The following is a 72,089-nucleotide window of genomic DNA, read 5'->3' as shown; positions in this document are numbered from 1 at the left end:
TTACAGAGAATGTCCTGGTAAGATCTGCAAGCATCTCTAGGGTTAAGCAAAAGGGGGTTTCCCTTTTCTTCTAGAGAGGCGTAAACAAGGCTAGGAAGACCTAGGTGTAGGCGGTGGGAGGGAAGGGGCACTGATCTGATAGGAGATCGGAGAATGTTCTATGGGGGCCAGGCTATTCTCAGGACGGGCTGTCTGCTGCTCAGGCTGAGGATGGGCAAAGTTCAGGCCCCTGGGGCAGGAGAGAAGCTTAACCAAAGTTTACCTACCATGCATTTTGCTTCCATTGATCCGTGGGAACAGCAGTTGGGCTAATCATTGATGAGGCAGAGAATGGGAGTCAAGGGGTCTGCGTCTGGCCTTGTCCTGAGCAGACAAAGAGGCATCTGAACCTTATCTAGTCCCATCGGGAAGGGTGGTTCCTTGCAGGAAGCCGTTCCCAGAACACAAAGGGTGGAAGATCTCTTAACTTTTGCTGTTTCCCAGGGTCTCAGGGCCTGGGTAAAGTTCAAGACTGTGGGTCCCTGGCAGGGTCACAGTCATCCGTGCTTGCAGCCCTCCCAGGTGAGCTGGTGAGCCCTCGGGGAACTCAGGAAGGAAATTATACCTGGCATCTAGGAGCCATGAGACTGCAGCCACTCCCCACCATGAGCCCTGAGGAAACTCCAGATGGGAAAACACTGGATACTGGCCCCAGATAGCTGAGGTGCATCTCAAAGGAGTGATCTCAGTGAGCCCAGACTCTTGCATCTTCCCACAGATCGAAGAGCGCTACATTCCTTAACTTGGGATATCTGGTATTCTTTAATTAACAACAATCTTTTGATGTTCAGATGATCTGCGCCTTGTTGCAAAACTTCTGTATAACCTGACTCTCGCCTCTCACCGCCTCAGAGCAGTTCTCTCAGGGTCACTTGAGATGCTGCCTCCCGGGCTTGAAGTCCTAAAAATTCCTGCCTGATAAACATATTTCTCCACTTTTAAGTTGTGGATCATTTTTTAGGTCCACGGGTCCTCATTAGCTCTCCGCTTAAATGCAATACTCAGCCGCGGGCTCTTAATTATCGGAAAGCTTTATGAGACACCTATAGGAGACGCTATTAATTAGAAGCATAAAAATAAGTGAATGAATATGGTGGGGCAGTGGGTCCTTAGGGATGACAGGGTTTTGTGGTTGTTTTCCAGTGCATCCCCCCCACCCCAGACCGAAGCCGGGGGGAGTTAGGAGCCACATCCCCGGCTTACCTGGCCACCACCCTCTCCTTCCTCCCTCGCTGCAAGAGGCAAGAAGCTCTCCTTCTTTCCTTTCTTTTGCATCATGCGTTCCTCTTGTCTCCAGAAAAAACCTTCCTGGTTTTTCTAAACAGCAAGAGACTCTATCATCACAGTCTCCAAGCCCAGATGTTCATATGGCCAATATGGCAAGAAGTGAATTTGGAATTCCAGCCTCAAAATAACAGCCTGCCTTATTTTCTGAAGCGCTTCAGTTCTGAGCATCAAGAGCTGAGTGGCTCCTTCGTCTTAGTCTCTGCGTCCCTTTGGTAACAAACCCTCACCTCCATCTAACCAGAGGATGTCTCAGGTGACGCAGACTCAGGTCTTAAACTCATTATGGCAAAGAAGAGCTCATTACCTGATTTCTAAATATAACGTCACTATGTATCGCAGCAAAGCACAGCATCTGAGTTGAAACGCGCTGGTGGCCATTAGCACAACATGAGGGTTCAAGAACACTTTAGCTACAGGACAGAGCACAGTTCCAGCAAGACAAACTCATCCTCACATGTGATGCAGGTTACTTTTTTTTTTAATTGAAGTATAGTTGATTTGTAATGTTGTGTTAGTTTAAGGTGTACAGCAAAGTGGTTCAGTTACATGTGTATATATACACATATATATTGTTTTTCAGATTCTTTTCCATTATAGATTATGACAAGATATCGAATATACTTCCCTGTGCTATCCAAATAGATAAACAACAGGATACGTTTTGTTGTGATCAATTAAGACATAAGAAGGAGGTGTTGGAGTAACACACAACGAATTACAGTTCTATTTACATAGACAACAGTTACATTTACAGAACTATCCCAGCTAGGGTCTGTGTGGCGCATTTGTGTTGACACAGCGGCCATAAACCAACAAGAACTACCAATGCTTAGTAGATATGAAACAATTAGACAATAAAGCTCCCAGGACCTAACATCATATTACAAGACACTTCAAGAAGCTTGCAAATGGGTGGGTTTGTGGCCTTTGAACACACAGCCTCAGAGGTACCCTGCAGAGCAAACTAGCCATCACTCTTGGAAAGATTTTGCATTCAAAGGGAGCACGAGATTCATATCTCTCCACTTGTCTACATGGTTTTATGCAACAAGAATAAGAATAGAACAACAGAGCAATGGAAATGAAGTTTATTAAGTTTTGTAGTTGTGGCAAAGAGTTTCTGAGTCTTAAGACTGGACTGTAATCTTTGCAAACAAGGCAGAAGATTGTGTTTGCAAACCAGTGTGAAGCCAGAAAAAAAGAGAAGCGTGGACCAGGGATATGATTCATCCAAATTCTGAAAGCTTCAATGATCTTGAAACTATGTCCCCTTGATGCCCACCAGTCAGTTATCAGGTGACAGCACTGAGTTTCAGAAATCCCCTTCTGCCCAAAATGCCATCAGTATGTGATCTTCCCAAATGCTTCTTACTCACCAGCAACCAAGGACCTATTTTATCAAGCCGAACGGTCAATGGATTTTTGGCAGTTTCCTTGTGAGAGATGGCCTTCTGGTTCTGCAAATCCACTAAAGCTGCCTCAAATCATGGGCTCATGCGGATCATCAGGGTCAGGGTCTGTGAGCTTATAAGTAACCTCAATGTTGGAACATCAGTTTCCAAGTGATCCTTCTTGGTAGAGGTTCGTTGCTGAAATAGGACACAGGGGACCTGTCATATCACGTAAGACACAGGCTGCTCTGGTTGTCTACTGAGACACCTTGAAAGTGGACACTGCAAACTGAAGTCAGAACCAACAGGACCAAAGACAGGAAACAACCACAGGACATAATCCCAACCAGCTCTGTCTAAAAGCAGCACTGATAACCACGGGAGAAGAGAGGTTTTTAGTTAACGCATGATGTGCAAGGTAATTATGTCATAAGTTACGTATCATTTTCTTCAAGTACTTGTACATGATTTAGCTCTTAGAAACCTTTCTGGAGTTCCAAGTGGTTCATCCCAGAACATGAATTCAGTTCTTCTCAACTAATCCTTTTGTTTTTCTTGGAAACCCCAAGTTAAAAGAAGCCACTGGGATATTACAATAAAAAGTTACCTCAACTTCCAGCACCACTCTAGGGTCCAGATTAAAAAGACAAAGTAGGACTTCCCTGGTGGTGCAGTGGTTAAGATTCTGCCTACCAGTGCAAGGGACACAGGTTCGGTCCCTGCTTCAGGAAGATCCCACATGATGTGGAGCAACTAAGTCCATGTGCCACAACTATTGAGTCCATGTGCTGCAGCTACTGAAACCTGCACACCTAGAGCTCGTGCTCTGCAACAAGAGAAGCCACCAAAATGAGGAGCCCATGCACCTCAATGAAGAGTAGCCCCGCTCGCCACAACTAGAGAAAGCCCGTGTGCAGCAACGAAGACACAAAGCAGCCAATAAATAAATAAATAAATTTATAAAAATAAATTAACAACAACAATAAAATAAAAAATAAAAAGACAAAGTAGCACCCAGCCTATAGCTTGGGGCTCAATTCAAGACTGTCCCCCTTTTATCAGCACATAGAATTTCAGTACAGAAGAAACTCAATAAAACTTATGTATATGGTTTTTAAAGGCTATAATCAATATTCAAAGCATTAATGCTATGACCCAGTAACTACTTCTTTCCACTGTTTAATTTCAGTGATTATCTTCAAAAAGTTTTGATTCACTGAAATAGAATTCACAGCTATATCGTCATTTGCATATGATGAGAAATTGGGCAAAACTGCTCTTAACCAACTTCTGAATAAATCCATCTGAGGGACTTGGTGATTGGATGTGCTTACTTCATGTAAACATAGGATCAGTAGCCAAAAAAAAAACCGGTTTTGAAATGTTAAGGCCAGGTGAGTGCTGTTAGTCATTATAAAATATTTTCTTGGCTGCGTTAAACAATAAGCTTGTCCAATTCTCCCACTAACCATTACTGTCTTATTTTATAAACAGAGGCATGAGACTATTCATACAACAACATCAGCCTGGCCAGAGAATGTCACTCTTCTCACAAAGATTGAAATGTGTTTGATTCCTGGTCCTGCATTAGGCCATCTCTTTAACACAAATACATGAAGAGCATATCATTTGAAATCTGTTCTGACGCATTGAACGTAATGATCTAATCACACTTTTGTCCTTTTTATGAACTAACACTCGTCAGGTAATGGAATTAAATTCAAATAGAGATGCTCATATTTTTAATGGCTAATTTGGAAGAATAGGGTTTTAAAATTCAAAATTCATTTAACAAAGAACTATTGAGTAATTATGCTTATGAAAATAGCACTCTAATCTAAGAAACATGTGAGAGCTTTAAACATTGAACATTTTAGACGCACACTCTCAAAAAAAGCCCTCTGTTTTAATACACCTGCCCACTGTTTGGTTGGTTTTGATGTCAATTTTCCTCCTGTGTGACAGATCTTGAGACCCTCTTTTTGCCTAGGAGAGGATCTGCACAGCTCCTGACCTCACTTGAGAACCCATGGTTCATCTACCTCGTGCCAATTTTTTGGGAATTAGGTCAACATTTGTGTATCTCCAATCCAAGTACTTCCCCCATACGTTGGGCTCCCTTCCTCATCCACTGCAGGAGATGGGGGTTATTAAAATGCTGAGTCTGGGGACTTCCCTGGTGGCACAGTGGTTAAGAATCCTCCTGCTAATGCAGCGGACATGGGTTCCATCCTTGGGTCAGGAAGATCCCAAATGCCTCAGAGCAACCAAGCCTGTGTGCCACAACTACTGAAGCCTGTGCTCTAGAGCCTGCAAGCCACAACTACTGAGCCCGTGTGCCACAACTACTGAAGCCCACGTGCCTAGAGCCCATGCTCTGCAACAAGAGAAGCCACCATAATGAGGAGCCCTCGCAGCACAATGAAGAGTGGCCCCAACTCGCCGCAACTAGAGAAGGCCCAGCAACAAAGACCCAATGCAGCCAATACATAAATAAATAAATTTACTTTTTAAAAAATGCTGAGTCCGTTTCATATAATGGGATAGGAATAGATGAAAAGTGATACCCTTTTCTGTTTCAGTTTCACACAGGGTCATAGCTAAGGTAAGAAGGGTATCCTGGGGCTGTAGCCAACTCATTTCAGTGGCTCACAGAAGCCAACTGGTTAATTTTCAGGAATTTTGCAAGCAGGCTCTTAAGCCATCGCTAGCTTGAAATTGACCATAATAAGAATATTTAGACAATTCTCCCCAGGGAAATCAGTAAGCATCACAACCAGGGTTTGGGCAAGGGAAGGGGAGCCTGTTGTTAAACACTGACTGGCACACCACTAAGTTAGAGAAGCAGCAGTTTGATGAGTGTCTACAACAGGATGTGCCGCTGTCATTAAAAAATCATTGCAGTTAATTCTCACATCAACACTGAAAAACAGGAACTGTTTCAGCCTTTTTTTTCCCCAAGAAATAAATTGAAGCTCAAAGAAGGAACTTGCCAGAATGTAAACTACTGCCTGAAGGGTTATAAAGTCTAAACTAGTTGTCTTCTTTGCCTCACTAACTTCTATCAGCCTCACCTTTTATCCGCATAGGCATTCAGGACTGGAAGAAATCTTACATGTTCTCTGGTCCGAACAGCCAGTCACTCAGACCCACGTTATAATAAACCCCAAACGGTTGTCCTGCCTGTGCTCCAACACTCCCAGTGACAGAATTCATGTTTGAAAGCTGCTCTTCTTAGAAAGTGCTTTCTTAGTTTGAAGAAGAATTCCCTTTTGCCTCCAACTATTGGTTCTTGTTTGACCCTCAGAAAATTCGAGAATGGTAGACGCTCTGCAGGTTTCTGTAAGCCTAGCATCCTAGGAGACCCACGGATAAAACAAAAACAAAACACATTTGTCTCAGCTTCACACCGTGCCTTCACGTGCCCCCACCATCCATCCTGCAAACATTTGTTCATCAGCTAATCAGAGACTCTCGCCAGACTACACACTGATAGGCAAAGATGAGTACCATAGTGCCTGGCTTAAGAAGCTCTCCTGCAGTGACCATGCCTCTTCAGATGTGGTCCTCAGACCAGCAACAGAAACAGTAAGTAGCACCAAGTCCCACATCTCTCTAAGACCCCCAGACCTCACGAATCAGAATCTACATTTTATATGACACAGATGAACTTATCCATGAAACAGAAACAGACTCACAGACATAGAGAACAGGCTTGGGGTTGCCAAGGTGGGGTTGGGGGGAAGGACAGTGACGGATTGGGAGTTTGGGATTAGAACATGCAAACTAGTATACAGGATGAATAAACAACAAGGTCCTACAGTGTAGCACAAAGAACTAATGGAACAAAATTTTTTAAATGTTTGTATATGTATAACTAAATCACCTTGCTGTACAGCAGAAATTAATGCAACATTGTAAATCAACTATTCTTCAATTTAAAAAATTTAAAAATAAAGAATCTACATTTTAACAAGATCTCCAAGTAACTCTTTTGCACCATAAATGTTGAGAAGTCTTAGCCCCAGAATACTTTACTTCTCTAAAGCAATGTGCTTCCATTATTCTCCATTATTTGTATTTTCATAAGGTATTTTTCTTAAGATCCAAAAAGCATCTTCATAACTCTGGAGCTGGTGGTCTTTACCTACACAGAATTCTTTCTGTTTTGAAAGCGGTTTTGAGAGGTAACAAACTTATTCCACAACTGTCTCACCTCAAGTTCACATCATTTGTCAGAGTTCATGGACAGTTCTTAATGACTATTGTAAAAAGCACCCAGAGTGCTGTGATTCCTATATATGATGTGTGGATCGGGACGTATTTTTATAGCTGGATTTGATCATGTGTGTATGTTCGTCTGCAGTGTGCATTCAGAGTTCACACTGCAGTTTGCCTTTGAGGGTGTCCTGCAGGGAAAGACACTGCAAATGGGGGAGATTCTCTTCTTTATGGCAAAGACATTGTCAGCCCTTCTTAAGGGAACCACAGTGAGACCCGTCCAGAGCCAAGAGAGACTGGTTTTCTTTTCTGCTCCTCAGGAGTTACTAGACATATTTATCTAGTCTTTGAAGAAACGACCTCAGACCTGGGAGTTCACCCTCTAAGAGGTCAGAAGTCTTTTCGTCTGTGATGGTTGACTTAATACTGAAACATGGAGATAGAAGAAAAGAAAAAATTCACAGTAAATACACATGGCAAAGCAAGGCAGGAGTCGAAGTGATATTTTAACCCAGGACCTTTCAGGACATTTTAAACGCACAGGTTTGCTTGAAAACCTAAAACATCACAAGGAACTGCCCTCGGCTGTACACACACCACTGCTACAATAAAAGCCATCTGCTTTCAAGCTTGAGCATACACACACGCTCTGTACCAATAATACCATCACCAATAATCCACCCTTTCCTCTAAGGCACTTTTGTTGCTAGGGTTACCCTCCTCTATTCTGTGATAGCTGGTAATTAAATTAGTCCTGAAAAGTAAGAACATCACATTTTTCCTAAGAAATCTTCAGAAAACAAGTCCTTCTAGGTGACTCAATTTTTAGCCCCAGTTACATCCCAAACCACTTTTGGAGTTGTTTGTTATTCTACTCACTTTTGTTTTCTTTAGCCCTTTTCATGCTTGAAGTAAAGGAAACACAATTCACTGGTAATAATACCACACCCTCACTTTGCTCTGTGGAGTCGTCCGCTAGGGCCACCGCAGACTGGGGGCTTACACAGCTGACACTTCTTTTCTCGCAGTTCTGGAGTCAGGAAGTCCCCGATCAGGTGCTGATGGGGTGGGGTCATCCTTGCATTGGGCCACCTTCACTGCCTCCTCACACGTCCTGCCTCAGTGCATTCTTACCCTTGGCGTCTTCCTCTCCTTATGAGGATGTTACACACGTTGAATTGGGCCTCCACCCTAACAGCCTTGTTTCAACTTCATCACCACTTTAAAGACCCTGTCTCCAGGCATGGTTACATTCTGAGGTCCTAGGGGTGGAGACTTCAGGTCTTGGAGGATGGATCTTGGGGGGGACACCATGCAGCCCATAATACCCTACCAGACACTCCCTGTGCTTCACAGCAGGAGCTCACTGAACTGCTTGACAACCATTGGAGGCAGACAAGTGAGTGCCCCCATCTCACAGACGCGAGGCCCGGCGCAAAGGCGCACAACCAAACACAAATCAGCAGGGCTGGGAGCCTGCTCCGAGTCGACGCCCTTGGCCACGCTGACCTTGATTTTTATCCAGAGCATCATCCATATGTTATCAACGCCTGTGTCTACACTGAGAAAAACAGCTCTTCACTCCCATATTCAACAAGTCCAGAATGCTGAGTGTTCGGTGGCCTTCGGACAGTGCTTATTGTTTTCTGGTTCCTCCTTCAATGTTGTCCATTCTTGCTGTGGTCTGTACCGAAGTCTGCCCGGGGGTGTGGGATGCTCAGTCCCTCCTGGAACCTGACCACGACCTTCTCTTCCCCTCCGCACCGTCAGTGACACCACGCTGGCAACGTGAAATATGCAGTGCAATGAATATGTATACAAACCTCACAAATCAGGATTCATTTTCTGCTAGAACATGAACCCCTTCCCCTTGTGATTTGCTCATAAGAAACATGACGATCTGTAAGAAGACCCTCTGTGATGAAACCTTACCCTGAAAGTATACGTATTTAATGCACAACCATTGAGACAACTTTTTTTCTCTTTACAGATCATTTTTTCTTACCTCATCTGTTACCAAAACATATAGATATTCACAGTGCTGATTAGAAAATGTTACGATGTGTGTTCATTATTTAACTACCCTTATTACCTGAAGATAACCAAAATGTCATAGACGGTACATGTTTTTCACACAAAAATCTACATGTTATATAAATATATGTATGTAAATACATAGGTACAGGTGTAAAATATACGTACCAAATTCAATTAATAATGTTCAGTTAAAGTTACATCACTGAATATAAACCTAAATCAATGACATCAGAATTATCAATGTAAATCTTATATCACAGGTGACTATGATTACGTTTTCATCAGTCTCTGATCATATGCATTGATTTCTGTTTTAATAAAGTAGCTGAATATCACTGACATCTTTGGAGGTGAGTGTGCATCACTACAGAAAGAAGGAACAATGTCCCACAGAGGAAGTGTTCTAGGAGAGCAGAGGAAGACAGGACCTCGGATATTCCTTTCGGTACTATTAAGCTAAGATTTTTATTATCCTTTTTAGATCCAGAGTCCCTCCTATCTGGTCATCATCCTACGTCTTGCTTCTCTCCCAACCCATGTTCCATGAGGTCCTCCAGGGGAGAGGAAGCAACTCAGGACTCCTGGCCTAGGATGGTTCTTCACCCCAGCCACCGACCTCCTGCAAACTCCCCGCTAAGCTGCCCCTGGTACCAGTCCCACACTAAGAGCCCAGACATCCTCCTGTCTGCACACATACTTTATTAATACACACTGGGTTCAGAGGTATCATGTTTAATTAAGCCATCCGTATTATAACGATGCCTAAAAAGGAAACCTGATCTCAAATACCAGACTATGTAATAAGAAAAGACAGAATTCCCAACTCTTTAGCTTGTATTGGAAACCTACCAAAAGGCCAGGTCCTTATGTTTTGGTGACGGAGGGAAGCAGGAGAGAATCCACTTTCCATCTCTGCCAAGTTCACAACAGGCTACACTCACTGGCATGTTTGCTGAGGTAACACTCCATGCCAGACTCTGGGACCAGGTCTTCCTCACCTCATCTCACTTGGTCCTCAGTGTAAGCACGTGAGGCAGAGATTACATTCTCGTCTCGCACAGGAAGAAACTGCAGCTCAAATGGACTGATGGATCTGTTCAGATTCAAACCCAGAGTTATCTCATTCCACAGCCTCTCTCCCTCAACCATGCAACCTGTAATTCTAGAATCCATGGCAGAATTTTAAAACTGGAAGGCCATCAAGTACAAGATCCTGGGTGTCCAGGGAAATCAGGAGTTTGGAAGGAAACATCCCTGTGGACAGGATGAAACGGATCTCCTTTCTTGCACCTTTGAACAGACAGGGCTCCTGCCCTGTCATTACCCCCGTGAACCGCAGTGGAGGCCTGCACTGTGTTCCTTTTACTCATTTGTACACAAGATTCGTTCTCACCCCCAACCTGCTTCACGGGTGGTGCAGATGAAGTATATAATGTCTATAAAAGTCTTTGAGCACATCAAAGACAGAGCTGTATAAATACTGTATTATTATACACGTTCCCATAGGAAGCATCTCCGGGACCCTTTGATCCATAAGTATTTCATTGACTCAACCCAGCCAAAGCCATCTTAGACTCTGAGGCATCTTAAGGTAATTGACCACAGAAAGAGTTCAAAAAGTAATGCACTCCACATCCGTATCACAGCTGTCTCTCTTCTTAACTCTTTAGTTTCAACCGGTTGATTTATTTTAAATAGTTTTGTATCGTTTTTTTCACGTTTTTGAGTTGGAGGGTAAGCATGTACCTACACACAAGGTGGGCTCCGCGAGAATACAGTGACTGTGGTGCTAATACAAAAAGTACCTGCCATGCAGTGGACACTGACACACGAAAATGCACACTCACATTTTTAAGGAGCAAGAAACCCTGAAACATTCAGGTCTCTGCTCTCAAAAATAACACTGGATACTCCTAGATCTTTTTTTTTTCTTCTGCTTTTATAGCTTTGGGGATTTGATTTCATTCCGTTTCTAAAAGGAAGGCAACAAATGGCTGTTCACATCATTTGAAGAAGGAATACATTTATACAAGTTCCTGAAGAATCAAATTCATTGTTACTTTCTTTATATCATTATTGGGATGCTTTCACTTATGAGAAAAATATAAGCTATGTTACATTTAACTAAATTAACTTCATTTATTGTAAATATAGAAAAGCTCCCCATCTTCAAACCCAAAAGGAACCCTGGGACAATTAGCAGTTGGTGATAATTTTTACAGATGAACATTCTTCAGCAAAAATTGCAAATTTTAGTGAACATATTTACATGCAAATTACTCTTGAAACGTACTAAATATTAAAGAAAATTTTCAGAATTTTGAAGTAATGCTATAACAGGTTGAAAATAGTCTAATAAATATAAACGTCTGCAATTCTTGGGAAAGAAGCACAACTGAAAGCAACGATTCGCTGGTTTAATCGTTTAATCTTAACCATTTATCTGGCTTCTACTTTGCTGACTCGGAAAAAAAAAAAAAAAAGGAAGAGGAACTGATGAGGGTGAGTGGGTGAGTCCATCCCCCTAAAGGTTACAGCAGTGGGAGTAAGAGCTCCCACTCAGCTTTGTAGCAGATGTGAACTTGTAAAGAAATGTGACTCATCAAGATCATTCCCAAAAAAGAAGGGAAAAAACTGATTTAACAAGCATGTGTTTGCGTACGTTATTCTATGAGACCAACATGGCCACAGAAAATACAGATTTCTTTTTATCTTCCCACTTTGATAAGTGTGGAAAGTTCTAGAAGAATATTTATTCTTATCACGCTTGCCCCTACCCCTGTCAGTCTCTTGTTTTATTCCAGCAATAACTGTTCTTTGTTCCCCCAGCCAGGATACCCAGTTTACATGTTTAGTTACCCGTCGGTTCACACATGTATCCCCAAATCCGTTATGACCAAAGGATCATGCTTAAATCAACGATAACATTTTAGGACACGGATGAAATTTCACACGCAATTTACAAGTCACTCGGGTTCGCACGTGTATGTTCGGAAATCTCCAGCAGTCCTGTGAAATATTGCCTCCTCCAGGATATAGAAATGCTGCCTCATGGTCTCAGCTCTCATCTTGGACCATAGCCAGTATAAAGAATAGTCGTATGCTCACCAAAACGTGCTCAGTATTCACCAGACACATCAAATTTGTCATTTTTATTAGCCCCTAAAACACATCCACTCAGTCATTACACAAATAACCATTGACTATCTGCAAATGTCCTAGGTGATGGAGATATAACACAGAACATGCAGCCACCTTCTTGGACGGGGACAGGGATCATTAGTTAGCAGGCAAATTATCCATAGTGTAAATTCGGAGAGCTGGATCATCTATGAAGGGTGTAAAACATGATGGGAGGATGAGGAGGTCATCAAGAAAAGCTAGCCTAAGGAGGTGACATTCAAGGGGCAACTTGAATGAAGAAAAGGACCAGACTGTCCTGAGATCTGTCGGAAGAAGTCCAAGGTCAGGCAGAGGTAGAGTCCCACTGAGACGAGAGCGTGATGACAGAGGCAAGGGATGAGGTCGTAGAGGAAGACCAGGACGTGATCCTGTAGGAGAGTTAAGGTTTGGATTTTCATTTCAGTGTAACGGGGATCCTTTCGAAGTGAAAGAATCTATTTTACGTTTTGGAAGGATCGTGAACCATGTGACAAACAGACTGTCCAAGAACAAGGATGCTTGCCAGAAAACTACATGAGTGCTACTGCAGGGAGGGGTGCAGGAGAGAAATGATAACAGCCTGAGGGGGGGAGATCACAGTGGACTTTGCAGGCTGTGTTGATCTGGGCCTTTAGAAGCAGATGCCAAGATGGGATACCCTGGGCAAGGATTTTTTTTTTTAATTTTCATTGGAGTAGAGTTGATGTACAATGTTGTGTTCATTTCAGGTGTACAGCAAAGTGAAACAGTTATATATATACATATATCCACTCTTGTTGAGATTCTTTTCAATATAGGTCACTACAGAGTATTGAGTAGAGTTCCCTATGCTATACAGTAGGTCCTTATAAGCTCTCTATTTTATATATAGCAGTGTAAACTGTGCAAGGATTTTATTATGGGAAATGCCTGCATGAAAGGCAATGGAGAGGGAGTCAGAAGAGGCTGGGAGAGTGGTCAGAGGGCCATGCAAGTGATGGGCGGGAGCATCCTAGACCACCGCAGAGTCTGGGAGGTGAGCCTGCGAGGAACCCTTCAGCCTGAGTGTCACGTCTCCCAGGACCGGCTGCTTTAGTAGCTCTGCCCACAGGCCTTAGCATTAGAGCAGCCCTCAACAGCTCTGGTTTTGGCACAAACACAGCAGTGGATCTCAAAGCCCAGCTGGGGCCCTTGTTCCATTACACTCCCTGGAACAGGAGGTCTGTGAGATGCACACTGGGGGCCACCAGGGAGTAGTGGCCAGGACCAGAGTACCTGGGAAAGAGGGACAAGCCAGGGCTTAGGCTATGATTAGGAGACATTAAATGATGGTACATCCATACAGTAGACGACCTCACAGCAGTGGAAACAAAGAGGAATTTCCCAGAGGCTGGCAAGGAAGGACTTATTGAGAAAAACAAGTTGTAACATCCATACAAAGGAATACTATTCACCAATAAAAAGGAACAGACTATTGATACCTGATTGATCTGGATGGAGAGGTGAAGTGTAGGCTAAATGCTGGAAGCCAGACACAGAGGCTGCACGTCCTATGGTTACACTAACATCCCGTGGAGACAGAACTCCAAGACAGGTGGCCGGGAGGAGGGCTGACTTCAAAGAGGCACATCACCTTTTATAAAGGACGACGGCCCCTTCGATGTCTCGATGGCAGTGGTATTTACACAATTGTACCCATTTGCCAAAATTCATAGAAAAATACACATTTTCATGGTCCATTTTACTGCATACAAATGACACTTCAAGAAACCTAACTTAAAAAGATGCAGAAAAAAGAATGTTTCGTATGCTACCTTTCGGGTAAAAGAAGGAGAAAGTTAAGAATATATGTTTGCATTTTCTTCTGTAGTTATATAAAAGTCTGTAAGTATAGGTAAATGAATAATCGTGGTTATTTGTTAGGAGTTGAAACTGGGTGAATAAAAGAAAAGTAGGGGGGACGTTAGCTCCACTTACCTATACACAAACTAAATTTAAAATTAGTAAGTAAAAGTCTTTCATTTTGCATTTATGAAGAAAAGAGAGGGAGGACTCAAGGAGGAAAGCTAAGATTTAGCTAACAACTGGGCGGGTAATGGTGATACAATGAGTGGCCATCGGGCTGCCCTTGAAGGAGCAAGCTGTAAGCGAGGGATGTGGAGAGAGCAAAAAGGAAGACTCTTTTGTCCTTCTCGATCGAAGGGATGGGCTAAGGGACCGCCAGGGAGCTGGTAAAACAGTGTGCGTCTGTGAGGGTGCTTCTGGAAAAGATCTGTATTTGATTTGGTAGACTGAGTGAAGATCACCCTCACCAAGGCAGTGGTCATCATCCAGTCCACTCGGGGCTTCAATAGAACAAAAAGGAAAAGGTACTGTTTGCTTGAGCTGGGACACCCATCTGCTCCTGCCCTCAGACACTGGTGCTCCTGGTACTCAGACCTGGGGACTCAGACTGAATTAGACCACCAGCCCTCCTGGACTTGCAGAGGGCAGACGGTGGGACTTCTGAGCCTCCAGAATCATGTGATCTGATTCCTATAAGAAATCTCCTCTTATCTCTACCCTCCATGATCTGTTGGTTCTAATCCTCTGGGGAACGCTGACTGGCTGAGAGGCCTGTTGGCCTTCGGACGGGGCAGGTGAACAGGTTGGGATCTGCCCTAGACGCACATTCAGGGGCGAGCTCCAGGCTGCAGATGAATGTCATCAGCATATAGCTGGTGTTTTAAGCCACTGGACAGGATGAACCCTTAGAGACAGAGAACGCAGAGAAGGAAGAGGAGTCCCGAATCAGTCCCACAGGAAGCATGCGTGGAAAAGGATCGGCTGGTGATGTCCGCGAGAGAGCTGTCCCAGGGGTCAAGTGAAGACCGTGTCTTAAGGGGAAAGTCTGGTCCACCATGTCAGATGCCTTTGAGATATCCAGCCAGAGGAGGACCAGAATTGATGGCTGGACTTCCTGTGATGCTTGCTGGTGATTTTGATGAAAGCTGTCTTAGAGAAGAAGGTGGGGCCAATGCTTGGTTGGAATGAATTTATTAAGGGGAAGATGGGAGGTGGGCATTGGTGACAGTGAGTACACACCACAGAGCCATCTCTGTAAAGGGATATTAGGTTAAGAGAGAGTTGGGTTTTCTCTGACTGATGTCACCCTGTGTCTGTGCACTGACAGAAATAACACAGTGCAGAGGAATAAGAGTTTGCAAACAACTTGAAATTCCCCATTTGAGCAGAGTTATTTTCAAGACTTTGCTCCATAAATTTCCATCTGTGAGTTCTGTGCACCCAGTGTAGTACCGGAAAGAAATACGCTGCTGTGGGTTTAGTTAGCTGTTTGTTATGGCCTAAAACAGTGCAACCTCAAGCTCTTTCAAACTGAGTGATTCTGTACAGAAGCAGCTACTAATTCTCAAAGTCTCAATTTAATTAAGGTCATTACCAATATTTCAATAATATAATTTTCATTCATTTTTAATGCATCTCAGCATTTTTCTTTCTTTGAAACTCGATGACCTTTTAGCGTATGTCCTCCTTGGGCACAATGGGTCTACAATAGCCGTCAAACCCTTGACCTAAAACCAAAGGCACTCATCGTAGTGTGGATTTTATAGTAGTCATTTAAAAAAATCGTTCTTTCAAAGAAGGAGCACAAGAAATGTAAAAATCAGTACAACACAGTATCTTCCCATGGGAAATTTATCATCTGAAAATGGGACTTGACATACACGCGTCAGTCACTCAAACATGTCATGTGTTAAGTTCCATAAAGGAGGGGCAAGTCACTCCAGGGACTCGGAAGGAGGAGAGATCATTTCCCACCCAGCGTGAGGAAGGAAGATGCGGCAGTAAGTGTCCCCAGAGAAGCAGACAGGGCTTGCAAGTTAGGGAACGTGGAGAGGGTTTATTTACAGAAGGAGTTCTGTAAATAGAAGTGTGGGCATTGTGAAGCCACAACCCGGTACCCTGGGGCCAGGAGCAGCAGGAGCTGTTACCACCGGAGCTCAAAGGGACAAGTGTTCACTCAAAGGTGAACGGGGTGGATGGACTCCTGCAGAGAAGCAGCAAGCTTTAGCGGAAGGCTGTAACCAGCCAGAAGTGACCTCACAGTGGGAGCCAAGGACGCAATACCCTGACCTCTTGCCCCCCCCCCCTTCCTCTGACCTCCCACGGGTTCCCCACAGGCCTGAGGACCTGTCCGTGTAGCCCAGACAGCATCCTGAGACCCAGAGATGGAGGGAAATGGAAATAACTGGGACAGAAAATTTCATGAAGGAGGTGGCATGAGGCATGAGATTTAAAAATGAGTTAAGGTAAGGAATGGGAGTTTGGGATTAGCAGAGGCAAACTATTATCTTGATATATAGGATGGATAAACAACAAGGTCCTACTGTACAGCACAGGGAACTATATTCAATATCCTGTGCAGACGATAACGGAAAAGAATATGAAAAAGAATATATATATGTATAACTGAGTCACTTTGCTGCACAGAAAAAATTAACACATTGTAAATCAACTATATTTCAGTAAAATTAAAAAAAAAAAAAAAACCTTCACACACACACGAAAGGAATAAATAGAGATTAAGTGTGCTCTTCTTCATAGAGGTCATAGCAAGACCTAACGTTGAAAACTGCAAACAAGAATTACGGTTTGCCATCAGCTTTGAATACACGTAGGGGTAGATACAGAAAGAAGTAGAGGAAATAAAATTCAGAGGATTTGGACAGGGCAATAAATACTGTGGTCAGGATTTCAGCTTGATTTTGTAGAAAATGAAGAGTCACTGAAAATAACTAGTCTGCCGGTGAAGCAAAGAGAAAAGGAGAGAAGCAAGAGATTAGAGGCAGAGGAAAGAGGGAGAAACTACCCGGGAAATTGCCGAGATGTGCACCATTGTATTTCTCTAATGTTCTCCGTAGGATAAATCTAATTAAAATCATTTCCATCTGGGCAACAATTTAAGTGAATTTCCCAGAACATCAGAAATTCAGCTAAATCAGAACATTTCCATTACCATTAGCATGATGAATAAGAAATATTTGTAGGAAATAAAACGACTGCCTTCATTTTATGGCAAAGTGTTCTTTAGAACTTGACCAGATTCTGAATCCACATTTTCACTCAACAAAAGAAATGGTACAGCTGCTGTGGAAAACAGTGTAGCAGTTATTTAAGAGGTCACACGTAGAATTATCACATGACCCAGCAAGTTCACTCCCAGGTATAGAATCGAAAAGAAGTAAAAGCAGGGGTGCCAATAGATATTTGAACCCCATGTTCACAGCAGCATTATTTACAATAACCAAGAGTTGGACACAATCCAAGTGTCTATCAACAGCTGAATAAATAAACAAAATGTGATTTGTACATATAACAGAATATTATTCAGCCATAAAGGGAATGAAATTTTGATATATGCTACAACCTGGATGGATCTGGGAAGCATTACACTTGGTGAAATAAATCAGACACAGAAGGACCAATATTTTATGACTCTACTTATCAGAGGTACCTGAATTGGCAACTTCATGAAGACAGAAAGTAGAGTAAAAGTGATAAGAAGTGAGGGAAGGGATTTTGATTGTTTAATGAGTACAGAGTTTCTACCTGGGACAATGAAAAAGTTTGCTGTATAGACAAAGATGGTTACACAACATTGTGAAAGTATTTTATGCCATTGAAATGTACACTTACAAATGGCACAAATGATAAATATTGTTATTTATAATTTACCACAATTTACAAAGTAAACTACTGACCCAGGTAACAACAAATATTTGCACAGATGTTTATTTTTGTAACAAATACGTGCAACAAATCTTGCAAGTAATAGTTATATAAGGTTACATCAATATTTCTTCTTGATGTAATTCCCATCAAGAAGAAAGATTCCTGGTGTTCAAGGGTTTTACTCATCTTTACTCTCTCTCTCTTTTTTTTTACAAGAAGAAAACCCAAATTCTAATTTAATTTTGTGTGTGTGTACCAAGCATGTAACAATGCGCAGTAAAAGATTTACAAACGATTTTCCTTATGAATAAATTCACTGAGCCAACTTTGTCAAAAAATCATAACATCGCTCTTTATTTTTGAAAACATTGTAGGTATACACTTAGTCAAAAACATTTTTTCTTCTATGAGATGTTTGGTTTTTTGGGTTTTTTTAGCAGCGTCTCATAAATTGCCATCCCCTACTAATGAAATGTATACCAGGTCCAGGCAGCCATTGCTTATGTAGCAGATTCTGCAACTGCACTAATAAGGCTACTGTGCAGCAAGCATACTGCCCGAAAACAAAATCACACACACACACACTCTCTCTCTCTCTCTCTCTCTCTCTCTCACACACACACACACACACACACACACGCACAGGGAGGGGACTCCTTTTTCTGTTCTAAGACGCTATTCTAAGAGACCAATTCACATAGAAGTAAAGACCTAGTTGTACAAACTGGTAATTTTACAAACCATACACTGTCTGGGCTTCCGTTAAGGAAATACTGTGATTTTTAACGTTACCCAAGAAAACCAAAGAGGGGTCATTCTAATGCAAATAGCTCCTTCCAAACCATTCACCAATGGAAGGCTTCTTGAATAGTGCAAAAGTTGAGTTGTTAATAAGGTTTGTTTAGTTGCTTTTAGTTGTTTCTTTCTTTCTTTCTTTCTTTTTGGTCTGTTTTACTTTAATCAGAGTGAAAAATAACAGGGAAAGAAAAAGGGGTAAAAAAAAAAACTAGTGCTTTCATTCAGAACTTTTAAAAATGCCTATTTTACGTTACAAGACACTGGAAGGCACATTTCCAAGTGGAGGAGGGGAACCAAGAGGAAGAACTGAGTTGGGAGTGGAGGGGGACGGGGAGGAGAGCACTAGCTTTTCCTTGAGTCAAAACAAGGGCAAATCACCCCCAAAAGCAGAGACCTCATTTAATAGAAGCATCATTACGGAGCTCGAATGTTTGACATCTTTTCTTAGTCTTTCATCAAGATTCATTTTCATCTGCTCAAAGAATAAATTTAGAACTTACACAGTAAAGACACAAATAAAAATAAAGATGGACAGCATCTTTATGTCCAAAACAGTCCATTTCTTCTAGTCATGCTCTTTCTTTTAAAAAAGTATTTCCAAAGCATCTATTTTATTTCCCGTTAAGATAAATGAAAAGCAAAGATAACTTTGTTTTACCCCTGCCTAAACAATGATAAAGGTTGTTTACACCAAATAAGCCGCAGAATCTTCACTAAGAAACACGTGACAATTTCATGAAGGAAAAGAACTCACGAATTTCTAATTCATTTTAAAGAACAGTGTTTTTAAGAGGTAATATTTCTCAATATATAGACATAAACTTTTTTCTAAATACTTTCTGTTTCACTCCTATTCACCTTAAAACAGTCCTAAAAATATTAATGCTCATCTTTAGACCAGTATTGACAACAATAAAATTTTGCCACATTGTAAAGGAAAGTATTGAAATTTAAAAAAATTTTTTAAGTGTTATCTTGTTATCCAAATCCACACTTGATCCTACAATAAAGGTTTGCAAACGTGCCTTACGGTTTTAAGATAGTCATTAACGAGGAAGATTCTCAGGGTCCTGGGTGGATTTCCTTTCACAGCAATTCTCTTCTCCATTTTCTCAGCTCTGAGCAGACTCCTGTGGTTAGAAAAAACAACGAGCACCTTGGAAACTGTCACTGCACTTTGGAAACTGTAGCCCACGTCGGCAAAATGTTAAAATGGGCCCATCTAAGCAGTCATTTTTTTTAGTGTCAAACTTCAGAATTCTACCCTGCTTTCCTTTCCCCTTTCTCTTTGATTCTTAACTGATGAAATAAGCCTCCTGAATGACTTATCATCAGTCCAAGAAAACTATCTTTACCATCAAATGGGCCACAAAGGCAGGAAAGATGACTCTATGGGAGGTCCTGGAGACCTGAAATACCATCTCTTTCAGGTAGCAATACTTTGGCCTTTTGGATACAATGGGATCTAAGAATGTGCAGCAAAATGTTTTTTCAAGGAAAAAAAAAGACATTTTTCACATGAGCACTTTGATGTTTAGGTTTCTCCAAATTTCTCAGACAAAATTAAATTTCAAGGGCAAATATTAAAATGCATAAGAGAGAGGACTTCCCTGGTGGCATAGTGGTTAAGAATCCACGTGCCAATTCAGGAGACATAGGTTCAAGCCCTGGTCTGGGAAGATCCCACGCGCCTCAGAGCAACTAAGCCCGTGTACCACAACTACTGAGCCCCCGTGCTGCAATTACTGAAGCCCACGAGCCTAGATCCCATGCTCTGCAACAAGAGAAGCCACTGCAAGGAGAGGCCTGCACTGCACAGCACAGCGAAGAGTAGCCCCTGCTCACTGCAGCTAGAGAAAGCCCGCTTGCAGCAACAAAGACTCAGCACAGCCAAAAACAAAAAATTTTTTTAAATAAAACAAAATGCATAAGAGAGATCATGTCTTCACCTAACAAATAATTGTCTAGGTTACATTCCTCTGACATTTTTCCCCACCACCATGGCTTGCGTAATGACATAACCACCACCTTCCAAAACAGAGAGGATTATTATTCTGAAAACCATCACGGATCATAGTTTAAGATTAGATTATTTATATTGTTCTTTAATAATTACCATAGGATTAAAATCTAACATATTTTCCGTATTTTCCTTGTCAATTAACTATTTTGTGAACGTTGATGTTACGTTTCTGAGCTCTGTGTGAAATGTGGTATGCTCCCTCCAGATTCCTGTTTTCATATTTACATATTATTCATATTAGAAGTCTGACTTTTTTAACTTGGCAAACTGAGAGGTATTATTTGTTCCAATCAAGTTTGTTGGCCTCCTTGCCCCCTAAATATATGCAGTAATTGTTAATTGTTACTCTTGTTTATTTTTTAAAGCTTTCCATCAACTTCAGTGATAATTATATAATGAAATTTTAGAAAAATAGGTATTATTAATAATGTAGGTTTGCCTCCCATATTTCAACATAAGCTAGATGTAGCCCCAAATTTGCATTTATGTTTCCTTACAATTGGAAAATATTACTACTATTTGTTCTCTCAAATTTTTAAAAAATTATTTCGTAGTTCAATCTACATCTATACATTTGCTATTTGTAGGAAATAAAATGTAAGTGTTTTATTCATGTTTTATATTTTTATTTTTTGTTTATTGTGTTACTCATATTTTAACTAATGCTAGAAGTTTTTGAATATCCTTCAAAGAGTACCATCAAACGTTCTTTTCAATTTTTCCTATTTTTGAATAATGCCAATAAATAGCACCCAAAGTCAGAACGCTCTATATCCATTCTTCTATTACTCCCTGAATTATTTTATATAGCTATTTTAGTAGAAATATCAAAGGCAAAATGAACACAAAGACACACTAACAAAAATTTCTTTCACTTTCTAATGCTAAGAAGAATCACTCCATCTTTAAACGTCCCTCCAATTAAGTGAAATAGTGTCCTCTACTTACCTTCCACTTAAATTGACTACCCCTTAAAGGGCATTAACACATTTTGAAATATAAATTAACCTAATACTGGTGGGAAAAAAAAAACCCATATCTATAACTACAATGTCCACAAACTAATTATCTTCAATATAATTTAAAAGGAGAAATCTTTGAAAGAATACTTAACTGGATTTTTCCCCCTTCATATTTAGTGCTCTTATAATCCCTCATCTCGTTCCTTTTTTTCCCCCTGAAACATCCAATCACTGTTAAGATTTCAAAGCACACTCTTCAGCCTGAATCCCTATCCTCAGCTCATCTCAAGAGCACGTCTGTAAATCTGCACCAGCATCCCCCATGCACCATGGGTTTAGTACTAGCTCAGTGGGAACATCTTTTAACTGAGACAGTTGCATTCTGAGCTCTTGCGTGAGACCTTAGAGCGGAGGAGAAATGTTCATTCTAAACTATTTGAGTTGGACTCTCCAAAATTACTATTCTTTCTAAAATAACTGTAAAAAATCAGAAATGCCTCTAAGAAATGTAACTCTATTGCCCAAAGTGGAACTACACAAAACTCCCCAGAATCTTCACTCTTTACTGTCATTGTATACTTAATCTTTTACCAAAAATATGCTGGGAAGTGGAGAATCTTATTAGTGAGAGGGACATTTACCTTTAGATGATATTGAAACTTAAACACCCACGATGTTGACAGAAGGGTTATTTAAAATGCAGAGGGTGGGGTAGATAAACAGAACATGACAAAACCAAGGGGAATTCAGCAGCCTGTGCTCATCTTTATTTATTGAAATGTTTTTGGTGCTGTGAATCATATCTTTTGAATCCATTTAGCATTGTCTGAGAGCATATGGCCTGACATCCAAAGAAAACCACAGAAGATGTACAGAGTTCATACTTTCAGAAGACCAGAGGGGCAAGTTTTTAACCACTTGTTCAGTATAGTACAGTTGATATTAAAAAACAGAAAATGAATAATCAAGAAGAAACAAACACGTACACAACATTGCAAATTGATACACTTTAATAAAAAAAAAAAAGAAGAAACACATGCAATCGACCATGGTCCCACACACCTTCAAGATTTCTACCATTGAAGCTGATGTAGACAGGAAGCCAGTATGTGAAGACCACTTACTCCCAGGTCTATACCCTTGCATTTTGCATTTTGAGAATGAGAAGGCGAAAGAGGAGAGGTTTACTTACCCGTTCACACCAACCATCAGTCGTATCTGTAAGTTCAATCCTCCATTGATTTTCTCCTCTCTTACCTGTGGTATTCAGTCTCTCCTTCACCTAACAGCTCCTACCTTATGATTGTATTTAAGCTCAAGTCTCCCATTTATTAGATAAGAACAAGAGGCAAATGCGTTTTTGAAACTCCCTGAAGGTTACAAAGGAACCCGATAAAATCAAATGCTTTGAAATAGAGAAATTGAGTGGCTGAGGGACACATGCAGGACCCTCTATCCTTTTCTAGCTTTGGAACCATGCGACTGTATTGCCTATTCAGAAACTACATAAACATTTTTATGTGCCGATTCCTGGACCCCACCCCAGACCTATTGAAAAGGAAACTCCGAAGGAGGGCCTTGGTATCTCCATGTTAACAGGCTCATCAGGTGACTCTGATGCAGAAGGAAATAAGCAACAAAGTATCACAGATATAAACACAGGTGGCGCAGCACTGCGAGGCCCTGCGGGTCAGGTAATACAAAGAATGCTGAAAAACCACCACTGCCAGAAAGAACCTCCCTCGCCAGCCTAAGCTGAGGTCTGAAATTCTTTTGTGAGACATTCTGTCTCCAATATGTTCTTGTAAAATTGTGATGCCAGGGCAGGGTGGAGAGAGAATTCTTGACAACTAAACTCACCCTTCAATCTACTTTCCCAACGTTATCTAATCAACACACAATCTTCTTTGGAGAAACAGGCCGTGCAAATTTTCCATGATTTCATCACCCTTACATGTCCACTGCAATCAGTTTTGATGCTTAAGACTTGGCTGAAATGATGTTCTCGAAGGTTACCAATGATCCTTCATACACCATGGCTTTTTCACATTCCTGAGTCTGTAGACTCCATTCTTCTTGATACTCTCTTTCCCAGGAATTATATCATACTGGGTGGTCCTGATTCTCTTATAATTAATGTGTGCTTCTCCAGAACTCTTCTGCCTCATTCCTTACAAGTCATTCTTGGGCCTCTGCTTCTCCTGCCCCTCTGAGCATCTCACCTGGACGTCTTATTGAAAACTCCACATCCACAGCTGTATCCATTAGCTGTGTGCCAGGCACTTGTCTACATATTTTATAAACATAAGCTCATTCAATACTCACAATAACCCTATTCTAAGCCTGAGGGAACTGAGACACCTGAAAGTTAAATTACTTTATTCAGGTTGCATCACTATTATATGGTAGATCAAAGGTTCATACCCAGGTGGGCTAAGTCTAGAGCCATATTCTCAATGATCATGTTATGTTACCTCTCAGCATTAGTTTAATATTTATCACCAACACTTCAATCACTTCTGGTCAAAACTTTTGATATATCCTCACTGAATAGTGAAATGTTTAAAAATCTGTAATTGGGAATCTAAGGCTGGAATCTGATCTTATTTCTACTTTATTTTACAGCCATATCTCCCATTAGTCTCTTCCACACAGAGTAAGCATTCTAAACAATAAATAATATTGATTATTTACTGGTTTCAAGATTATAATTTAGGTATAAGTATATAATAGGTGTAGGAAAAATAAAAATTCAAACCAGAGAGACAGAAACCGCATTTATCCTCTCAACTGAAACAATTAGTAAACCAGAAACACACATACAAAATGATGATTTGCAAGACCTGGTACACTAGATGACAAAACAATGATGCCAGAGGACACAAATGGGGTGAGTCCTATGATTCTCCAGCTTGCTTCCTGGAGAAAGTTTCCAAGCTGAGTCACTGGAAGGGAAAACCCAGGCTGTGTCTGAATAGCTCTCTGAGTGGAGGAGACAAAGCTGGATAAGTCTGGAGGTGCCAAGGGTGCTATTGTTCTCAGGTAGAGCATCACTCAGCTACAGGACGACTTCAAGAGTCCTAATGTAACTGTAATTGTGGTCTCCATAAAGAGAGGGGAGAAGGAGAATGAAAAAAAAATCTAGGAAATAATAACCGAAGACGTTTCAAATTTGATGAAAACTGTATATACATACATCCAAGAAGTTCAACAAGCTCCAAGCAATTGAAACATGAGGAGGGCTACATGGAGACATGTCAAAATCAAATTACCCAAAACCAGTGAAAAAGAGAAATTCTTAAAAGCCAGAGAAAAGAGACATACTATGTACAGAGAAACAAAGAAGAGAATGATAATAGATCACTCATTGGAAACAGTGTCAGAAGACAATCGAACAGCATCTCTAAAGTAATGAAAGAAAAAAACTATTTAAATCTCTTAAAAGCAAACAGACTGTTTAAAGCAAAAAATAACAACAGTGTATTGAGACGTTTATGATGAATGTATAAATAAAATACGTTTTAATAATAGCAGAAAATCAAGATGCAATAAAAGGAAATATTGATATTTGGTTGCAAGATTCTGACACTATACATGAAGATTGTTATAAATTCAAGTTACACTATAAAGCATAAATCAACCACTAAAAAATCACAACAAAAAGTTATTGCTACTAAGCCAAAAAGGAAGTAAAATGGAACCACCAAAAACACAAATTGACCCAAAAGAAGGCAGGAAATGAGAGAAAAGAAAACAAGGCACAGATAAAACAAATACAAAACAAAAGCAAGACAGCAGATTTAAAGATGATTCTTAATAACTACATTAAATATAAATGGTCTGAACACATCAATTAAATGCAGTAATTGTCAAAATAGATAAAAAAAGCAAGTTCCAACTATATGCTGCCTTCAACAAACTCACTTTAAATACAAAATGCAAGTGGGCTTCCTAGGTGGCACAGTGGTTCAGAATCTGCCTGCCAATGCAGGGGACATGGGTTCAATACAGGTTCGATCCCTGCTCCCGGAAGATCCCACATGCCACAGAGAAACTAAGCCCGTGCACCACAGCTATTGAGCCCATGTACCTAGAGCCTGTGCTCCACAACAAGAGAAGCCACAGCAATGAGGAGCCCACGCGCCACAACGAAGAGTAGCCCCCACTCGCCGCAACTAGAGAAAGCCCATGTGCAGCAACAAAGACCCCACACAGCCAATAAATAAATAAATATATATATAACACAAGTAAGTTAAAAGTAAATGAATGAAAAAGATATCATGCTGCTATATCAAAAGAAAGCCAGTAAGGCTACATTAACAGCAGACAAAGCAAAGAAAATTACTAGAGATTAAAAAAAAAAGTCATTTCATATTTGATGAAAACTATATAAATTCACACATCCAAGAAGTTCAACAAACTCAACAAAAGAAACATGCTCAATAAAATCAAACTGCCCCAAACCAGCAATAAAGAGCAATTCTTAATTCCACACCAGGGATTTCCCTGGTGGGCCAGTGGCTGAGACTCCACGTTCCCAATGCAGGGGACCAGGTTCCATCCCTGGTCAGGGACCCAGATCCCACGTGCCACAACTAAAGATCTCACATGCCGCAGCTGAAGATTCCACATGCTGCAATGAAGATACCATGTGCCACAACTAGGACCTGGCACAAATAAATAAATATTAAAAAAAAATTCCACACCAAAATCAGCAAATGCACACACCATGTAAAAACGCACTGTGAAGCAGAAATGTGAAGGCATGGAGGCTGACGTATGCCAGAAAGAGCTACCAATGGTTCAGTGCTGAAGTACAGGCATCAGTAGAAGTAAGACCTGAAACAAGACTGGTAGCTGTGTGCCAAGCATCGGAGCTACAGCTTTTATCCTGAATCCAGGGAGGAGCTACAGAATTCTGTGCAAGGAAGTGGGAGGAAGAAATTTTATAGGAAAAATACCTTCCTGGCAGCAGCTTCAAACACATTCATAGGACAGGGTTGGGGAATAGGATAACAAGAGCTAGAGGTAGCTGGGAGTGGAAGGAGAAGTAAGAGCAGGTAGGAATGTGAGTTGTAGAAAGATCAGGGATAAAAACACCAGAATAGTTCAGAAATAATAAGCCTTATAACTACTCAATTATCATCTAACTCCTCAATGCCACAGGGAGCATCTGCAGTTCAAGGAATGTCTTTAATATGTATTTTTAACTTTATTTATTATTTATTGGCTGCATTGGGCCTTTGTTGCTGTGCTCGGGCTTTCTCTAATTGCGGCAAGTGGGGGCTACTCTTTGTTGTGGTGCGCAGGCTTCTCACTGCGGTGGCTTCTCTTGTTGCGGAACAGAGGGTCTAGGAGCACGGGCTTCAGTAGGTGCGACACCTGGGCTCAGTAGTTGTGGCTCACAGGCTCCAGAGCACAGTTGTGGCGCACAGGCTTAGTTGCTCCAGGGCATGTGGGATCTTCTTGGACCAGGGATCGAACTCATGTCCCCTGCATTGGCAGGCGGGTTATTAACCACTGCCACCAGGGATGTTCCCGGAATGTCTTTTTATCTTTCTGTTTCCAGCACCAAGCACAAAGCTTGCCATACAAATTTTTAGAACAAATAAATTAATGGATCTGATCAACACTTGTATTTTTATTTCTTTTTTTAAGTCAGAGACTCTAATATTTATAATTATAGAAATTTCTCATTTGTAAATTTTGGGGAGAAATAATAGGCTCTATCAAATGTTAGTCGTATCTTTTCTTAAGTGTTGTTCAAATTGTATATGTAATCACAGATATTGAAGATTTAATTAGAATAAAATCATAAATTATATTGGTATGACTCAAGAACAAAGCCACAGGGTCAGTTCGTGTCTTTTGCAAACAACATCATAACTGTATTGTTTCCTTGGGAAATATCACACCCCGCTAGTACCCAGGAAAACACACACACCTTATTTAGAGCAAAGAATGGAGCAAGAGAACAAGAAAGAAAACTTTTTCAGTAATTATAATTTCAGGCTAAAATTTTACCACTGGCAACATTCCCATTTTTCACTGAATTTTCTTTCATCTCTATTAAATTGAATATCGTTTTAGAAAATGAAACTTCAACAGAAATTAAAGGGCATTAACTAAACTCTGGAGGTGTTCACTCTGTGTTACAAGTTTTGCATCTGAATTTCTCCCCAGTATAAAAAGGTTCCCCTTTTTAATCTCAACTATTTTTCAATCATTTTACTACTTTTTCACCCAGTCATCTAAAAGTGTGCAAAAATCACACTTTTTTTTCTCTTTTTTTTTTTTTCAAAAATCACACTTTTAAGCAGAAATAAATACATCCTTAAGCATAGTGGAGGAAAAACTAAAAAAGAAAGAAAAAGAAAGAAAGCATAGTGAAGGAGATTTGCCCATGATTAGAGATTATATGACAGAATGGAAAAAGCCAAGCTTTGGAATCACAAAATTTGGTTCTGTGAGTTAATAGCTAGGTGGCCTCGGTTACGCTCTGAGACACTCAGTATCCATATCTGTAAAATGGGGATGTATCAGACACTTGAATGTGACTCCAAATACCTCTACCCCACCTCTCATCCCTGCCACTGCTGGAGAAAACAGCTGGGCCCAGCTCCCACCAGCTTTGAGGAGGTACAAGGGCAGCATCTCGGGTCAGGTCTGTGTCAGGGTGTCCTTGGCATCTCAGCAGGTGGTACTCATCAGAACACACTTAAGCAGATACAAATGAGAGGGGTGGGGCAGTTATTACCAGCCTTGACTGATGGAAGAATGGAAGCTGATGGGTAAATATTCCCCTCTTTTGCACGCCAAGTAGACAGTTCTTGGGTGCATTTCTTAAGCCGCCAAGTAGACAGTTCTTGGGTGCACTTCTTAAGCCTTTTCAAAAGGCCCCAAGGAATCACGCCCAACCTGATGGTAGACAACAAAGTGCACCCTTACACTGACGGTCCCTCCCTCCTCCTTTCACTCCCCATCCTTTACGCCTGCTCTCTGGGATTATTTATTGGTCACAGGTTTTGCTTTTAAAGGACCCCAGGCTAAAGCAGAAGATAAGAAAGAATGCTTCTAAGCTCACAGGGCAGGTAAGGATAAAGTAAGATGATTTATGTGCATAGAGGACCTTCAACATTCCATGCATTGTTTTAAGAGCTTTGTATACATTAACATATGTAAACCTCCCAACAACCCTATGAGGTGTGTATACCATTATCCCCTTTTCATAGGGAAGAACAGGCACAGAGATGTTAAGCATCTTACCTAACATCACACAGCTCTCAAGTGGCTGGATGCTCTCAGCAGCTGAAGCATACAGTAGGTGCCAGATATGAGTGGCTTAACATTTTCAGGGTGCCATTTCAGACTTAACACAGGCTTTGAAGGTTGGAAAATTAGGAGGAACACGAAGGAATACAGAGCAATTGGGAATATAAATCCGGTTCCACCATAAATTAGTATCAGAGTCTACTTTGATCTCTAAGTAGATGAGACATTCAGCCGGGCTCTGTTCTGTACACACAGGGAGGCAGCAGCTCACCATCCCTACTGGCAAATAAAAATAGTAGTAAGATTAAATTGATTTAGATGCTGGCTTTCCTGATTAAATTCCACTTATCCTATTGACTTTAAACACAGTCTTTTGCTTTCAATGTAGATTTTCCCCATTATCTATCCCCCAAGGCAACTCCCAGGAACAGATGTCTTTCTATCTCCTATATACTAAAGCTTGAGGTCCAAAATCCCCTTATCAAAGGAGACTGCAGCCTTTTTTCCCAGTTTAAAGGCAACTGATATCTAGATACAAGACATAAAGATAGAGCCGGGCAAGTGAAACCCGCCACCCCCAGATCCTGGCTGTGTAAGCCAGATACTGCTCTCCTGACATGAGATAAAGATAAGAAAACTTCTCGGGTAGTGGCAGTCACATCCTCGCTTTGCTCTAGAACTCTGCCCGATGGACACTCAGTATTCAAGCATCTAAAAATCAGCTGTTCCAAACCCAGGAAGGGAAAACACAGTAGATGTTCCAGAATCAGTGTTAGCGTCAGTCCCCTTTCTATCTCAAAATCTAAACATCAAACTGTCATTTTAGAACTTCCAGGCACCATAAAACTGAGCCCGGGGGGTCCTAATTTGAACCAGCGCTCAGATCCAGCCAGAGAAGCAGGCCCATCTCACCTCTGGGACCCACGGGAGCTCTGTTTTGGGGTGTTTTTTTTTTCCTTTTACGTGAAAAAAGGAAAGACATTGCATTTCCTCTTAAGAGAAGCAAATCAGAAAGACAAAAATTTGATTTCATGATAGGCCTTTAAAGTTATCACCCAAGACCATAAAAATTTAATACTGGATAAAGAAAAACAGACTCGTAGAAGATGTGTAGTCAGCTGTGAGTTTATAGGATTTCTCAAGTTAAAATGCTGCTTTTGATTTGTAAGTGGAGAAATCCTATAAAATATTTGGCATCCAGAGACAAGGAAATAGCAAGGGTTTTCATAACTATAAATAAGACTGTTTTTATATTTCGAGAGGCTAGCTGTACTAATATACTCTGGGGGATGTAACAGGCTATTTGGTCCTTGCCGGGCCACCATCCCAGCCCTGACTTCAGGAGATGAAGCTTGACAGACACTGAGAGGTTTCAAAGAAACATGCAAATTTAAACAAATTAAATTAAAAAGAAAATTAAATTTCTTAGGACTGCATTTTCTTTTTTAAAGCTGTGCCACTTTTATTAGGAGGGAAAAAGTCTTCTAAGTATTATAAAGGAAAAGCCCAAATGGCAGATTGATGCACCTGATGGAGAACTACTGCCCTGTTAGCAGGAAAAGCAATTTTCCAAATACAACCCAATGAATCTGGTCATGACCTCCACGTTACTTTTAAGTTCGTTTTCATAGAAAAGTGATCGAAATTTCAACTTGAATGTTTTTTGCAGCTGCTATTGCTTGCTGTTTCCTGAAATCTGGAATTTTACTTTTCGGCAAAAAATCATTTCTGAAGGATCTTTTTTCAGAAGTTTATAGTGTATTCCCCTTGGAAATTTCTTTTTTGAGCCATAAAATATTACCAGGTAACTCAGAAGTGACACCATGAGTGTGTATTTGTCCCTGGAAGAAATATACACTTTTGCTACATTAAAATTTTAAAATAAACTAAAGAATATCAAACATTAAAAATAAACTTGATTGCAAATATATCTCAATTTACCATGACTTGAGACATTTGCAGAGTCTACATTTGCCACAAATATATTTTAAAAACTCCCATGACTACCACCAAAAATCTGAGAAAAGCTTTACCCTTCTATTTACAAATTCTATTTTTGTAAAAAGTAAAATCAAATAAATAAACCAAACCAACACAAATTCCTGAATAATTTACCTAATACTTTACCGACAGGTAAAAGAAGACAGCATTGTAAATGAAATCTCTTAGTGGACCAATCTAATAATTTTCACCCCCCAGTTTCTATTTTAGTTTAATTCATGGAAAAAATTACCTTACAGCACAAGAAGTTTAGTCACTGACAAGGTCTGAGCTGTTCAAACATCAGTAACATGTCATTGCTGTTAGTAAAACAACTACTTTGAATACGCTACACCTTATTTACACTATACGAATGCAGGCGATGAAATCTGCATTCAGGGGACCCTCAGGTATTGCTCTGAAACAGGTTAAAATGCAACAGAATGCAGTGCTTCTTATATCAAATAAACCTAATTGATAACCAGAGACTTTGTCTTAGCCCCAATTTGGGAAGTTACTTTGTAAAATTAGTAAATACACAACGAATATATTTTAAAATAATGAATTAGGTTTTACACACACACAAGTCTTTGAGAATGTAATACATTCAAAAGCAGTGTTACTTTTGCCAAGAAAAATAGGTAATTATGAGCATTCTAGAGAAATATGTATAATATCTGCTTCAATCAAAGTCACTTAAACACAGGCAGGGTTTGCCTTCGCACATAAAAAACAAGCCAGTGCTATGTACCAGGAAAGGTGACCAAGAAGCGGTCCAACACAAATATTAAGTTATCCAGGAATCCTAATTCCTGGCCCTTCTTTATAAAAGTCTTGCATTTGATTAAAAAGATTACGAAAAGATTTTTCTGTTTCACCTAGACTCTAGCTTGAAGGAATAATAAAAATAAAAGAATAATTAAAAGAACTGGCATCAAAAATGTTCAGATTCCAATTCTGCATTCATTTGAAAGTATAATCTGGCCATTAGCTTAGGAAAGTCCATACCTAGATTTTAGAAGTTGGTGTCTTGTGCCTTTTGTTGGAAGGTAATTAAACCTCACATACTGCCTTTGCCTTGTAAAAGGAAATTATGTTGAAGCAGTCAATGTGAGGATTTGTTTTAACAAATGGCATACCGTTCCCCACCACCTCTCGGAACAGACTTGATAGGTGTCTTATGCGTATATCAGGTGCGTAGGTATTGATGCTTTTAATAACAGTCACAATGATAAGCTGCACTTAATTACACACCAGGTGTTAAAGTTACTTTGTTAACGTGTATCATGCATGTATTCTACTGTTACTCACTGCCTTCCATTCACATAGTAACTTAGTGCCATCGACATATGATGACTTAGTGAACAAGCAGAACCCACGATGTGAAAAGAATGAAATAAAGAGGACTTTACTTCTTTATTTTAATACAAATTTTGGTCAAGATTGAAGAAATAGTAAAGGGATGAGCTGAGGAGAAATCAGAAATGTAAAAAATAACAGAGTTTAACAAAAATAATACGTAGGTTGTTTCATTGAAACAATCTTGATGGGTGCATTTAATTCAAATTTTTTCTAAAATTCTTTCTAACTTAGATATATATATATTTTTTAATTTTTATCATCTTAGCAAGCCTAACAGCAAATACCTATCAATAAAGTGCAATGATGTTAAAAGGTCATCTGTAGTCATTTGCACAATTTCTGAAAAATATTAAGAAACTGAGAATATTAATGTTATATTTTAAGTGCTTATACTAAGAAATGGCCAATAAACAGAGTAATGTAAAATAAAAAGTAAGAGGATATTTTAATTTCAGTCTTTGTAGTTTTTAAGGACGAGAAAATTGTAGTCTTAATCTCAAGAATTCCTCAAAAAATTAAGTATTTAGGACTTTTTTAAACCACCGATGGTTAGAAAAGGGTCCTAGGGCAATATAGTTTTCGGACTATATGAATTCTTACCCTCTCTAGGAAAAAACAAAGTCCTATTTCCCGTATTGCCAATGCTGCACCAGTAATGGAGCTTACCAGGTAAGATTAACAATGTCATTATATTATTTTTCTAATTAAAATGGACACAAACAAGTAAAATAGAAAAACAAGAAAAGAGAGAGAGAGAGGGAGGAGTCTGGCACTACTAATTGCTTCTGGCCTCTACTGATTTTTAAAGGTCTCAGGTTAATCAACAAACACACATTTAGTTTCTGACAAAAACATATATTTTCTTCCTTTCTCTGTTATTTAACAAATTAAAGTACCAGACCTGGCATGTATGGAACATTCAATCAATGGAGTTCCTGGAATTGACAGGAAATATTTATTTTTAAAAGCTGTTTATCAGTCTAAAATTTTTAACAACTGACGATACCTTTCTTTTAAAATACGCAGTATCCATTTTTTAATAATACAAAGAAGAATTTCAGCATGAAACACTGTTAATGTCAATTAAGTGAGTTTGAGTAAGTTGTTCTTATTTTGTAAGTCCCGTAAAGGACTAGTATTTCCCCCTAGTCACTGTGAAATGTTTGAATAAACACTCACTATGTGAATGTGTCTTTTTCTTTTACTGTCTTAATGCTGTTTCAAGTTAATTAGTCCATAATTACAAACACATACACAAACAGACACTGTTGTTTTTAAGCTTGTTCTCACAGATGAAAAGAATGAAGCTCTTGGCATTGTGCAGTGCACAACCTACCCAAGTGTATATGGCAGACCTGTTAATTCTAGATTCAATCATTTTACGATTATTATTTCAGGCAAAACTGTGATGCTGTAACTAAGTCCCTTTTGGTCAGGGCCATACTTCAGATATATTACCTATATTGTGACACGCCACAAAAAAGGACACAGGCCTCATAGCAACAGAGGCAGAATAAATGCCTCGGTGAGATTCCAAGTGCATTAGTCATTTGACAGCTCGCGCTTGTTCACGACAAAGCAAGGGCAAGCTCAATACCTTCTGCTACACTGAAGGACAGGAGCAGACAAAAGGCTGATACTAGAGTCTGATATTCAAGAACAAATGACAACTCTTACAATGTGCCCTGGCTCTGAAATGCTCAGGAAAATATGAAAGTAATTTTCCAAGCCTATTCCTTGATGTTTCTTTTTTAAAAGAAACATGATCTCTGGAGCCTTTGATTAAAGAAGGGTGGAATCATTCTTTTTAATTCACTCTGATTTCACCTCAAAAGAGACACCCAAGTTCACTTTATTCCAGGTTGGCTCGCAACAAACCAGTGGAAGAGGAAAACAAAAGTCAAGTGAATTTGAAGAGCTCTTTCCAAAATTGGCATATACTCACATACTCAACTGTACTGTGGAGGAAAAGAAAGGAAATTGATGGTCCTTACCTGCTACGGGATAAGTCAGAAGAATTTTTAGAATTTTAGTGTAAATAGTGTAACACAGAACATACACAACTCTGCCTGGCATATGGGATAACCCTTAAGTCAGGCACCAAATATGCACTTCAAAGATCACTCCCGTTGTGTATCTGCATTGGCTCACATCTCTAGGGTGAACATGGGTTGCTTTGAAAAACAATAATAATAATGAAAGTTGCCCTTATTTAAAAAAAAAGAACGATGCATTATATATTATGTTTGGAGATAGAAATCTCAGAATCAGCATTCATTTCAGGGCCAGAGCTGAGAGATGCTGCTTGATACAGCAGGATAGCAGGAGGAGGAGGAGGAGAGGACCTGGTCCCTGCAGTGTTAATTGATAAATGCACGGCCGAATAAAAGAATGGAAAGGGGCTGGGAAGCCAGGGCAGCCGGGGCAGTTAACACTCCCCGAGCTGGGGAGCCTGTCCAACTAATCGGCCCGTTTGTTTTCACAGCTTTGCTGGGAACATTTGCAGGGCTGGCCCGGCACTCCCCGCCGAGCCTGAGAGCGAGTGGTGAGCCAAGATACCAGCAGCACATTGTTTCACCTGCGCTGCCAGATACTCAGACAGAAAAAACACACACCGCTTTGTCAAAACAGCCACGGCCGCTGCACGCTCATTTTTCCCGCAGCCCCAGTCCAGGCTGCCAATGTACACGGCCCGAGAGATGCTCAGTGAGATTCCCGGCCAGGCGGGGGGGTGGGGGGGGGGTGGGGGGGGTGGGGATGTGACTTAGGAAGGGAACCGGAGTGCTCCCTGGGGAAGCCGGCTCTACCTGGAAAAGCTTGTGCCAGACACATTAAATCAGGTTCCCACAGCCCTCAGCCTGAGTCAGCACCTGGCCGTGAAATGACTCAGACATGAGGAGACCGGAGGATCAAGGAGGGGCTCCCGGCTTCATGGGAGAGCTGGGCTTTTTAATTCCCCTCCTACTGCTGGAGTCACATGATTCAAAAAAAAAAAAATACAGCCTCACGTAAACCTAAGGCAGAATTGGTCTGCCTTTGTGTGCTCTTTGTTATCCTGCACAGAAAGCCTCAGAATCGCCTTTGTTGGGTTTCCAATTCATCGCCAGCAGAAGAGCCTGTGATAAGAACTTTCTGATTAACTCTAAACCTTTGGCACATTTCAGCTATGCCAAATTATGAAAGATCTAATGATATGTCCTTGTGTTTCTCTGACAACCACATGTTCCGCATCCCGGAGGCATCTGGGAGCCGAGAGAGAAACTGACACTGACATCTCAGGGCACAGAGCGAGGGGCACCTTCCTGAAACCATCCGCACGCAAAGGAGGCTGAAGGCTTCATCAGACGCATACCTAGCGAAAGAGGAAACAGCTTATACAGCCAAGCCGTGTGTTTAAAGTAAATTTTGTGTCAGGGAGAAAAAAAATCGAGTGTTGCTTGGCAATTAAAATAAGCGGAATGAGGTTATCTTTTAATTAACAATCTTCAAGTGGCGGGGGATGTTCAGATGTTGCCACTGTAAGATTTCCTGCCTCATCTTCTGTCTTCTTTAGATTATATATTTCTAAAAATACCTTAGGTGACAGTTTAACAGGCAGGAAGAGAGCAGATCGTTGCTCTATACATATGGAAATAAGCTCCAGCAGGCAATACCTGCAACAATAGTGGCAAAATCTCTATCAGAGGAGATGGGACCTGCGTCACTTTCCCTTTGTGTGAGGTGTGTGTAAGCCCCGAGCCCGGCTGGAGGTGCCGCTTGGAACAAACGATGCTCGGTCCCTCCACTCTCCACCCACAGGCTGCCTGAGAAGTACACAAAAGGGGCTTCTCCAGAAAGAGATTTACCATGTACACTTGACACCAGATCAAAGCACAGGCATTTGCCTCCCTGAAACAGAAGTGAGAGACACCAGAAAGCTCTCTCTGTGCCCGGGACGCCAGGGGGCTTCATCCTCAGCCTTCTGGGGAAACAATTATGCAGTCTCATTCCTGACGTGCTTCAAAATACACTTTTTAGAGAACAATTGTGGGGTCGTACATGGAGTTCAGAGGATGTCCATGAAGCCATTGTGGTCACAGCCTCTGGTCTGAGACACTGGCCAACTGGCTCAGTGACGGCAAATAAATGAGTGAAGAGCTGGCCCTCTCCCCATGGACCGAGCTTTCACTCAGAGCATCTCACCTAAGAACCTCACCACCACCTACTCCTCCACTTACATTCTGAGGAATATGAAATATCGGATAGGTAATATCCAAATCGTTAAAGGAAAAGATTAAAAACAAAGGACTTCATCCAGCTCCATTTTCCAGATGTTAGAGTCATTATGATGGCTTTTGCTAGCTCACCATGGGCCTCAGGGTTGTACTTTCATCTTTTGGACTCAGACACTTGCAAAGTCAAAATCCTGTGACTCTATTGTTGCATATTTTCTGGCCTTTCACTAAATTACCTCATTGAGACCTGATATTAGAAAATTGATATTTTTAAAAATTACTTTTCCTGGATTGAACAAATAGCTGGATTTTTTTGGTATGTTATCACCATCAGGTCTAAAGTTTCCATGAAAAAAATTAAATTTCTCACTTTCTCCCTGAGGTGTGTGAACTGTTTCCAGCAAAGAGCAACCCTTAAGTCCCCGAAGGCCTCCGAAAGTTAAGTTTCACCAGGAATCGAAAGAGATTTCCCTTTGCCTTGGAAGGATCGCAGCCCATCAATTCCTGGGGCCTGGAGTCTGCTGGTCCCCTCAGCACATGCAGGCACCTCCTGGCAGCCAAGCAGGGATCACTTTCGCTGATCAAGGAGAGGTGATCCCCGACCTTGAAAACCGTTTTCAAAGCCTCAGCTAATCGTCAGAAATGGCCTCAGATGTGCAGCTAATCTCGTCATTCACGTTTCCTGGTTGTTCTGTTTTTCCCTGCTTGATAAGACTTTATCAGACTGTAATGGAACTTCACTCTGATCTGGAATCAAGCATTGCAATGAAATACATACATACCTTTCATATCTTCCTTTTTGGAAAGCCAGCGAATTTAATTGATAAAGCACTAAAGTACGAAGCTGGAGTCCTGAAGTCTAGACTCAGTTTCAGCCACCAAACTGTAACTCAGTGGCTTAGTTTGGTATTAAATACAAACAACTGGAAAAACTCACTATCCTGGTCTTTCCTAAGCTGAGTATGTAAAGCAAAAGGGAAAAATACAAATAAGAATTATTTATGAGTAAACCAGAAAGCACTTTTGAACTGCTGTATTGTAAATTAAATTTTCAAATTAAATTTAAATTTATTGATACCTCTAAGAAATTAATATATGTGAAAAGACTTTAGTTCTTATATTTGATTTTTTTCTTTAAATTAGTTCTTATTTAAAAAATTAAAAGGTATATGTATTCTCTAAGAGCTCTCTTTTTTAAAAAGCAAAATATAGGCAAGAGAGTTAATAGAAGATTCATAAATGTTACAAGCACCTGACTACCAGAAAGACTGAAATCAGGGCTTTAATTATGAAAACAAAGTCAAAAAAATTCCTAACCACTTTGGAAGACAGTTTGGTGATTTCTTACAAAAATAAACACACTCATACTATACAATCCAGCATTTGTGCTCCTTGTTATCTTCCCAAATGACTTGAAAACTTAGGTTCATACAAAGACATAAACGTGAATAGCAGCTTTATGCCTAATTGCCAAAATGTGGACGCAACCAAGATGGACTTCAACTGGTGAATGGACACCCAAGCTGTGGTACATCTGGACAGTGGAATATTATTTAGCAATAAAAGGAAATGAGCTATCAAGCTGCACAAAGACTAGGAGGAATGTTACTGCAGGAAAGAAGCCAATCTGAAAAGGCTACATACTGTATGTATGATTCTAACTATACAACATTCTGGGAAAGGCGAAACTCTGGAGACAGTACAGAGATTAGTGTTTCCTGTGGTTCCAGGGGTGGCATGAAGGATGAAGAGGAGACATACAGGGTTTCGGGGGGTAGTGAACCTATTCCGGATGAGACTGAAGTGATGGATATATGTTGTTATACGTTTGTCAAAACTCATAAAATATCCAACACAAAAGACTGAACCCTTTGGCAACTACGCTCGGCCCTCTGCATCTGCGGGTTCTGCATGCACGGAGGCAACGAGCCTCGGATCAAAAATATTTTTTAAAAAAATTCCAAAAAGTTCCAAAGAGCAAAGCTTGAATTTGCCGCACACTTGGGCAGCTAGTCACATAGCATTTACATTATATTAGGTATTATAAGTAATCGAGAGATGATGTAAAGTATATGAAAGGATGTGATTAGGTTATGTGCAAACAACATATGATTTTATATAAGGGATTTGAGCAGCTTGGATCTTGGTACCCTCGGGGGTCACGGAACCAATCCCCTGCAGCTTCCGAGGGATGACCGTATGTATTTTAGTTAATAATAATAATGTATTAATATTGGCTCATCAACTGTAATAACAGGGGAAACTGGGTGGAGGAGGAGAGTGCAGGGGTATTCGGGAACTCTCTGTACTTCCCTTCCAATTTTTCTCTAAACCTAAAACTGCTCTAAAAATAAAGCCTATTCATTTTTACAGTCCTAAAAATAGACACAAAATGCACAATGTCATTGCAAGTGTCACCCCACGAATAGGCCTTCAACAACTTAGCTTTTTTAATAACTTTTGTTCAGATTGGTGATGAGAGTCACCACTAATTCTTATCCTTCACCGATAAATTCTTTAATTATGAGCACGGGGGAATTATTATTATAATTCGGACCCCTAACATTCTTTATTCTTATCACCTATAAAAGGAAAAAAAGTTTCAATACCCCACTTCCCTTCACCAACATAAGCCCAGCGCAGCGAGACGGCTGCCACTTGCTGTACTAAATCTGTTGCATTTGACAGCTTATTATTTTGTAGACACAACCTTACCAAGAATGCTCTTAACCCCATCATCCTATTCAGTGATGGATTGTTACCCATCCCGCCAAGACTGACCTCTCGTTACCCTTAATCAGTGTGTCCGCACTGGCCCATCTCCCTCAAGGACATTAATAACCACCTTGCAGCAGGGACTTCCAGTGGCTGTCACGTGAGGCCTGGGTCAGCCTCTTTGTGTGTGCTGCTTCTCCTTCCCCTCTCCAACTCCCAAGCTGGAAAGGAAACAGGAAGGGTGCTCGGTACCCCTCCTACTTTCTGTTTTGCACGCTGAAGTTCCAAGTAAAATTTCTTTTGCAAAGAAAAGACTCTACTGCCAAGATGCTTTTTTGAGAAATCACTCACAGAGACCATATTATCTGCCTTATCGTAAAGAAATTGATAGAATTTCCCTTTAATTTGCTGTGAAAACCACTCACTCTGCTAGTAAGGGCAGTGGCCTTTTTAAAACAAAATACACCAATGACTGGAACTGTCGCTGTTGCTACCAGCCAGCAAGACATGTAAGGGCAGCGCTGGAGCAGCTCAAGGCGGTAGACGCTGATCTAGAAAAAGTCTGGGAGCTGGGGACTCGGAGACTTGCAAAAGAGAAGGATGTCCATGTTCCTTAAGATCAGCAAGTGGCAGGGGAAAACTCCGTGAAGAGAGGGAGAAAGATTTTGCTGGAAGGAAAGACAACCTATCCCCTCGTAGAACCGATGTCAGTTTTTTCACTGACACACCCGGGTGTCCTGTCCACTCAGACTCTCAGACTGTCCAGTCCTCTGGTAGCAAAATGATGGCTCGAGCCCACATCCCACATAACACCAAGAGCTATACACGTGTACCTACACATGGAGAAAAGGCTCTGTGAGGACACAGCAAGAGGACAGCCATCTGCAAGGCGAGGTGAGAGACCTCAGAAAAAACACCCTGTCGGCACCTTGATCTTAGCTCTTCAGCTGCCATGCTATGGACTGAACATCCGTGTCCTCTTATAGTTAGTATGCTGAAGCCCTGGTCTCCAGGGGGATGGTATTTGAAGGTGGGGCCTCTGGGGTGTGATTAGGTCTTGAGGGTGGAGCCTTCGTAAATGAGATTAGTGCCCTAAGAAGAAGAGACGAGAGATGATTGGTCTCCCCGCCATGTGAAGACACAGCAAGAAGACCACAGTGTGTAAACCAGGAAGTGGGTTCTCACCATGAACTTGGCCAGGCCGGCACCTGGACCTCGGACTTCCAGCCTCCAGAATGGTGAGAAAATGTGTCTGTTGTTTGAGCCCCCCAGTCTGTGGCATTTTGTTATGGCATCCCTAGCAAACTAATACAGCTTTCAAAAGGCTGATAGTTCTAGATATCATCCCATATCCGCCCAAGATAGATTAAATCCCAAAAAAGAAAACTTGGAGACCAAAAAGAAAGGTCCTTTGCACATCAGTAAGGTTGCAGGGCCAAGGGTATGGCTGACAGTAAGACAAAGGAGATGTTTCTAAAGGCTGAGGCTCCCCCCAGCTGTGGCCGTTCCGCACCCCACTCTCCATGGCATCCCCTGTTGGATTCAGCATCCAGGCTCCTTTCCAGGTAAGACTCACCCCCATGAGAAGGTCTATAAAGCGAGTCAAGAAAAGCAGTGACAAACAAAGCTGTATTTATTTGGAAGAAGACAAAAAACAATGGCTAACACCTTCTAGATGTCTTATCTCTTTATCTCCGGGTCTGATATCATGTGCATCCCCTCTGTTCTCAGCAGCAGAGGCAGAGGACTGTGTGCTGGTCTTAGAGACCTTGGAGCTGAGGAGAGAGCTGCAGATGCGGGCAGAGGAATTCCAGCTGGAAGGAGGCAGTTAAGGGGAGAAAAGGGCTGTCACACACCTGAGGCCTTTGCAAGAAAGGGGTGAACAAAATTGGCCTCAGGGTTTGAAGAATCAAGAAGGAATTGACTGGATTGGGTAACACACCTAAAGTCTGAGGGGAACTTACCCCAGAAGCAGCCTGCAAAAGAGGGTCTTTTCAGGAAAGATTACCCAAGGGTAAGACCTAGAGCAGAATTGCGTAATAAATCATCAGAGGGAATTTAGACCGAAGTCAAAGAGCTAAGATTCACAAGAAATTCGACGTCACGTTAAACCCCACAAAGACTTAGAAGAAATATTAGTCTTCTAATTAGGGTCTTTGAATGCAATTAGGGGTAGGATATGTTGATAAAGGGATCATTGAGACAAATAAGAAATAATAGAGCCAGTGTCAGGCAGGGTTCCAGTAACAGATGGCAAAGTTCTGACGGAGGCACATTTAATGGAGGGAGATGTGGAGGGTGTGGCAGGGGCCGGACAGGGATGCTGAAGCCCCAGGGACCACAAAAGATGGATATCAGCACCCCAGGCCTGGAGGGACGAGGTGGGTACATGGTGTGAGCAGAGCAGAGCAAGAGCTGTATAGAAGGGGGGCCACTGGGCGCCTGAGCTGGACCGGTGGAGAGATGCAGCCTCAGCCAGAACTTGGGAGCCATCTATTGGGAAGCAAAGGGTGTAAATCAATGCCTGCCCCCATCCCCCCCAAATCACACAGTCCTCCCATTGGTCAACTGCACTGGAAGCCACAAGGCAAGAGATCCTGGGACTTTGGTCCCTGGATGTGACCTCCTGGTCAGGCAGAGGGTGGGCCGAGCAGGGGGCAAAAGGAAGGGCCAGGTGCCCGGCCTCTCCTGTAGATGGTTGCACTACAAGAACCCAAGTACCTTGATTAAACATTGATTAACTAATAAGGAAAACGGAGCTCTCACAGATAAGGCCCCAGACAAAACCCTCCGGAAGCCTTGCCCCTCAGCCTTGACCTCAGGCTGGATGCCCAGGACTTCGAGGAGGCCCCGGCAGCAGAGCTGTGCCAAGGGTGAGGTGGGGGCCATCCGTGCCACGCAGGGAGTGGGGGGTGCATTGTCCACGGTGAGTGTGAAAACAATAATAAAGCCACCTCGAAGCCCAACTCAACGTTTTTTGTTATCACAGAGTGCTGGCAAAGCTAAACGGTGTCTGTGAAAAGAATGTTCCTCCCAGAACAAAGCTTTTGTTCCACAGGCGCTGGGCAGTGGCTGCAGTAACTGCTGAATTTTAGTAATCTAGGCGTGCTTCAAATGAGCACATTGATTTTAATTGAGATATGGTTAATTTACAGTGTTGGGTTAATTTCAAACGTACAGTGAAGTGATTCAGTTATGCATATATATATATATATATATATATATATATTCTCTTTCAGACTCTTTTCCTTTATAGGTTATTACAATTACATTATAGGTTATTAGTTCCCTGTGCTATACAGTAGGTCCTTGTTGTTTACCCATTTTATATATAGGAGTGTGTCTATGTTAATCCCAAACCCCTAATTTATCTCCCTTCTGCAAAAAATGAAAAAAAAACAAAACAAAAGGATGTTGCATGAAATTTTTTCCCAGTTGAACTATTAGCTCTGTAAGGGCAGATAATGTGCCGTTTATTTCTGTGGGTTTTCCTTTCTACCACAGTAATTTCTACATAGTTGGTATTGATAAGTGTATTGATGGATGAATTAATTCAGAGAAAAATTAAAAGTCTTTAAACACATAAAAAAAATTAGCACATTTTGTTACTTATCCCTTAACAAAGTATCAGAAAACCCGTGGTGATATACTTGGCCCCTGATACACCTGGAATCAGTATGCCACAGAAGTTTCAAGAGGAACTTTCTAAAAACTTGGAATAGTTTGAGCTCACATCAGACACGGCCCACATCCCCAGCCCCTGAGGTGCTAAATATTCCAGCCTTTAAACAGGGGCTTGGAAATGACCCATGAAAGTGCAGAGATTGTATACATCCCAGAGTCTGAGATGCTTCACTTCTGTCAATCTATGTGAAAGCCTCAAGAGATGAAAATCTCTAGCAGTGAAACAGTACAAACCCAAGATGTAATATTTTTATGCAGTAAGCGCACACTTTCATTCACACATGAACTATTTCAGGGAAGTTGACTACTCTTTAAAATGGAAGCTTCTTTTTTTTGTTGTTTTTTTTACATTGTTAGCTGCTCATTTCAAAATGAAAGAACAGATCAAGATAATAATTACTATGATTATTAAATGATTATAGCAGAAAAAATTTATGTCAAGGGGGGTGGTCTTATAAATGGATTTGTTCCGTGTGTCAAATACACACCTGGCTGGCAGCTCCCCAGTTCCAGGTGGAGCACACGCACCCAACACGGGGCTGTAGGAGAAGGTGCCACCTCTTCTGGGGAAACTTTTATCTGCAGGAACAAACCCTAAGAGCTCTTCCCTGACTTCCCTGGAGTCTCCTTTGCTGAACTTGCCCTCGGAAGGATGCTCTCATCCATCACGTGCAAGGACCCTGGTCCAACTGCTGGACCGAGGCTGCCCAGGACCTGCCCCACCTGCTGCCCCTACATCTGTGGTGGGTGTTTGAGGAGGGGAGGGGGAAGCTGAGGTCCTGGACAGAACCATCATGTTTGTTGTCATCAAGTTATACCATTGCCTTAAGAATCACGCTCAACACTTGAAACTAACACAACACTGTGAATTAAGTATACTTCCAAAAAAAAAAAAAAAAGTCATTCTCAGTCTCATTTACTGTTAATTATTTGCATACCTTTCTAGTTTTAAATGACACATTGGTCCCAACTTGGGTCCAAACCTGATGTTGGAATATAGGTGACAAAGGATATCTCCCCACTTGGGCTTGGAATTCAGGCTGTTTGTGGCCTCCAGGGCCCCAGGGGACACGGCACAGGTCAGGCACCTGGGAGACAGGAGAGGCTGCCCTCTGTTCACCCAAGGTCAGGGCTCCAGCAGGTCCCGAGGGAGTTGTAGAGAGAGCTTTATTACCTCACATTTACATTTGCATTATTACACTCAGGGGAGGTGAACGGTTAGGGTGCCCATTAGATGCCCTATGAAACGCCCCCAGGAGCCCCCAGAAAGGGGGGGTTGGGACTTTGGGAGGGAGGAGTCTGAGGCACTGTGCCGCCACCTCCAGGCACACAAGTTCATGAAATTGAATGTTCCCTGTTGATGGGATCTCAGTAATATCCCCAGGCTCACAAGACCTGCGCTGAACTCAGGTTAAGGAATAAAGTAATAGATATCTTTAATATGCATAAGGAATGGAAAATGTACGATTTAATCTGGGTGACCCTAGGACAGAAAGCCTCCATCTTTAATCTTCAGGAGCAGATGTGCTTTTCCATTCCAACTCTGAAAAGGCACAATATCAACCAATTGATAGTGATATAGTCACAAGCAGCTACTAAATGATTAAATCTGTTTGAATCTTGAACAGGGAAAAAAAAAGTTGAATTTTGGGCAATTTTTTAGAGTTAAGGAAAGTACTTACACTAAGTGCCTTTTTGAAATGTAGGCAGTTTATTTGAAATTTCTCCCTTCTTATCTGGCACATCACTTTATCATCAAAAAGATAGATTCCTAGGAAATAACTTTGTATACATATATCAGCCAAGAACAGATTACCTGATTAACAGTACACACATATCAACTAAGAATAGATTACCTGATTAACAGTAACCTCTGTGAATGGATTTAGACATGCAAAAGTCAGTGGCCACTGGTCTTGGTTCAGCAGCTTGGCCAGGGTCTTTCTAACTTCCTTGACTTTTCCCAATGACTTCTGCTTCAGAATCACAATATGGCTGCTGTACCTCCAGCCATCAAGTCCAAATGTGTAATAAGATGAATGGTGAGGGATGAAGAGCTTTCTCTTCTTAGGGTTTCTACTGATTATCAGGGAAGGACAGTTCTCCTCTGAGATATACTCCTGAGTGTTACTTGCCCAGAACTATATCCCAAGACTATTCCAAACTATAAAGGAGACTAGAAAGTCAAGTATTGAGCTTTCCAGATTCAATATGCCTTCTTTCCTGAACTATAAACAACAAAAGACAAAACAAAACAACAACAAAAAAATGAATTCGCTCATTTCTCTTCTTCTATTCCCATTTTTATCACACTTGGATAATTGAATAATAGACTCATTAGCAAAAGCCAGAATTTTTCTGGGCCATGAGATGACCCAATTAACTCTGTGTACAGACCTCTCAGGCTTTGCTGCATTGGGAGTAACAAAGGCCAGGGCCCAGGATGGGAGGTGACTCCCGAAAGTCTGTAGGACGCGCCAGATGTGGTCCTGTCATCTGATGGCAGATGAGGGATTCTGGAGGCCTGTTTGGGACTTCTGGGTTCCAGCTTCATGATGTACTAACTGAATTACACTCTGAGTCTCGGTTTTCAGTACTGTAAATGAGGAACAATAGCACCTCCTTTTCCCATCGGAATATTGGGAGGTTCAAATAAAATATTCCCAAACGGTTAAGAAAACCTGAAAACATTACAGCAACGCGAGGTAATATCAGATCCTCCATGTTAAAATTAGTCCTAAAACAATAGTAAGAAAATAAATAAATAAAGTGCGGCCATATTTAGCTTACTGCCTCTCCTGGGGGTCTTCCCAGTCCATTCCAATTTCCTTTACAAGCCAGACCCCACATCCTCACCTTCATCTTCAAATGCATGTGTCGCTTCCCAGACACAGCCCAGAGAGCTCTGCTTCCTCTTCAGTACATCATCTTTAGTTCTCTCTTCTCCCCAGCCGGCTGCCTATCCCCAGGAGAATTTACTCTGCAGACGCACTGTTATTTTCATAAACAAAACCACCGGCTCTGCAGGCCTGGAAACAGCCAATACACTGGGGGCTGAATTGCACTGCCTTTCATGTCTGAACAGGTCGAGTGGCTCAGAATCAGTATTCAGAGCTTCCAGAAATACACTCCTACAGAGTAAGATAACCACCACTCTTCCATCAGAATATCATGAATATTAGGTGAGATGAATATACTGTCAAATGTAATGACATCCTCCTCCCAGCTCCCTCGTAAAGAAGTATTGAGAACACGTAATTGCCCTCAAAAGATGTCTATTTTATGATAATCATTACCTAAATATTACACACCAGAGACTTGTACTATTAAAGAGGGTTGAAATTACTCATGAAATATTAGCTGTGTTTTACTTAAGCTCTTTGGACCTAATTCATAAAAATTAATTCATGGTGTATAAGAATAATCTCTAGTCCTTAATAGAATACTTCTGTAATTCATTAAATTCTTTAATCTCATCACCCTGATCATGTACATTTCAATTCTAGTCCTTCAGAAGGGAAAAAAAGACTAACTTTCAGCAAGTAGAAGAAACATCAGAGTTTTCAAAGATCACAAAGAAACCTAAGAATATGGAGCACTCGGAGTGAAACAAAAGCCAACCCAGTTATATCTGCTTTTCAACTTGACTATTGGAGAGTAAACCTAAGTTAACAAAAATGTGAATTTTTGAGGAATTTCTCGGGGAATTACGTGAATCCTGTCTGAGGCGGGAAGCGTGATTTCTAAATTTTCACAGCAAATCCCAGGTTTCCTGTAATCACTTCACTGGGATTTCGGTATCTTTAAGATGTTATCAACAAGCTCTGGGCGCATTGGGGAAACAGAGGGTCTGCGTGTGCCAGTCAGCTTTGCACCAGTGTCGTCAAGGAAACAATATTATAAAATATCATTTATTATTTCACACAGTTAACAATTAAGGAATTGCTCTTTCAGCTTATTGAGTCACGTCTGCCTCCATCTCTGGGCTGTGACACCCATGGGGGCCAGGCTTTCGTCCATCTTCTTCACCTCTACCTCCTCTGCCACGTGATACGTGTCAGTATTTTTAAATTGAAAACTAACATATTTCACTAAATTGACTCTTGTCCAACCAGAATAAGTACTATGAATTCAAGTCACAGTACATTTATCGATTTTCCACTAAAATTAAAGGCTTATGAGAGGGAGGAGGAGAATCCCTTACGTTCGTATTATCCTGAAGAGTTGACTAATTTTCACGTGTGTCGGGGAGTGCTACACTCACGTTAAGGCTGCAAGGAATTAGGGCAGGTTTTTTCCCCCAGATTTAAGGACTCTGAGATTCTAGGAAGTGACCGACATCATAATGCAAACCCATTACATGTTGGGGGCAGAGGAAACTGGGTGAAGCAGCAGCATGCATGGGTCCTGGATCCAACGGCCACTATCCACTTCGGACAATCACTGAACTGCAGTGTCTTCATCAGAGAAGTCCGAAGGAATGGGACGGCCTTCAAGTTCCTCTCCAGTTAAATTTGTCTCTGCTGCAGGACACTTATTCTGAGATATTCAGAGAGAGAGAAATCCAGGTGTGTGTGTTGTTTCCAGGATGCTCCATTTGGCCTCAGGGAACAAGATCTGAAGGTAGGAGTGTAAGCAAATAGAGACTATTTTCTCACGTGATGCCTGGTCCAGTGGCCGGTGGTCCCAGGCCAGCCCAGCTGCTCACAGTGAGTCAGGCCTTTTCCTTCCTCATCCTTACAGGGAGACTCCCATGTTCATGGTTAGCGGTGACCACTCCACTCCCAAGAATCAAAAAAGAAAAAGAAAAAAAAAACCTCCTGGGACTAATAAGTGAGTTTTGTAAAACTGCAGGATACAAGATCTACACGCAGGAGTCAGTTTTATTTCCATACACTAGCAATGAACAGTCAGAAACCAAAATTTCAAACAGCAGTACTATTTCCAAAGATCCAATTTCTTATAAAATTAAGCATGTACTTACCATATGATCCAGTAACCCCACTCTTTTACCCTGGAGAAAAGAAAACTTACTTTTACACAGAAAGATGGACACAAATGTTTATAGTAGGTCTATTCGTAATCACCAACAACTGGAAACAACCCAAATGTTCTCCCACAGGTGACAAGCTCTTGTACATCCATATGACGGAATAGTACTGGGAAATAAAAAGAAACAAACTATTGATACAAATAAATTGGATGAATCTCAGAACCATTAAGCCTTGTAAAAGAAGCCAGTCTCCAAAGGTTATACACCATATGAGCGTACTTACATGGTATTCTCAAAAAGATAAACAACCCAGTAGGGCCACCTGACATGTCAGTAATCACCAAGGCTTAGGGTGGGTATGACCACAGATACGTGGCTTTGGGGAGCCGTGGAATTGTCCTGTTTCCTGATTCTGGTGATGGTTACACAAATCTATACACGTGCTAAAATTCATAGACCAAAACAATGAAAGGTCTACTTTACTATATTAACATGAACTTTTTTTAAAAAACATCAATTATATATGCATCTTTAGAGAATCCATAGCACACACTGAGAAAAGTAAAAAACACAAAACCTGACCAAAGATGCCATTATGAGATTTGAGGATTTTAAAATATTCATTTCAGAGGCAGCTCTCTCACCCATCCAGCTACTTCTGTCCGGCCCACAAATATATTCGGCCATTAGTTCAGTGATCCCAGCATTTTCACCAAAGAAATTAATATATTTGTCCTAAAATCTTTTAAATTAATCAACTCACTTGATTAATTGGAGCATATAACCGCAGAAATGAGGAACATTTTAAGTATTGATATTCATTTCTATTTTACTGGGAAGAGATTTAAAAGGTTATTATTATTATTAACTAGCTTAGTGCCTTGTATACAGAGTGATAATATATTTCCTTGGGTAAAGAACGGAACCTGGGACTCACTCCAGCAGGTTCCCCTGAGACAGCTGAGATGACCAGTGTCTTGTGGGCGGGGCTGGACCTGAGCAGTATCACCTATCAGTGACTGGTGTTTTACCAAGCACCACACAGGAGCCTAGACCACATTTCCTCTTTAGCTTGTGTGACTCTGCCTTTGTCAGAATAATAAGAGTTAGACAGCTCTTCCAAAATTGGGAGGAAAGGAAGTAGCCAAACGTTCCCGCATGTGCTCATCATATTCAGCTATTTTTATGGGTGAACAAAACTCTGAGAAATGGATGAAGATTGCTATTATTTGTCAAGATATGTAAAATGAGGAGTATACCTTATATTAATAGCTAATCCATATTTGGCCATAAACACCCGCCTTGTCACCTTTTTATTTTACATCGCTATTTTTCTGATTAGAAGAGCCATGGGTTCTTGGGGTGAAAAATAAAGTTTAACAGAGAGTAAAAGTCTCCCTTAATCCTTGCCCTCTACCTTCCTCTCACTTTCAAGGTAAGCCCTACAACAAGGCTTGGGACATTTTCTCCAAAATTGTTTAAGTACAATGTATTTTAAAAATCTTAACAAAAGTGGCATCTTTATTGCCTCATCTTAAATCCTCTTCATGTCAGTATGTGCAGGACTATATCTTTTATCAATGATGACATAGTGTCCCAGCATACATATTTACTTTATTTGTGCAATGATAGATAATTGAGTTAATTCTAACTTTTTACCATCACAAACCGTTCCTGCAACTTACTCATTCTTGTTTTCGCACTTGTGCAAGAGTTTCTATAGGATCATTCCTAGAACTGGAATAGCAGGAATAGTTTGAGTTACGAACATGTTAAATTATAATAAATATTGTCAAATTACTCTTCCAAAGTCTTCTACTAATTTACATACCATCAATAACATACTGGAGTGCCTGTTTCCCCAAACCCCCCCACAGAGAATGATCAAATTTATGTATTAATATTTGCCTTTTCAACTCTAAATATGTTTTTTGTAGTGATTTGCATTTCCCGAGGTTTAGCATATTTTATATTGAATATTCTGATTTCTTATTCTGTGAAATCCCCGCTCATATCATGTGTCCATTTTCCTGTTGGAGTGTTTTATTACAGACATTTAAAACCTCTTTGCACACCATAAATAGTAATTGTTCCCCATGACGTCTCAATATTTGTTTCCAGTTCTTTTGTATTTTGACTATGTGGTAGGTTTTTGACATGGAATTTGAATTTTTCGTTGAGACCAACAGATCAACTTTTTACAGTTTCAGGATTTGCCTTCTTGTTGAAAATGTCTTCCTCACTCAGTTATGTTTTCCAAGAGCAACAGTGAACCCTCATTTCAGTGGTTTCTGCCATCTTGGTGTGAGCACCTCTGTCCCCCGATGGGTGGGGGTACAGTTGTCTCCATGACCTGGAGCACGAAGTAAGCAAACTGAGGTGGTTAGCTTAATATTTTTGTTGTTGTGATTCAGAACATTTGAATGTTATTTGTACCGCAAAGGCTTCCAGCTTCTCCCAGGGAGTCCCAGACTGGACCTTGGCTCAGTGTGGGGTCTCCAGGGCAGAGGTACCGCCTTTAAACGGAGGTTCCCATTAAACAATGGTTCACGTCACTGGACCGAGGAGACAAGAGCTTGCTCCCCAGGGAACGCACCCTCGATGCCCTACAACACAGTCTCAGGTGCGATCCTCACCTCTGCTCTAAAAAGCCCAGTGGACTTTTTACTACTTGGAGACCATTTCATCACTTGGTATAGAATTCCACAACATCTAAAACAGGGAAGGCTGGCCAGTGAAAAACAACACTCGGTCTACCTATGGCTACATGGTGTGTGTACGTCTACGTGTGTATATGTAGGTGTATACACATCTGTGTGTGCTTGTATATTAGCCCTTCTCTTGTTTTCGATGGCATTTTAATTGCAAGAAAGTCTTCCTATTTCAAAGAACCAAGTAATTTGGTTGGGAAGAGTTGAATCACTGACCACCATCATACAAAGCCTCCTCATGCAGATAGGAGAATTTCTCTCGGTTTCTTGGTAATAATCAAAGCATAACCATAGTCCAGCCTCTTGAAAATCAGCCTCCATCTGCTTGTGTTATGCCTGGGTGTGGGAGTCACATCTGTGTCATTATGGCTTTCAGAGAAGCCTGCAGGAAAAGGATGAAAGTTCATGGGTCAAAGTGTCCAGATTTTAAACAGAGTTTAGCTTTTTCTTCCTGCTTCAGCCCAGCAGGGGTGTATTCCCCATGAGAGGCTTGTTTTTTGTTGTTGTTGTTGTTGTTTTTAAGAACAGTCATAGGACCTGGATCACCTTGTAGAGAATTAGTGAAATCTCCCCAGGAAGTGTTAATTTAGTGCAAACCTTTGGGTCCTGGATGGGTGGATTGCAGTACAAACTTCCCCCTTCTCCCTGTTCTTCCAGAAGAGACACAGTAGGACTCAGGAAAGCAAATAATTTATGATGAGCACTGACCACATTAAAACACTTTGTAGTTGTTATTTTTAAAGTCCCAAGCTTTCAAGAGGAAAGACTTGTTTTTCTTAGGAAAGATTAACAGTAAGATGCTAGGCGGGTGATGGCCAAAGAGAACATTCTAAGGGATTACATAGTCCCTTCTGAACACTTAAGGAAGCAGGAGACTTTCCTGCGTTTATTTGGAAAAGAGTACTAAAAGCAAAAAAAAAAAATAAAGCTGTTTGAGGTAATATTAGGAAATCGTTTATTTAAAGGAAGGAAGGTGTTGCAAACGAGTGATCTTTTTATTTTGATCCTTCGGATGAAAAATTTGTAATCAACAATAAAGAAATATGAATAAAAGCAAAGGTTGTATACCTAATTAGTTTGGACACATCTAACTTGTAGCTTAAAACTAAAGCTATTAGTGAATTTAATGGTGGGTCTACCTACTGATAAATTACTATGAATACCAAACACATATTCCATTAGCTGTGGTAACTCGGGGTTAGAATCTTGGATTAATTGGATTCATTTGAATTTATCCCTTAAGACCATCTACTGAGAGTCTAGATATTAATCCTGTATACTTTTTAATGGTTTTCTATGTAATTAAAGCAAATGTATATTAATCCTCTTAGACGAAATATTTTTCCAGAAATAGACAATGGTAACAGATTGAAGTGCTTTTGAAGTGTGATATCTATCTTTCAGAGTTGAGCAAATGGTAGATGACAACCTTGAAACGCTGGGGAAAAAACACTTTCTACCTTCTGTAAGAGCTGATGCTTGTCACATTTGAGATGTTTTAATTTAAGAAGTTTTTATACATGTTAGCTGGTTGTCTGAATTCTGAGGCGGCAGCAGCTGATCCTGAGCACGTCTGACCAGGGAAGCAGATGGACTGGTCAGTAGAAAACCAGGGGGTAAATAATCAGTGTCGGTGCCTATCTTCTGGCTGCCATCCGAAGCCAAAGGTGTTTACCACAAAGCCCAGGACGTGGTGGCCCCGGAGGAGGGACATGTGACAGCTGTGACTCAGAGCTCTCTCCTCCACGCTACGCCAAACCATGTGGCCTATGCTCTGCTGGTGGGTCACCCCAACACCTGTGTGCCTGGGCCTCTCCAACCAGCAACAAAGAGGCAACTTCTGGAAAAGGGGGCACGTCCATCAGAGGCCCAGGGACACATTCCTGCCGACGTGGCAGTGGCTCCCCCCACAACACGAGAGGCCAGCACCCATACAGCTGTCTCCACGTGGGGAGTCAGTTTCAACAAAAGAGAAGGACTTTGCTAGTTCCCCAAGCCACCAATTGAGATCAAACTCGAAATAGATACAAGAGAAGTAAATAAACAAATACGTGCAAAGGAAGAGTTGGCTCATCAGAGGATAACCCAGGATGACAAGAGCCTTGCTAAGAGCCGGATTTGGAGGGAAATAGCTAAGGGTGGGGGACCTCTCTAGAACAGCCCAGAGATGCCCATCCTCAGGCTTAGGGCAAAAGAGACCCAGCCGAGATGTCCCAGCACCCAGAGAACTCGGGACATTATCCAATGTCCATAATATGATCTTATGGTTGTCAACTGTGACCTGTTTCAGGCCAAATTTCAGAAAATTGTCATCATGTGTAAATGAAATAACAGAACTGGTTAAGAACAAAATCAGCCACTTTTTGGTAGCTGATGAAACAATTTCAGGGAGATTGGGGTTGACATATATACGGTAATATGTATAAAATAGATAACTAATAAAAGAATAAAAATAAAATAACATCAAACACCAAGAGAACAGCCCGATTTCACTTTTAAAATTGACGAGTTCCTTGCCTACTTCTCACAAAGCCAGGTACCAAAAGAGAGGCAATGGATTTACCTACATGATTGTAAAGTGTAATTCTTAAAGGGCCAGTAGCTACATTCAGGCAAAGGTAATAGATATCTGGGTTCTGTTAGCACAAAAATATAGTCATTCTTATTGTGAATGTAACTATGTGGGCAGATGGTTTTTAAATGTTTTACAGTTAAACTTAGGAGTTAAACATGTTAAACTTGTATCTTTTTCATAGTTTACAGCAATTTAACCAGTGAAAAATATTTTACAACACAATCCCAATGAAGTAAATGATAGAAAAATAGAAGAGGTTACACACAACATAAATATCCTGAAAAACCACAAACTCCCACCAGATTCTCAAACACAACCCCTGCCATGAAAGGACAGCTGTGTTCATCTGAAGACTGCACTGGGCCATGAGCAACAGAAGTCACGCGCCCTCGAGGAAGCCAGTAAATGCATTTCCAGATCTCTCCTCTTGGTCATCCCTGATTCACTTTGCCCTTTTGTCCTGAGCCCTCAAATCACAGCCTCTAGTTATTATCCTCCTCTTCCCGAGCCAAAAATAAATCAAGATCTGATTGTATAGTTGTGAAACCGCTTGACGAAAGAGGGTCCTCTGTGCTCTCCCACAGCCCATTGAGAACGGCCATACGCGTTAGGGTAGGGGTGGACACGGCTTTCCTACCTGACGGGCTTGGAAAAAGAAAAGATTGCTTTCAATATCATTTGTACTAGCATCCACACTGCTGGCTTTTTGTGTGTTTCGATGCTAGAAAATCATGCAGTCGCACCCACACCTGCCAGTAGGGTATCTTTATCACTCGTCTGCCTATTTTGGAGGTGTTATATTTCTTGACGATATCAAATCAATAAACCTAATTTGCAGCAACATGCCACATTACAGCATTTTTATACCACACTTTCAAGAACCAGTGGTCGAAAATCTTGGCAATTTAAGCCACATACCAACTCCCAACATTTAGATCTTTTCCAGTAAAAATATAATAATCAAGGTTTTTTTTTATTATGCAATGCAGTTTCCGCCTTTCCTACTTCTGTCAACAGTATCATCATTTCGAACAGTCACCTGGGCTACAGACTTTGTAGCTATTACCTTAGATTCCCTTTTCTCCCGGGTGCCCTTATCTTAGCAGGCATCGGGTCCCGTCACTTCTTCAGAAGGTCTTCTACCCTCGTCCATTCCATCCATTTCCAGCGCCATTTTCCTCCTCCAGTGACCCATCATTTCACACCTGAATTAGCACAGGCCTTTCCCAATCTGTCTCACGGTCTCTCGTCTCTCCCCCCTCCAATTCATTCCACTTAAGCACTGCCTGACGGGTCTGCAAGCAATCTTAATGTTTCATTTCACTCTCCTCCTTAAAAGCTTTCAGTGCCTCAAATTGGCATTCTCATCCCTCCAAGGTCTCCCCAGTCCAGCTCTCCAAGTGCCTCTCCCTTCTCTCCAGAGCAGTGAGAGGCCCGACTCTGCACGCATCCCGAATACCCTACGCCAGGGCCTCACACCACACCTTTATTCGCAGGCTGCATCCCACCAGGATATGCTCCCCAGTCTTCTCTTTTTATCGAAATGGTCCCTCTCCTCACAGGCTCAGGGCAAATCCAACCTCCTACATAAAATCCCCAAACATTCTTGCCCACAGGGATTTCTCTCTCTGACTTTCTCCTGTCCGCTTTCTCTTCAGACATAATCTGTGCATTTAAATGCGCCCACCTTATCTTCATTATCCATTCACAAACATAGGTGTACACGTACAGATACATACACAACCATATACATATATAAGGGTATACATTTCCTTACGTAATTCTAATAGGGGAGAACAGAGCTGACTCCATATTGGATCCTTTGTTTGTTTGTTTGTTTTTTACTTTCACTTTTGTATTCTGTTGCTTTTGCTTGGAGTTAAGAATATTGCTTATAGCCTGAAATATACAGGATAGCCCATGCTCAAGGCTCTGACCTTTAAGGGTATAACGCTTTTCCATTCATATAGAGATAGAAAGTTGCAGAACAGAGAATAACGCTCGTCTTATTGGAGGTTTACAGGGACATGGTGACCTGACCTACGTGGACAGTTGCAAGAACAAAGGATGCTGACACCAAGAAGTTTGCAACAGTCAACCACACCATTCCCTCTTTTAGTGTAAAAGAAGCCTGAATTCTCACTGGGGTAAGATGGTTCTCTAGGACATTAGTTCGCCATCATATCAGACTCCCAACTTTCCCAATAAAGTCATTATTCCTTGCCCCAGTACCTCATCTCCCGATTTACTGGCCTGTCGTGTGGGGAGCAAAACAAGCTTGGACTCAGCAACATAACTGCTATTACTTGGACTCAGTAACAGAACTGCTATTATACATAAATATTGTTATGTAACTTGGTTTTTTTTCTTTTTTTTTCTTTTTTTTTTTTTTTTTGCCCACACCCACAGCATGCAGGATCTTAGTTCCTCAACGAGGGATCAAACCTGTGCCCCTTGAAGTGGAAGTGCAGAGTTTTAACAACTGGACTGCCAGGGAAGTCTGTGACTTGTTTTCTGAATATGCTACCAATATATGTTGAAGATCTGTCTCTATGACACCTGTGGGATACTGGCTATGTATTTCTTTTTTGTGTGTCTTCATTTTTTAATTTTTCTACACTTATCATGTATAAACTTTGTAATGACATGGAAAAATTGTTATTTTCACACCACAAAAACAAGCAAAGAGAAGACTTTAATATAAGTGATCATGATCTCAACTTTCTATCTAGTAGGGAAAAAAGAATTTTGATCATGATAAAAATGAATAAATGGAGAGCAGAAAAGTGTATCACCTTCATAATTCAGGGATTTTTGTAAAGGAACTTAGGGTAGCTTATCCACGACAATATTCATATTTTTGCTCAATGTACATTCAACTACCTACTAGTCTCAAGGACTGTGGGTTCCCAGTGCGGAAGTGAATCAGCCCCTATCACTGCTCCAGGGGGATGGTTTATAGAAGTTTCCTGTAGCAACTTTACGCATATTTGTGTTTCTTTTGTGGAAGCTCTCATTCCAAAGAAATCACATCTTTTGAAAGAAGGTCATTTGACAGCAGGGCTAACCTATCAACTACAGTCTTATAGATAAGGGTCTATCATCAAGCAACATCTAGAGTTAACTGCTTGATTTTAATATCTGAAAATTGATATCTTAGGCCTAAAGTGCTTTTGACTTTTTAAAGCATCTTTATAACTATTACCTCATGCTACATTCATAGCAACCTTGAGGTAGGTAAGGTATCCGCATTCTGTAAATGGGAAAACAGACAAGAGATGATCCCAGGACTTGCCTTAACTCACGACTAACAAGGCAACAATGGAAATCTGGCTTCAAATCTCCTGTCTTTCCCTTGAACCAAGCCAAGGAATGAAACTTTATGTTGACAAGAAAAATTCAGTCCTGGTCCCAGAACGAATTTTAACTTTAGAGCTAAGTTATAAGTAAGTTGCATGCTGAGGGCTTGGTACACAGCAGCCTCTGTTTTATGGCCAGGATCACGTGGCATGCTGAAGGTTCTAGCCTGTCTTTCCCATGACGATCCTGGGTAACTGTGAACCAGAAAAGAGATTTGTTCAAGCAGATTCTATTTGACAAGTGCAAATAAATTTATTCAATTGCCTATATTCTAAAACTATCCCAGCAACACCACCATCACATAAATAAAAGAAGCCAAGTTGGAAACAAACCTGTAAGTTCAGGAACACGCAATGCTTCAAAAAATACTGATTTTAATATCTGATCAAATGCTGAGAGTGAGTGGGAGTAGGGGACACACACACACACAAAAGACCATCTGTTACTTATTTAAGCCATTCTTAGACAAGAATATATTACTTTTCAGGGGGAAAAATATTGTTCTTTCCAGAGGAATAGGAATGTGATATAAACAATGAGATGAGATAAAGCTGTTTATATCAAAGGATGAATCAGATTATAACACCAAAAAATAGTACACATTTCCTGTTATTGCTGCTATAAGTAAAACAGTATCTGAAAGACAAATTACCATGTTACTATTCTTGAAAACCCCAGGCTCTTCTGTAAGTAATGCATCTTGGTAGACGTGAGACTAACCAAGTGCAGACATATCTCCATCTACATAATTTAAGGGGGGAAAGATCAATCATTTCTCCCTCAAAACAGAGAATACTTTTTTCCTGTAAAACTTAAGGAATCTAGAAAAGCTTAAATTTAAAACAAACAGAAACCACAAACAGGGGAAGGGAGATACACGCAGCAAACATGCTCCCAGTGGGACTGGGTATATGGCCGTAGCTCCAGAGATGACCTTCTGGGTCACAAACAGCAGGCAGGAGGACGGGGCAGGTCCTCAGATCGGCAGTGTTTGCAGCAGTTCACAGGCCTCCGCAACCACAGCTTCAACAAGACTCGCAACCACAAAGACTGGTGTCCTCACCTGCGGCACCCTCACCTGTGTCGGCCTCACCTGTGCATCCTCACCCGTGTCAGCCTCACCTGTGCATCCTCACCTGTGACACCCTCACCTGTGCATCCTCACCCGTGTCAACCTCACCTGTGTCAGCCTCACCTGTGCCAGCCTCACCTGTGCACCCTCACCTGTGGCACACTCACCTGTGCATCCTCACCTGTGTCAACCTCACTTGTGCCATCCTCACCTGGGCCATCTTCACCTGTGTCAGCCTCACCTGTGCCAGCCTCACCTGTGCACCCTCACCTGTGGCACACTCACCTGTGCATCCTCACCTGTGCATCCTCACCTGTGGTAGCTGGCAGAGCACTTTCCAGAGCACACTGACACACATGCAGTTGGCTCCAGCACTCAGACCTGCGTGCCCACTGAAGTCGCCCGGGTCTTGGTATGCACAGATGCTGGTTTCAGCAAGAGCTTAAGAAGAGGCCCCCACCCTGGTCCCACTCCTGCCCCACCCCCTCTTATTTGGAAGCTCACCTAACTTCACCTCTCAGCAACTCCCTGATTTCCCAAAGGAGAGAAACGAGTGCAGCCGCAAGCCTGGGATATCCACCACTCCCTAAAGACCAAGAGGAAGCTGGCTCCATGGACGCCTCCTCCCCTGCCGCCAACTGGGGGAGCATCAGTGTCTCAGACTTAAAGAGACCATCTAGCAGCCAAAGCCGTTTTGATTGACAGCTTAACAGAGAAGCTACGTGGTACCAACTGTCCAGGTTGCCCTAAGCTTAGGGGCTTCCCAGAACACAGGACTCATTCCCCAGGAACGTCCTGGCAAACTGAGACGGTTGGTCACTCCATCAGCATCACCTCTGGGACACATTGAGGTCCTACATCAGCTCACCTGGACCCTGACTCCAAGAGTCCTTTCTGGCAGATCTGTGATGGCCATGCTGCTGTGAAGGAAGAGAGACTGCTCCAGAAGGTCCCCCAGGCTCCCCAAGGAAGCCTGCCATTGCCAGGGTCTGACATGGCTTTTGTTAGAAAGTAGTTCATCTCTCCTATGTAAGCCATAGCGGTTTGCATGGTTACAGCTTCTTTGGGCAAATCCTTCAAGAAGAAATGTCCATGCACTTGGCTGCAGAGGAAGGAACAGGTCTCGAGCAGGGGTGCTCAAAGGGGCAATTTTGCCCCCAGGGGACATTTGGCAATATTTGGTCATCACAGTGGGAGAGAGGGCGCTCGCGGCATCTCCTGGGTGGAGGCCAGGGTGCTGCTGAGCGTCCTCCACTCAGACCTGGATCCCAGCAGGGGAGATGCACTGACCACCTTACCCAGGCATCCGCCGCCCACCAGCCTGCAGACAAACCAATGGACAGGAGAGAGGAGGCGTGTGGCCCCCATTCCTGCATTATGTCCAATCCACATTTCACTCTGAAAAGTGTGTCTAGGAGGTTAAAAGAAAGCCCAAGTTATCTGCATTGAAATTCTTCAAAACTGGGATTACTCATCAGTTTACACTTCTAATCAGCAACAAGTTCAAATTTTTAAATTCGTGTGCCGCTTTTTGCAACCCGACTAAAAAAAAATATCCTAAGTGTGGAATGAGCACATTTCCTTCTTGGAAAACCAGGAGATCTGTCCACACCCTGGTTGCCCTTGCTCAGCTCTTGAGCCGGGACTGGATCCGGCCCGCGCCACCCCCAGCCTCCCAGCTAGACTCTGCTTGACTCACAGCAGCGAAGCTTCTCGTCCGCAGGGCCCTTCTCCCCCCGGTGACTCAGGAACATAATCCATAAGACAATCGTGTGAGCCTCAAGCCTGGGCGGAAAGGGCCCCGCTCACTCCCCATCGTTCTCTGCTGTTTGGGGGGAGGATGTGTAACTTGGCAATGACTCTCTCCAGACGAGGTTCCACCTCTGTTTCTCAAAGAGAGGCTTTCTCTGTAGAGGAGGAATGTGTGTGTGTGTGTGAGAGTGTGTTAGTGTGCATTGCATGCATATGCATGTCTGTATGTTTCTCTGAGTGTGTGTGTGTAGGGAGGGGGCGCTTTCTTTGTTCCCGGGGGCCCGGGTGAGAGAGCCCCGTGGCAGTAGCACCTGGGCCCCTGTCTGTCTGCACCCCCGTGCTCCTGACTCAGCCCCTGTGGTCACGAATTCTTTTTCCAGAAGCAACTCAGAAAAGCAGGCAGGCGTGACTAACCAGGAGATGAGGCGGGTGGTGCAGGCTGATGGGACGTATCTCACCTGCCCCGTGTGTCAGCTCGATGCTAAAGGAGGAGATCCTGCCACCAGTTCCCAGGGTGGAACAAGACAAGGAATTTGGAGAAGTCAGCATTTTCGTGTGGGTGGCTCTGTGCCGACTCTGAAACCTCCACCCCCCCCCAGCCTTTACCGGCTCCCCAGGCCTTGTTTGGCCAAATCCTCTGACTAAAAAAGATAGAATCGGTTCTGTGTTCTTCCTGCCCTCAGAGAGTCTGCAACATCAAAGTCCCACATTGGGTAAAGACCCCTCCCCATCCTCATAAGTGCAATTGTGAAAATCATTTCTAAATGCGTTTTGCAAGGGATGGGGTCACTTACTGCTGTAACTTATCAAACAAACCAGGCAAAATATGCGTTCATTCTTTCATTCAATCATGCAAATCACAGGTATGTGAGGGACTGTCTGTGGATTTTGGAGTCAGAAAGAGCACAGGCAGAATCACAGCTCCACCGCTTCCCAGTTTAATATTCTGAGCCTGGGAGAGCTACTTAACACGCAGCCTCAGGATCGTCACTTGTAAAAGTCAGGAAAAGAACACCAACCTCATAGGTTTGTTGTAAAGATTGAATAAGGTAATGCATACAGAGTGCCTGGCGACAAAACAGCCAGCAATGGAAATCAGTGCCTTGACCCAGAATTCCAAGGTAACGGCAAGTCAGCAGTTTGCCCCAGATAAAGGTCCAGTCCATCAATTGTGCGTAATGTTGACATTTGATGTGTAAACGTCCGTGTGGCCCTCGCGTGCCACTCTCCCCTAATCTCTGCTTTGCCATGTCCAACTTCTTGGTGTTTTCCTTGGTCCCCCGACCTCAGCGCTGTTTCTGGTTTCCCACCTTGTCTCTGGCTGGCTCACCATTTCCAGCGAAACCCCCTCGTCCTCTGCTCCTCACCCTGAGCAGAGGCGCCGGCCAGGGCTGGACCACCCTGCACCCTCAGCTCCCCCAGTCACATGGGTCTAAACTCACAGGGAAAGAAGTCACTGTAGGCTGCAAAGGTCCCATGCACCAGTTGGACCGGGCAGTGCGGTGTGCATGGGGACTTCTCACTCTGTAGCATTTGACAATGAATTTCAAAGATCGTTTACTTCCAACGTTCTCATTTTCAGGCAGGAGTGAGGTCCAGAGAAGTTATGGTTCCACAGTTAATTAAATGGGTAGATTCCTCCCCTCTCCCATCAGATATACATGGTCTCCTGATAGACCCCGAACCATCCCCGCACCTCAAAAAGTTAGGTGCTTGTAGAAACAAGATCACACAGTCCACTACAGCAACCTCAGGATTTCCTGACGATACGCGACAGGCCCCAGATTATCACTAAACCACATTTTATATTTTGACAACTGACACCATTTGGGACCCAAGCGCCACAATAGGTGTTGGAGTCTAGTCCGCACACACCCGGCCGGAAGCCACGTGGTGACACACCACCCTGCACACCCCCAGGGACACCTGACGTGCATCTGCAGCGGGCAGTCTCCACACTCAGGGACTGAAGCAAGAAGCTTCCAAGAGTTTGCTTCACATCCATCTACAGCCTGAAATCCGCTATCTTCTCTTGTGAAAATAAGACATGGATAAATTAGGAGCTTGGGATTAACATACACACACTTCTATATATAAAATAGGTAAACAACAAGGGCCTACTGTATAGCATAAGGAACTCTAGTCAATATCTTGTAATAACCTATAATGGAAAAAAATCTGAAAAAATATACATATATATGTATAACTGAATCATTTTGCTGTACGCTTGAAACTAAGACAACAGCGCAAACTGACGATACTTCAATAAAAAAAATTTAAAAAGAAAATAATACATGGACACAGTTAAAAACAGAACAAAAGCATAGCGTATTAGTCAGGGTTCTCCTGAAAAACAGAACCATTAGAACATATACCTATATATAGAGAGAGACCTATTTTAAAGACCTGGCTCATGTGATATGGTGGTTGGTAAGACTATACTCTGTAGGGCAGCCTGGAAATGCAAGCAGGATTCCTATTCTGCAGTCTTAAGCCCAAATTCCTTCTTCTCTGCAAAACTTCTTTGTTGACTCTTGAGACCTTCAATTGATTAAATGAGGCTCAGAGTAAGGGGTTAACTTGCTTTACTGGAAGTCAACAGATTGTAAAATTAAAAAAAAATTTTTAAAATTGAAGTGTAGTTAATTTGCAATGTTGTGTTCTTTTCAATTGTACAGCAAAACAATTCATATATATATACATATATACAGTCTTTTTCAGATTCTTTTCTATTATAGGTTATTACAAGATATTGCATATAGTTCCCTGTGCTATACAATAGGTCCTTGTTGGGTAATCTATTTACATATAGCAGTGTGTAAGTGGTAATCCCAAACTTCCAATTTATCCCCCCCAAACCTGCCCCCTGCTATCCCCTTTGGTAACCATAAGTTTGTTTTCTATGTCTGTGAATCTGTTTCTATTTTATAAATAAGGTCATTTGCAATGAATTGTAAATGTTAATCACATTTGGAAAATACCTTCACAGCAACATCTATTTATCTATTCGTATATATCGATATCGATATCTATATCTGTATCTATATCTGTATCTGTTTGTACGTGGTACCCAGTTGTTGTGGACCAAACAACTGGGCACCACCGTCTGGCCAAGTTGACACAGGGAGACAGTGAAAGGGATGTCCAGCCACCCCAGACACTTTCTTCCTTCCGCCAGAGACCAGCCCTTTAAATGGCCAACCTCCTCCTTTCAGGGACAGACATTAGTCCTTAGACCAACAGGTCTAAGTTTGTAAGAAATCACTGGGCTTTCTTTATTCTTGACTTGTATCTGTTCTTTTCTCCATGCCAGGCCCCGTGAGAGGCATTTCACGTAGACAACTCTTTGCAAGCTCTCTCATCTACTCATTTTAGAGACAAGACAATGCAGGCATAGGGATATCAAGATCCTTTCTGCTGAACACATGTGATGACAAGAAATTTTCAGTCTGCTTACAGAAACACAAAACCTTTTGATCCATTTTTACTGAGGAATTAAAGGCAGAAACAACTTCGGGGAAAGTTTCAAAGTCAACCTCGGCACCAAATATCATTTAAAGCGCTAGTATTCTAGAGCCCCTGAGTGACACCAGAGGGACCTAATCTGGACCTTGCTTTCTTCACCTTCCTGTATAGGCGACAGTAGTCCTATTTTAAATTATTTATTATTTTGTGTTCCCAATTAAGCTGTAATGTGACAAGCGAGCTATTTTACAAGGCAATAAAAAAAAAATAATCATGCTCCCTGGTGAGTAAACCACAAGGCCAAAAGGTGAGTTGTTTATATCAGCGAGAGAACCAGATTACTGCCTTGAAAAATAGTGGGTACATCTTGTTATTGCTGCTACAAGTGATAACAGCCTCAGAAAAGGGCAAGATAAGCTGGTTACCAGCACCCTTGAAAGCACCTATTTTTGGAATAATGACAAAACTGTCTGTGTTTGCATAAGGAGCAAAAGTGATTGATAGATGGCCTGGAAGGAACTGAGTCCTACCCCCAGTGAGGGCCTCGGGATGGAGGGAGGATTTGAAAGGTGGAGCAGAAAAGATGCTCCCTGGGTGTGTGAAGGGCAGAAAAATGTAGTAGTCGACTCACCTGACTTAAGGGTCCCATCCTCTCCACATGATGAAAAAAATAGATCTCAAATTCAAACTAGCCCATCTATGGAAAATGTAAATGATACAATGAGCCCTGCCTTGTCGTTACGGTGGTGTTTGGGAAGCCGGGGTGGCTACGTATGGCCACCAGACGGCAGCTGGGCTTCCAAACGAAAGCAAAATACACCCAAAGCTCTGCCCCTCCAGGGAAGCCAGAAGAACTGACCTGCTGAGAGAGGCTCCAGCCCATTCAGCTGGAAGGAGCTGGTGACAAGTGAGCCCAGGGGTGAGAGGGGAAGAGCTGGGGGAGTGAGTTACAGGGGGCCGGGGGTGGCAGACAGCCCTTTGTGTGCTGTGGGTTCCTGTGTCTGGGGAGGTTGCAGGAAGCAGGGCGGAAGGGGCTGGAGGGGAAATGAATGGGGTTTTCACTGATTGAGCCCCGTCTGTAGCAGAAGAAAATGCCCTCCTCCTGAACTTCAAGTGCAATCTCTACGAGAATGGACTGCCTTCGCGGTCTTGTGTTATTCACTCTCATTCCCACTGCTAAAGACCCGGCCACAGAAGACCCTCCGTGCCATTTGTCACGGGTAAGGATGAGTAAGTGCCTGGTTGAATCCAGGAGACTTGTACTTTCAGCCTCAAAGAATAGGAGTCCTAATTCGCTACTCTATGAAGAAATTTAGTTTCTTGAAAAGTGACCCCCCAAAGAGCTTTCCCTGGGGCTGGTGGTGCAGGAAGGATGGGTTGGGAGTTTGGGGTTAGCAGAGGCAAGCTATTATATATAGGGTGGAATAAACACCAAGGTGCTACTGACTCTCAAAGGCCTCACCTTCATATATCATTGCACAGAGGATTAGGGCTTCAACATATGAATTTGCGGGGGACATGAGCATTCAGGTCAGAGCAGGGAGACAGTCCTCCAGGATGGCCACCATCAAGTCTTTAACATCCAGAGGTAGGAACTTTTTCCTCTCCCCTTGTACTTCGACTGGCCCTGTTCCTTGCTTTGAGCAATGATGTGGAAGGCGTGATGCTATGTCTCTTCCAAGCCCTTAATCTTCTTTGTCCTCCTACTTAGAAGCCAATCACTTTGCAAGACATGTGACCACCCCCAAGCCAGCAAGCAGTGAGAAGCCTGACCTGACCACATGGGGAGAGATGGGGAGGGAGCGCCCAGGGGGCAGACTTGTGAGCAAAGCCCGAATGGCCCTCCCAGCTCACTCCTGGTCCAGACACAGGGATGACAAGCCCAGCTGGGCTCACGTGAGGTGGGACCTCTGAGTCCTGGACCCATGGAATCCTAAGTCATGCTGCTTTCTTTTTTTCTTTTTTTTTTAATTGGAATATAATTGCATTACACTCTTGTACCAGTTTGTGAGGTACACCAAGTTCAGTCATCTGTATTTATACACATATCCCCGTATTCCCTCCCTCCCTCGACTCTCCCCCACCCTCCCCAGTTGTGCTGCTTTAAACCACTAAGTCTTGAGATAGATTCACATGCACCAGTAAGTCATCAAAACACACAGCAAGGTTAAAAGAATATTTTTGAAGAAGAGCAGTGCCCCAGCCACCAGTAACCAGGACTCACAGACCCTGAGGTTCTCTGTGTGTTTCTTCATCTTGTAAACCTCCCGGGTCCCTCTCAGTGGGTCTCCATGGTGGTCCCTAAGCAAGGGTCAAGTTGTCCCGTCACCCCATGTGTCTGAGTTCCAAAGCCAGGCCTCCCCACAGGCTGCTGGTTGGCTTAGGGATGGTTGTCACCTGAGGGTGAGGTACTGGGACACACAGTCACAATGCTTGGGAAGCAACTCCTGTGACTTTAACAGACCCCAGAGAGCTGGGAGTGCTATTGCCTTAGTCTCCTGGGGCTGAAAGCGGAACAGAGGCCTGGGCTGCAGCCAGAGTTGGGCCGGGGACCCTGCCTGATCCTATATACACCCAGATCCCCCATGATTTGGAGGGTGCTTTTCATGGGACCAGAGAGACAGTCAGGAATGAAGAGGAACAAAAGTCTTGCCTCCGAAACACAGGACAGTTGCCTTTCATGTGCTAAGAGATGTTTGGCTTCTTCCCAGTTGGAGGCGGGGCTATTTTCCCCGAGCGTTTTCTTCCGTCTTCACTAAAGTCCTGGATTCCATTTGTCAGTTTGGACATGGACGTGAATATTTTCCTGTCCCTGGGAACACAAATTAAGTCTAAGAGAATTGCTTGGAATTGCTAAGAGTCCAGCGGAATCTCTCTACCAACACGCAGAGAAAACAAGCAGCACAGCAGAGATGATGCCTTGTCTCTGAGGCTCCACCTACAAGGAGTCCTTGGAAGTTTTTTGACTTGGGATTTCTCCTTGGATGAGGCCATGCTTCCTAGACGATTGCTCATGTTCCTTCTCACACCCAGTGTGTCGCTTGCCCTTTTAGAAAGAAACATGACCCGCCCCCAGACGAAGGCTATCATTTCCCAAAGACACACCCGGAGAGCGAAATGCTCTTCAAAGGATGGAACACTGATTTTAGGTAATTAACCCACTGCAGGTCCTGCCCTTTCCAGTAGGCACACGCTGATCAAAACATCAGTTGTCAGTATTAAAAATTGAGGATTCATGCAGGAACTGCTACTGATTCATCACGGGCAACTCCCACCTCCCCACCACTTCGTGAAGTTTAGTTTTTCTGGTCAGAGATTGGAGATTTCACAGACTTCCCTGGGGAATAAAAGAGAAGACATTCACTCCCACCCCCGGAAAACGTGGCTTTTCCCAGATGGAACTTATTGTGCAAAGTTACATAAAAGTAAAAAATACTTGGGGTGAAGTTGATTTAATGTTTACCAAATGCATTTATTAAACAGACTTTCTCTTATCGAAAATTTCCATCGTGGGCCTGGAAAAAGACCAAGGCCAGTTCTCATTAAATAAGCCTATTTTATGCACACGTCCATGTCACTCAGCCAAAAACAGGTATACAGCGTGCAGAGAGGGAGGAGCAGCCCTTGCCCTGGTCAAAACCGTGAATTTGGAGAACTCTGACTCTGGCACCTCCAAGCTCCCTTGCTCATCCCGTTTCTTCCCTCTGGGGGTGGCGTGAGTTCACTATCTTGCTCATGATGGGGTCACCCCTGGGCCCACCCACTACAACTCCTTCCAACCCGCATGGCACAGAGGACGCGGACCACACAGAGTGAATGCAAGCTAAGGACCTCTTTTTCTCCACTTCCCTTCATCAAAAGGAAGGCATTGGGGTGGAGGTGGAGTTTCCCAACATCACGTCAAGGAAGAGGATGCCAAGTCTTCTCACGGGGCTACCCGTCTGAGGGCAGAGAATTTTATATCCCTCTGGGGTACGATCAAGCAGTGGTTCCCAAACCATGAACTGGGAACCCCCTGGAACTTCAGAGCTTCCGTCTATTTTCTTAAAGAACACTGAGAATACAGCTCCTGTTGTGAGAAAGGGAGAAGAGGAGCTTTTCAATTTTACATTCAAAGAGGAGTTTTTGACTTGAAAATGTTGTGAAGCAGTGCAATTTTTTAAAAAGAACAGGAATGGTCCCACCAGAGAACCAGGAGTCTGATAGAGAAGTTGGTCAAGGAGACAGAAGATAAGTAGTTCAATATATAATACACAAGATTTCAAAATAGTACTGAGGATAGATGTTATACGTGTGTGTGCTATTTATCCGTGCATATTTTCACCATGTGGGTAGATAGGTCGATAGGTAGGTAGTTGGATAAAAGGAAGGATGGGTAGACGGATGGAGGGAGGGAAGTTAGATAGACTCCCTGCATATGTACTGAACTGAATGGGGATGGTGGGGTTCGTGGTGAAGTCCTGTGGAGAAGTTGATACTTGAATGGATGCTTTTAATTTGGTGTCATTTCATTCATTCACTCAGCAAAAGCATCATCCCAGGCAGTGCTGGGACCAGGAAGGGACTCAAATAAGTAAACGTGACCACTGCTCTCAAGATATTTTCAGTCTCATGGGGAAAGTAGACATTGGAACCGATGATCACGTCTCTCTGGAGTGATCCACTCTCACTAGAAGGTGACGCTTACACGTGCCAGTGACGCACGTGAGCATCCCCACATGCTCCCAGATGCCAGGCCAGCCTCATCTCCCTGCCAGGGGGTTGGGTGGGGGGACCCTCAGCTTGGATTCTGGGGCTGTGGGCATCGCCTTCTCTCATTTCACCATCTGGCACCCACTCCTCAGTCCCCGAAGCATCAGTCTAGGTCCGACAGTTGGGCACATAAGTGGCTCCAGCTTCTGGCAAGATGGCTGTTGAGAATGTCGTTAAATCATTCGCACTCCGTGTCTCCCACCCTCACTGGGGGCGCTGCCGGTGGACCGTGTGTGGGCCACGCTGCTCGCCTCCCAGTGTCTCCCACTTTGAAAGAAGGGGCTGTTGCGGGGGGCTCAGTCCCTTCCCTACCAAAGGCCTCGGTGCTCCCTATGAAAATCCCCACCTCCTTTCCCCGGCATTAAAAATTCCCAGAGAAAGAACAGCCTCTGCCTAAGACAGAAGAAAACCTGGGAAAGGATGAGTCAGTGATTCTGCTCCCCCTCACTTGCCCAGTCCTCCAGGGTTTCTTGCGTCACCTCCACATGGCCAAGGGGAGGACGTCAAATGACTTCTCCCACAATTAGGAAAACCTGCTTCGGGGTGACCTCCTGCCCACGCCCAGATTTTTAGGCGATAAGGAATGTTTCTTCTAATTTCATCTCGCCAGCACACTACACACACAAATGATGAAGGAGTGGTAATGGTGATCAAGATTACACAAAAAAAGCACAAGGTAAATGCATGAAACAGGGAACTCAAGACTAGTGAGTGGAGGCTTGTGGGCGGCCGTGGTGGGAAGCTGGGGTGGCCTTCCCGGGGGGATGGCGTTCTTAGCAGGTAAGTTCTCCAGGTAAGAAGTTCTCCAGGTAAGTGGAGGGACAGGTATAAGGTGTGGAAGGTCTGCAGTGAAAAGGAGCTGGCTCGTTCAGGAAACTAAAACGCCAAGATGACAGCGATGGCAGAACAGGCTTGGGGGGGGGGGGGGCGGATGGCAGTGTCTGGCCAGGTCCTGAAGCTGCACCCAGACAACCCACGCAGCCAGGAAGGAGGACGTGCTTGTGCAGGGTCCCAGAGAAGAGGCACAAAACACACAGCCTGCAGGTTCACAGAGCTGGGACCGTCCACTTGGCCACAGCAGTAGAAAAATAAGAGTAGTGTTGGTGGAGTGACAAATCTTCTGGTTTTCCCAGAATAGTCCTGGTTTATACTTCTTGTCGTTCCCCTTTCACTATGGAAAACGTGCTCGTTTACTACTCAGATGATTTATAGTAACAGCAACAATAAAGCTTATGTATACACGCAAGAGCAAGAAAGAATTCGGGAATGAAAAAGCGAATGGGCAACACGTTAAAGTAAGTGAATCTAGGAAGGTGGGGGGAGGGATAAATTAGGAGGCTGGAATTAACATCTACACATTACTACATATAAAACAGATAACCACCAAGGACCTACCGTGTGCCTCAGGGACCTCTACTCAATATTCTGCAATAACCTATATGGGAAAAGGATCTGAAAAAGAATGGATATATGTATATGTATAACTGAAACCCTTTGCTGTACACCTGAAACTAACACAACATTGTAAATCTATTATAATATAAAATGAAAATTCAGTTAAAAATAAATGCATAAATAGAAAAAAAAAGAGTAAGTGAATCTGGGTTTGTTTCCTACTGTTGCTGTAACCAATTACTACAAACTTTGTGGATTCAAACAACTCACATTTATTCTCTTAAGGTTCTGGAGGCCCGAAGTCTGCAGTCGGTTCCAGTGGGCTGGAGCCAAGGGGTCAGGGGCCGGCAGGGCTGGGCCTCTGGGGGCCATGAGGGAAGAGCCGTTCCCTTGTGTTTTAAGTTTCCAGCGGCTATTACTTCCTGTAGCTTGTGGTCCCTTCCTCCATCTTCAAAGAGCATCACTTCAACCTCGACCCACAATGTCAAATCACCTCCACTTCTGTGGTCAAACCAACCTCTGCCTCCCTCTTAGAAGGACGCTTGGGATGACATTTAGGGCCAATCTGGGTAACGCATGTTAATCACACCGGCAAGGTCCCTTTTTGCCACAGGAGGTGACACAGGCTCCAGGGATTAAAGCCTGGATATCTAGGTGAGACGATTATTCATTCTACCCGTCTGAGTACAGGGAGTATAACAGCTCTTTATAACTTTTTCTTTTTGGTAAATTTCCTATGTGTTTGAAATTATCTTACAATAACATTTTTTAAAAGCTGAACAAGTTTGGAAGCTAAATTATATGGTCACCCTCGTAAAGGACATAAACTTGCCTTTATCTGGCTCCTTCAATCCTTTTCCCTTTATCTCATGACAAATATTTATTAAATCTTACACGTCCAACAGCATCCTGATTCTAAGACCCACATGCTTGATTTTACTTTAAAGGCAAATGCTAACACAGCGTGAGCCCAGCTGCTATCTTTCTAAAAGGCTGAGAAAAACCTTTAAGAAAAGTTTTCCCACCACTGAAATTTGTAAATTTAACATTGTCAGAGAAGGCACGCTTCTACACTCTTACAAAGACTCTAATAATTAAAGAGCTAAGAAAGAGTCTCGGGGGCTTTTTTTTTTTCCCTGAACATTCTTGCCTGTGCAGTGAAGTAACAACCCAACGCAATTATAGATGTCGCTCTACATCTGCTCTGGGTCTCTGCACAACTGTTCACGCAGGCCTGCGATTTGAACACCCCAGTGCTCTTATTCCTATAACTTAGGAGTCTGGTGGTCCCTGGGTTCCAGTCCCCTCATATTTATATGGAGGAGCCTCTCTTTCTTTTCAGGCTGCATCCTTTCATCCAAATGCTTGTCAACTACCAACAAACTCTCTTGTTTTACTGTTATCTTGTATTATCATCATTAAAGCCTCTGTGTGGTGGGAAGGACAGCAGGACAGAGGTTCCAAAGGACCAAGGAGCACGTCCCCCAGGATTCTGTGACCTGCCACTTCCCCCAGATCAACCCACTCTTGGGCCAGGGAGGTTGACAAGCCAAGTGATGCTCCTTGTTGCAGACACTCAAGCAACAGCTTTCAGGAAAGGAAGAAGGATCTGGAAAACCAGGCAGGGCTCAGAAATGGCCCCAGACTTGAGTTGCGGTGCATCAGGCACAGCTGGGCACGGAGCCCTGATGAGGTATTTAATCAGGGGATGGAAAACAGAAATTCAGGTTTGGGGAAAACAACTGCATTCTAGGTAAGGACGAAGCAAACTCACAATGAAACAGTTGAAAACCTATACAAAGTAATTTCCTGAAGAAAGTGATTTGAATCACAAAGCAAAGGAAAGAAAGAAAGAAAGAAAAAAGCTTTGATAAACTGCCAAATGTTTTCATTCGGAATTTGAATGAATTCCTGGACAGATAAATAAGAGATATTAAGATGTAGGATAATAAAGATATTTTGAAACTTGTTCCTTTATAATATTTCCATAAGAAAAGGAAGTCTTGAGGATTTTTGCCCCAACTATTTTCATTGAATAAGAACTACTTTTCAATGTTTTGCTTCTCAGCATTGGGGCCTGGGTGGGGGAGGGGCAGAGAGTACTGTCCAAAATCCATTTTGCTGAATATACACCTTGCCTCAGGTCAGAAGTCACTTGCTTTCCTGAATTGCATTCCTTTAGGTTCTACCTTACAAATTTCCTTTCCTATGATCTTCCCCAAAATCAAACGGGAAAATGATATCATCATCATACTTGAATATTTGTCTTCTCTTTTAACTATGCAACAGGCTGAATGTTTGCGTCTCCCCCCCACTCCCCCCACCACCTAATTCATATGTTGAAACCCCTGCCCCCAAAGTGATTTTTATTAGGAGGTGGGGTCTTTGAGGGTGATGAGGTCATGAGGATAGAACCCTCAAGATGGGATTAGTGCTCTTATAAAAGAGACCCCAGAGAGCTCCATCGCCCCTCCCACCAGGTAAGAACAGAGAGAAGACACTGTCTTAATGAACCAGAAAGCAGGATCGCTCCAAACACCAAATCTGCCAGCACCTTGATCTTGGACTTCCAGCCTCCAGAACTGCGAGAAATAAATTTCTGTTGTTTATAAGCCACCCAGTCTATGGTATTTTGTTATAGCAGCCTGATTAGATTAAGACAAACTATAACAATTTTGTTTCTTTGTCTGATAAACGGTACCCTACGGATGGCTACACACACTCCAGACATTTTCCGACTGATACTTTAAGAAGAACATGGTAACTGTAACAACTAGGTTACTATTAATACAAATGCACTGTCAGCAAAAACAACTAGTACTTTCCTTTTTGCAGACATCACTGTTCAGATTTCTGCCATCTTCTATTGTACAGAATTAGAGAAGAGGAGGTTTATTTTTTTCAGTCTTCTGTATATCTTTATCTCATTCTAGATTTAAAGAACTCTTAGGTAACCAAAGTGATTTTAACCTCTTACCCTCTTTGACTTTCATCTCTTTTCAGATCTGAATCACAATCTATGCAGTTAACTAGCTGGCTGCCCTGACAGATCTCCCAATTCATCCCTCCTGACCTGCAGGACATTTCAGCAAGGTGCTGCAAGTGGGAGGTGGGCTCTGGTTTTATCTGATTGGACGTCAAGACAAGTTATGATG

Source organism: Hippopotamus amphibius, chromosome 14 (assembly GCF_030028045.1).
Source record: "Hippopotamus amphibius kiboko isolate mHipAmp2 chromosome 14, mHipAmp2.hap2, whole genome shotgun sequence".
NCBI classification, from domain to species: domain Eukaryota; kingdom Metazoa; phylum Chordata; class Mammalia; order Artiodactyla; family Hippopotamidae; genus Hippopotamus; species Hippopotamus amphibius.
This window is presented reverse-complemented; position numbering follows the sequence as displayed.